Here is a 66,532-nt window from a genome sequence, read left to right as displayed (position 1 = left end):
TGCTGCTATTGAGCTATGCATTTCCTTTAGTCCTTCAGTTACAATGAGGTTGACGATGTGAGCAGCACAACGTTGATGGAGAAATTCACCGTCCAAAACAGTGCCCTTCCACCCATTTACCCTCCGTTTGAAAAAACTCAAGGCTGAATCATTGGCAGAAGCATTGTCTACTGTTACCATGAACACCTTCTCAAGCCCCCATCCATGCATACAATGCTCAATCAACCTCCCAATGGTTTCCCCTTTTCCATTTGGCATAGTACAAAAGTTGATAATTCTCTTTTGCAGCTTCCAATCAGAATCAATGTAGTGGGCAGTTAGACACATATAGTGTATGTTTTGCAAAGAAGTCCAACCATCAGTTGTAAAGGATACTCTCTTACAATCATTGCGTAAAGCAGCTTTCAATTTAGCCTTTTCCTCACTAAACAATTGCAAAACATCTCTAGCAACTGTCGTTCTTGAAGGAGGAATAAATTTGGGCTGCATTACTTGGCAAAAGTGTCTAAACCCCTCCCCTTCTACACTCCTAAATGGCAGCTCATCCATGATCACCATCTTAGCTAAAGCTTTCCTACAAGCTTCTTTACTATACCCTATTGCCAACAAACCACTCCCACTTTCACTAGTTAGAGGAAAACTCAACAATTTCTGCTTCTTATCTTCAACTCTAAATGGATTTTTTTGCATTGCTTTCTTAAATGAACCAACATGCTACTTGTCCCATGCGTTCTAGAACTACAAGCATAGTCCTTCCCACAATAATTACACACTGATCTTTCATCACCTGAATTAGCCCCTTTTTTAATAGTAAAATGATCCCAAACCTCAGATTTCCTAACAGGCTTTCTCTTACCATTTGTCTCCTCATTTTCTAAATCAATCACATTTTTGTTTGGTGATCTATGGGCTAGTGTTTTGGAAAAAACTTCAGGGTCAGCCGATTGGGTTTTAGGAGTAACGGATGGGGAAGGTGATGATCTAGATCCAGAAGTTTGGGTGTTGTTACTTGATGATGATAAGAACTTGTCCATCCTAAATAGAAAAATAGACAATGCTTAAAACATTGATTAATATGCTAAACAGATAATGCTTAAAACAGACATTTAGTAAACAACGGCAAGGAAAATGCAATTTTTTGGAAAACTTTGGATACATACATTAACTGTAGAAATGACTACCATTTTTTATAAGCCTTATTCAAGTAATGGAAAAACTTTCTGTCTCTCTTCTTACATTGTAACAATTTGCAGGAGAAAAAAAAATACTCAATCGAAATCTAACCTATGCAGCATAATCTACATAAAACAATTCAATTCCTTGTCATTTCTGTCTCTCTTCTTACATAGGCTATGCTCGTAGCTTCTGCCAATCAAATGTACATAATCTACATAAAACAATTCAATTCCTTGTAAATATTAGTGTTAACCGTTAAGTTTTAAAATCCATTAACTAGTATTCTCCTAACCAATTCCTTTCTTTCACTTTTTTATTTTTTTTCCTAATCAAACAAGGGCTTTAGCTCACATACCGAACTCAAAAAAAAAAAATCTCTGTGAACTAACTACTCGACAAAGGAAAACTCTCACAAATTTCCTCTTGTTTTAGCCACAATCAAAATCTTGTTCTCTCTCTCTAGTCAAGGAGCGTAGAAGCAATGACGAGCTGCAGGATGCTCGTAAGGAGACAATCAATGTACGAACTAATTCTCCCCTTGTTTCGTTTTGATTTCTCTGTGAACTAACTACTCGACAAAGGAAAACTCTCACAAGAGGGAGAGGACTGAGGAGAAATCAAATTTCCAATCCAAACAAACACTAAAAAAAAAAACAGAGATGCGAAAGAAGTGAGAGAGAGAGAGAAAGAGAGAGAGGTTTCGTTAGTTACCTCCGGCTCCGACAGTCCGACTCCGAGACAAAGGCCTGAGGGGAGTTGTGGGACTGAATGCCTGATGGGAGAGGGGCGGCGCCGGCCGAGACACGAGGGAACACAGGGCTGCCGAGAGAGGGAAGAGACGAGAAAGACTCAGAGAAATGAGATGCGGTCTGAGTCTCACTCCGTTTGCTTGCCTTTTGCCTGCCCTAGCCTAATCTAATGCAATAGTGAATGGGCCGAACTACCGAAGGCCTGCTGGGCTGAGGGCCTGAGGCCTGAGTGAGAAGAAGAATTAGAATTTTAGAAATGTTGGGCGGCTTGAGTGAGAGTGAGGCAGTGAGCGTGGGCTGGAAGTAAAATTAATGGGCCAAATTAATCCTGGGCCTATTTTGTGCGGGTTGGGTTGGGAGCTGCGGGTTACTATGGGCCCAACCCACAATCCGCCCCAAACACTCGGGTTGGAGGTATAATAGCCCGAAAAATAAAAAATAATGTTGCGGGTTGCTTTTTTCGGGGTGGATTGGGGCGGTGCGGGGTGGGTTTGCGGGTTGTGCGGGTTTATGAACACCCCTAGGTGCCGAGATGGTCCACATCCCCGCAAACTTATATTCTCCACGAAGTTATTATTCTTCCCATTGCTAGCTCCCAACACTGAGTTCTCTGCTGAAGCAAGACCTCTAGTGTTTAGTCTTTTGTCTATATAAAGGAGTTTGCCGATAACTTCTACAAAATTCAAAATCTCTTCCCCATATATCGAAATAAGTTTCATGCACTTGCAAAAAGGTTGAAGAGACATGAGACGTTTAGTTTATAGATTCAGAATTATGCTTCAGAATTATTTTTGATTTACGTGTTTTTTGTGAGAAAAAATATTTTAACGAGCTACAAATTATTATCCGAACTATAGCACAGATCCTTACTCCAAACGCACGCTGAATGCCTCATGCTCATTATTAATAACAACCCCAATCAACTTTAGTTAAAGTGATGCCATATTGAGAGTTTTGTACCTTCATCCATAAGCAACATGTGGAGCTGTTCTTTTATCCATAAGCAACTCTTCACTCTTTCCCCGTAATTCCTTGACTGTAGAGATTCCACGCACATTTGCGAGAACATTCTAGACAAAACGCAAATGTATCTTACTTGTAGCTCTCTAATCCAGATATCATCTCAATATTCACCATGTGCATGAAACTCGCCAGGTTCTTTTCAGGAATTAGGGCTTGGTCTCCCCTTTAAATTTTTATTTGATCATTCCATCAAATTTCTCCACATTATTGGCCTATTTGTTTCCCTGGTTCGGCTCAGTTCAATTTGAGCTGTGAATCAAGTTTAAAATTGTGTTTGATAAGCATGCAATTATATTTTCCGTTCAAATTGAGTTAAATTGTCCAAGTTAGAGTTTAACTCCCCGCTTCATTTCAATAGTTCAAACTATTTTTGAGCAGTAAAACATCTCAATTCTCTCTACTTTTTATACCTGCCAAACACAAATTTGGTTTTATTTCCTATTTAGATTTAAACTTTAACTGCACATCTAAACGTCAATTCCACCTACAATTTGAATTTTTTTGTTCAAATAAAAAAGTTCAAATCAACACAATTCAAACCAACGAACCAAACAAGGCATATATTGTTTAAAAACTTTGATATTTCTACTCCGCACTCCTAGCTTGGTGGACAATAGACGTGTAATAATTATGAATGATAATTACTTAGACAATTTCCAAAAAAGACTAGAAGGGTCACAATGGTCCTTCTCAAACGTACTCTCCTCAAATAAAGCTTACTTTAAACATAGGATTTAGTTCTTTTATTTAATTTTTAGTATCTCAATTAATATCTAGCTAATGAAATCATATCATATAATCCAATAATAAGTACAAAACAGTTAGCTAAAAAGCAATTTAAATTTTTTATATGGCATGACATAATAATTAATCAAATACCAATTAAGACATCAAAATTAGAGAGACCTTAAACATATCCATACAACTACATAATGAACCTCGATTAAATGACCCTTGTTTAGATCTTTGGATATCACTTGTAGATCCTCTAAGTCTCATCATAAAAGGTTAACGAGGACTCATTATAGAATAGAAATCAGTATACTTAAGTAACCTCTTTTTTTAGAATATAATTTTTTCCCCTTTCATTACAGAATAAAAATCAATATAATTAAGTAACCCCTTTTTTTAGAATAGAATTTTTTTTGAAAGGGAAAATATTTCATTTCACAAGAAATGACTTACATAAGACACAAATAGTCCTAAATACAACAGAGATTCATCCCGACCCTTTGACTAGATCCACCAGTAAAAATACCATAGCACAAGGGGCAAAAATAAGTGCCGAAACGTTACGGAGAAAGGGCCCGTTTGGCATAGACGCGAGCATGACTAAAGATCGTTTGAGACCACAAACAGTCGACGGAATAACCCAGTTGACCGGGATCAAACCCCCCGTATAGGGGACATCTACATAGCCTAAAAAAAGTTCTAAGCAGATAAAATAACCCACTCCGTCGGTGATCAAATCGATCAGGTGAGAGACATAACCAACACTATGAGGTGTTGAAACCACCACCTCCATTATTCCAAGCACAATAAAAATGAAAACAAACACTAAAACAAGAGGAAACCTCCGAGCATCTCCATCATGAACTTCTGATGAGGGACTCGCTGATGGAGGAGCCGTTGGGGGCTTTGGAAGACCCATAGCGAAGCCGAAAACCAGCCTTCAAGCAACAACAAAACACCTTCATCCACCTTCACCACCATCACCGGAATCCAACCCCACCACCACCCAAAAAAGGCCACCATCAAGCGGAGCAAATTCCCAGAGGAGTTCGACCGCCAAACAAAAGGCACGCCTGAAAATGTAGTCCAAAGATTTGGCACCCAACCACCAATTCGAGTCAGATCCACCTAAATGGAATCATTACACCACACACTACCACCACCAACACGAAGTCCACCTCGAGACGAGCTGGAAGACCGAGCTGGAAGAACGAGTTTCTTGACTAGGTCTCTAGCAACACGCCCAGAGATGGTGCTGAAGCTCCTGCCATCTGTTGCGCTCCAATAGAGAACTCTCTCTCTAACTTCAAGTCTTTATGTTTCTACTATTTACGAAACCACTATAATAATAATTTTTTTTAATACACAAGCATACGCAAAAAAATTTGTCCCCTTTATAAGTGACTAGAAGCCCTCCAAAAATTCTAAAAAAAAAAAAAAAAAAAAAAAAAAAAAAAAAAGCCCTCCAAAAACCCTAGACCTCTTCGTCAAAATAAAAATAAAAAACCTAGACCATCATGAAATTCAAATAGTCAAAATTCCTCAACTGGGGTCTCAGTCTCGGCAACCAAGCAATCGTCTTTTCCACAAGGAAGACGACAATGCCGGCAAACGACGACATTAGCTTCACTTCCCTCAAACTCCCTTTTCCGTCACCGCCACCGCCATTTGACCTTTCTCCTTTGTTCACCAGAACCCGAAACTCGTTCGCTCAACTCTTCGACTCGGTCAAGACTCGCTCGGGAATCGAACGACTCGCCCCCAAGTTCCTTCCTTTACCTTCCAGACCGCTATTTCGGAATCGCTTCACCGCCGGCGGATTAGCGAGTCGGTGCCCTAAGTTACCTCCTTTATGTTGGGCGTCGCTGTCCTTGACTCGGTCCGATTCGGAATCTCGGAAGGAAGACAAGGAACTTCCGATTGGAAAATCGTCCCTTCTCTGTTCGGCCTCGTTGTCTCTGACTCGGCCGGACGATTCGACTCAGTCAGGACTGGAAAGAAGGGAGATGACGGCGTCGGCGGCGGCGCCGCAGCAGCAGAAGGGGCACTCGGCGAGTCGACACGACGAGGAGAGGGTTCTGATCAGCGAGGTGTTGGTGAGGAACAAGGACGGGGATGAGCTCGAGAGAAAGGACCTGGAAATGGAGGCTTTGGCGGCGCTCAAGGCGTGCCGACCCAATTCGGCATTGACTGTGCGCGAAGTTCAAGAGGACGTGCATCGGGTCATCGGCAGTGGCTACTTCTGCTCTTGCATGCCCGTCGCCGTCGATACGAGGGACGGTATCAGATTGGTGTTTCAGGTAAAGATACAACTTTGCTCTTCCCTTTTGCCATTTCAGTCTCCAATTCAAAGACAGGAGAATAATACAATCCAGGAATTTATTTGTTTATTGTATTTTGTGGTGCAAGGTAGAACCAAACCAGGAATTTCAAGGGCTGGTTTGTGAAGGAGCAAATGTTCTTCCTGCTAAGTTTTTAGAGGATTCATTTCGAGATGGATGTGGTAGGTTCTTTTTGGTCTTCTTATGTGTATGTGTTATACAAGTATTTATGCAAGATTCTCTTTTTGGGGGTTTCTACTTTTAAAAATGTGCTCATAGGAGGCCTGTTTGTTTCTCTTATTTTGGTGTCAAGTTGTGCAGGAAAAGTGATTAACCTTAGGCGTTTGGACAAAGCGATAACGTCCATCAATGATTGGTATATGGAGAGGGGCCTTTTTGCTATGGTTGGTTCCTTAGCTTAAACTTGTTTTTCCTATTTTCGTTTAATGTGCCTTTTTTTTTAATATTACATTGATCGATATGTAATATAATGTGTAACAGTAAGTTAGTAACATAAGGATTTTTCTTGACAAATTTGTAGGTATCGGCTGTTGAAATTCTATCCGGGGGTATTCTTAGATTACAAGTTTCAGAAGCTGAGGTTAACAACATCTCCATACGTTTCCTTGACAGGAAAAGGTAAGAACATGCCATCAATTTGGTTTGCATTTATATTGCAAGAATTGCGGACCGACATCCATCATGAGAATTTGTGGGTTCTGAAAATGGTAGGATCTATTGTTAAATATGCTTTACTTTCATTATTTATCTTCAGTGGCGAGCCAACTTCAGGGAAGACACAGCCTGAAACAATACTTCGTCAGCTAACGACCAAGAAAGGACAGGTGTTTTCCTAACCTATACTTCTAGTAACCTAACAACTGGTCTGTTTGGTTCGTAGGTTTGAACAAAAGTTTAAATTTTGTGAGAGAAAACACTGTAGCAAAAAGGTTTGAACAGTAGTTTGAACCTATGAAACAAACGAAGACAATATTATTCCTTGAAACTGTTTGTGAAACTAAGATTGTGTGTACTTACTTTGGAGGGGAACCTGGCAGAGTTTAGTGATTATGAACTTTGGTAAAAGAGGGAGGCCATATTCTAGGATTTCTAACTTGTCTACTTTTGCATCGGAAATTATCTTTGTGTAGGTCTACAGTATGCTTCAAGGGAAAAGAGATGTGGAAACTGTATTGACCATGGGAATAATGGAAGATGTTAGCATTATTCCCCAACCTGCAGGTGATGAATTGATGCTGGTCTTTTCAGTGACCTCTTTCTATGCATCACTTTGGCAATAAGTCCTGAATAATGCTCTTGATCTGAAGACTGAAAGGATTTTTGTGCAGCTCTACGACATCATTATATCTAGCTGATTTAGTACATAATCACGAGCTGATTTAGCCTAAAAATTTAGGCAGACAATTAGCTTTACTTGGGCGAATGACTTAGAAATGCAATTTATGCATATTACTTTTAGGTATCAATGTTTGAATGGTCGTGTTCTTCCTTGCATGCGTGCTTGAATAATTTCATTTTTCTACTCACATGTTGCAGATACTGGAAAGGTTGATATGGTAATGAACGTTGTTGAGCGTCCAAGTGGTGGTTTTTCTGCTGGTGGTGGTATATCAAGTGGGTAAGTAGTTTTTATTTTTAAATTTTTTTTTTATTTGTGGAACTAGTATTTGATTAATTTAGTCATCTAATCATTAGTTTAGCATGTCTCATTTCTTTTGCTGTGATATTGATTTGGATCATTTAAATTTGTAGGATTACGAGTGGCCCTCTATCAGGACTCATTGGAAGGTAAGCTGACAGACCTCTTGACTTCATTATTGAAATCATTTTCAATCTTATACAATGTATTATGCTGTATTGAGCTCATTTTCATTTTTTTCCTATTGCAGTTTTGCATATTCTCATAGAAATCTTTTTGGAAGAAACCAGAAACTTCATGTTTCCTTAGAAAGGGGCCAAATTGACTCAATATTTCGTATAAACTGCACAGACCCATGGATTGCAGGAGATGATAAGCGGACTTCCAGAACAATAATGGTTCAGGTAATTTTTTTCCCCTCTAACTATGAATGGCCTTTTTTTTTTTGGGTGAGATTTAAGTTCCTTTTTTTTTTGTTAGAATTCGAGAACGCCTGGCACGCTTGTTCATGGTAAGGTGCAAGATGAGGACATCAGCCCAACCATAGGTCGTGTCACAGCTGGTGTCGAGTTCAGCCAACCGCTCAGACCCAAGTGGAGTGGTACAGCCGGACTTATCTTTCAGGTACACAGTTAACCTTGCATTCAGATGATACTAGACTAGATTTTCAATTTTTCTATTTGCATTTTGAAGTTAACTGTGAAGGATTTTTTTTCTTATAAGAAACAAGTTGTATATTTGCTGGTACGTTTCAATATTTTCTATCATCCTATATTGGTTTCTATTTTACAGCATGCTGGTGCTCGTAATGAAAAAGGAGAGCCTATTATCAAGGATTGTTTTGGCAGTCCTCTTACTGCAAGGTATGAGCATCTGAAAGCAGATATTATCACAGAAACGTTATGGGTTTCGGGTTTGAACTGCCTTTCTTTATTGGTCATGTCTACATGGTTGCATGTTATTTGTTTTCAGTGGCAAGACCCATGACGATACACTGCTTGCCAAGTTGGAGACTGTCTACACTGGTTCTGGTGATCATGGATCTTCAATGGTTAGTAGCTGGAACTCCTTTTACATGCATGTTTTTCACTCGCTCTGACCCTCATTTATGTTGTCTTTGCAGTTTGTATTCAATGTGGAACAAGGACTTCCTGTATTGCCAGAATGGTTGTTTTTTAACAGAGTCAATGCTCGTGCAAGGAAGGATATTGAAATTGGTCCTGCTCGCATTCTTTTTAGGTACTTTACCTTTTATGCATCTTAAAAGTATGTTGAATGTGTATGTTAGCCATGGGATCAATATCTCATATTTGCTTGCCTCTTTTATTTTGGCTATTGCTTTGATAGTCAATCAAATGGCGATCTTGCTTATTTGTAATGACGTGTTATTATCTGCATTCCTAGTTTATCTGGCGGTCATGTGGTGGGTAATTTTTCACCACATGAAGCATTTACCATTGGTGGAACAAATAGTGTCAGAGGATATGAAGAAGGCGCTGTAGGTTCTGGTCGATCATATGCAGTTGGCTCTGGAGAAATCTCTTTTCCCATGGTATGTCTTGAAACAATTTTTCCCGTCTTTTAAGCAAATATGGTCTCTGCTTTTACATATCCGGTTTAGATCATGCCATCATAGTATAAATTATTCAGTTGATTGAGAGTTGGGACTTAAACTTCCCATCCTAAGGTCTTGGTAGCCCCTATATCGACTGAATACTCCCACCTCAATGTAGTGTGGGAAGGTTTAGTTTACAAGATGGTTAATCCACTCCTCAATTCTTTTAACGTATCCTGTTCTGCAGGTGGGGCCTGTTGGAGGAGTTATTTTTGCTGACTATGGAACAGATCTTGGATCCGGCCCAACGGTGCCTGGTAGGTCCTAGTTTAGCTTTAGTGTTTATTTTTTATTTTTTATTTTTTATTTTTATTTTTATTTTCTCTCTGTGGTGCTTGTATTTCTTGTTCTCTTTGCTGCTGATGGCGGTGGCTTTAGTGTTTATTTTTTATTTTTTATTTTTTATTTTTATTTTTATTTTTTCTCTGTGGTGCTTGTATTTCTTGTTCTCTTTGCTGCTGATGGCGGTGCTCTTTCTTTCTTTTTCCTTTTCGGGACTAGGGTAGGAGGGGGCAACATTTTCATTGCATAATTGGTCCTTTCTTTTAAGTGCTGCATGGTGCAACATTCTTAAAAACGTGTTCATATTTTACTTTCACTAGGTGATCCCGCTGGGGCTAGGCTAAAGCCTGGAAGTGGATATGGATATGGGGTCGGCATCCGGTTGGACTCGCCTTTGGGTCCTCTTCGTCTTGAATATGCATTTAGTGATAGCCAGAATAAGCGGTTTCACTTCGGAGTTGGTCATCGGAACTAATCCCCTTTTTGTATCTTCTTGGTTTTTTCTTAATTGGTAATTCATTTGTTTGTTTTTAGTTGTTATTTTGTTTTTGTTTTTGTTCGTGGAATAGAGGCCTGTTGCTATTAAACCGTTTTTTTTCTTTTTTTTTTTCCGTATAGAAGAAATGAGGTTAATAAATCAATCAAAATTCATTTTCTTAGATTTCTCCGCCTTACAAATTTGCTCTCATTTGTTACTGATTCTGTCATATGAGCATGAGTTCATACTCTTTCTTCGCGTGAAAATTTTTGTAATGTAAAGGGAAAAGACCAAGTTGCCTTTCAACTGTTAAAACGGCTGTCGAGTGCAAATGAAAGTCCAATAAAAATGTCGGTGCTTCTTTACTTTTTTGCCCTTGACATGGCAATATCTTGAGACATTATTAATTCGGGAAAATCCAGATGACTTGAAAAGAATTCCGGAGGAGTAATATTGGTCTTAGGCCAATTCTTTGTCCCTTTGTCTCTTGTTCGAGCTACTAGTCCTACTGTTGATATTTGTCGTTGAAGAGGATAAAACACATTCTATCAAAAAACAAAAAAAAACAAAAAACAAAACAAAACAAAACTATTATTCATTACTAGTATGAATCATGTAAACTGCCAAGGAATTGACCGAAATGACAAGAGACATCTATTTAAGAGCTAAAACCTGGAAGGACTAATGGACAATGCTATTGCTCCGATCATTTGGTGGGGTGGCAAAGGTTGCTCTTCTTCTATAATTTTTGAGTTCGAACACAATGGTCGGTGTACACGACAATTCATTACGCGAGATTCATAAATTACAGGGAGAAATAGAAAAATAGGTTAAGATTTGAGATGAATTAAAATTAATAGGTCAATAATTTACATAAGTTAATAAATAGGTCACATTACTATTTTCGTCAATAACTTATCTGGTTATGAACCATAACTTGACAAGTTATTGTCCATAATTTATCTGGCTATGAACCATAACTTGATAAGTTTGTCCATAACTTATCTGATTATGAACCATAACTTTATAAGTTATGGCCTATTAATTTCTATAACTAAAAATTGACCTATATAATTTCTTAAGCTTTTTATATTGGCATATTTTTTACTATTTTCTTAAATTTAAATTATACGAGGATGTTTTCTCATATATATATATATATATATATATATATTGAGAATATGTTTTCTCATATTACAATAAAATGAGGAAAAACGTTTATGTAAATCTGACGTATAAAACTGACGAATGAAAGTAGAATCTTAACACTAGAGTATTTTTCATACCCTACCCAATAATTCATAGTATTTAGAGGTAAGGATAATCCTAAAGAAATAAACAAACTAATGGACAGTTATATTGATCACCTCTTATTTGGTCCGACTAGTAAGTGCTCATTCTCCACATTCCTATTGGTTTTGGGTTTGAATTAGTCCCACCGCCATAGTTGAGGTATATGGACATGTAGAGATGTCTTTCTTCCTAAAGTTATTTGGGTACACCACTCCCTACCTTTATTTATTTTTTTGTCTTTTTTTTTTAAGGAATAATATTACCGCTTCTAATTATGATCTATTTTCGGATCTTGACTTGAATAATATTCTTTTGAAAAATCTTGTTCTAAAATGGAAGTTCAACAAAAAGGTTTCTTTTTTTTTTTTTAATATGAGAAAGTAAAGCTGAAAAGCTTAGGTTTATTTTGAATGTAAAAAAAAAAAAGAATAAATAACTTATAAGCTATGAAAAAAATTACATCACTAATATGTGCTTATTAAAACAGTTTTTCTTTCGTTCGCCATATTAAAAAAATGTCTTTTCATCCTTCAAAAAAAAGGGCAAAAAATTATGTCTTTTCAAATGTTTCTCTCTTAAAGTATTTTTTTTCTCAGTATTCTAAATATTATAATATTAGAATGATACTCATAAATATATTTTTTCATTTTTTTCTGTTACAGCAGTAAAAGATATATATTTTAAATTTTTTTCCTCGCTGGCGAAGCCTAACTATACTACTAGCTTCCTCAAGTACATTTTTTCTTTAATTTATTCCAGTTTTTTTACTTTATTTATATATATATATATATATATATATATTTTTTTTTTTTCGGATCAACCACGTGAAAATACCTATTTTGACTAAATTAGGAACATTATCCATAGGAAATTATGGCTCTATTGCTCTTAGGTTCAGTGGTCGCTCCTTACACTTATGATTTACTGTTCACTTAATCAAGTAGTAGAGATTCATTTTCTTATTCGAATTATGATTCATAATTTATTACAGTATTTTTTTTCACAAAAAATACATGTAAATAAAAAATAATTCTAATCCATAAACTAAATGCACCAGTATAATACGATCAGCTAGCTATTATGATACTGATACTGATACACAAACAATAAATTAAGAAAAAAAAGAAAAGAAAAGAAAAAGACAAGAAAAATCCAAGAAAAGAAGTGCAAGACATTCAAAGTTTCAGTTTAGGCAGCATATTGAAGAGGGCCGTTTGCTTTTATCAATAACCCTTTTCAGAGAAATCAGGAATTATTGGCATGAAAGCAGTAGTACTACTGACAGTTATGGTTGGCAATATTTCGTTGATGCGCCTTATAAAGTGTTTTGTTTGTGTTATAAATAATAGCGGTCTATTTTAATTAAAATTATTATTAAGTCAATTAAAATTATTATTTATATTAAAATTTTATTATATAAATAATAATTATAAATAGTAAGTATTGTATAAATAATAATCGTAAATAGTGTTAAATATTTTTTTTATAAATAGAGTTCTAAGGTTTTTTATTTTGTATACGTTCATAAGATTAATAAAACTCTCACTCTCTAGTTTCTCTTTAAAATTTTCTTCTTAGCTTTGTATTTTCTTAGTTTTCATAACACGTTATCAACACGAACGTTCTATTCCTACTGCGATTGTCTAAATTCATTAATTCAAAGAAAGTAGGCTATGATCCAATTACAAGCATCCACCTTAAAGTCAAAAGAAAGTAAGTCATAATCCTAGTCCTACTACAAGTTTCTACCCTTATTAATTTAAGTGAAAGGTATGTAAATATACTCTATCATTTTATATTCATAATGCCACCAACGTATTATAATTTTTATAATTTTATCATTATACGCCATTCGAAAGGTTTACCGAGTAGTTTGGTGTGTTTATATTTTCATAAATAGACGGCTATGCCGCTTACAGGTAATAATTTCTCATTGCACTTTATGCATACATATTACTATTCTCATATGTTTATTTTTCTACATCATTTGAGGTATACAATTGTAATTTTTTTTTCGCTTCTAACGGTAATACAACAGATTTTTACACCACTATTAACGGTTATATAAAGGCTATAAACGGCTAGTTTTTGTACTCCATAAAATGTGGTTTTTCTTAACCCATACAATTCACTTCTCATCCCCCTTCTTAATATTTTTATCTTTCACTTCTCATCTTCTCTTCACTATTCTTAATATAATCTTCACAATATGACGAATATGATGATGATGTTTGTTATTTTAGTAGTCATTTTCTATATTTTTGCTCTTTTTATTGGAGATCATTCTCCACACAATTTTCATTTTTTTCTTGCAATACTCATACTTGTAATATTTTCCCTTTTATTTATTACTATTATGATTAACATGCAATTTTAATTGTAATCTCTATTGTAATAATAATATTGTGATTCTTACTATATCAATATTCTATTATAGTTATCACCATGTCAAATCTTACTAAACTTGAGCTCATTGCACTCGATATCACGGGAAAGAATTATGGTTGTGTTTAGAGTTGTTTTTATTTTTCACGTTTTTTGAGAAAGAAAAAATGAAAATGGGAGAGAAACGACGTTTGACACAATTAAAGATAAAAAACAGAAATGAAAATAATTTTTTAGTTTAGTGTAAAATGTGAGAGAAATGAAAAATGACTTTTAGTCATTTTTTATTTTTTATTTCTGTTTTTTTCTCGAGAAATGAAAAATGACTTTTAGTCATTTTTTATTTTTTATTTCCGTTTTTTTCTTTCTCGAGTAAAGAGAGAGAGAGAGAGAGACATTAATGAATTTTTTTATACTGAAAACAATCTCTTGATAAAACTACTAAATGCATTTTTAAAAATGATTTCTGTCTGAGATTGAAAACATTTTCATTTCCATTTTCATACAAAAAATAAAATCATTTTGGAACGAGTTCCAAACGCACCCTATGTCTTGGATCATAGATGTAGAAATGCATATAGAGTCAATGGGTCTAGCTAATACCATTAAAGAAAATAATAACAAGTCATCACAAGAAAATGGGAAAGCAATAATTTTCCTTTGTAAACATCTTGATGAAGGCTTGAAATTCAAATACCTCACAGTTAAAGATCCACTTGTCATTTGAAAAAGTCTGAAGGAGAAATACAACCATCAGAAAGAAGTCGTACTTCCCGCCACTTACGATGAGTGGAACAATTTATGTTTTCAAGATTTTAAGAAAGTCAACGACTACAACTCTCTTATGTTTAGAATTATTTCGCAATTGAAATTTTATGAAGTAAATATCATAGATGGTGAAATGCTAAAGAAAACCTACTCCGCTTTCCATGCATCTCACATTACCTTGCAACAACAATACTGTTTGCGCGGTTATAAGAAATTTTATGAGCTAATCTCAACTCTTCTTGTGGTAGAGAAAAATAATGAATTATTGATTAAAAATCGTCAGTCTTGTCCCACTAGTTCAGCATCATTTTCCAGAAGCAAATGTTACATTCTCTAAAACTCTGGGATGGGAGAAAAATTATAGTCGTGGACGTGATCGTGGTCGAAGACGTGGTCGAGGACGTGGTAGAAGTGGTTATTACAGCCCTTCACAAAATGTCGGGATCCAGAAGAAGCGTCATGACAAAATAAAAGATGTTGATGCAAGTTGTTCTCAGAATCCTGAAAATTCATGTTACAAATGCAGTACTAAAGGACATTGGTTTAGAATTTGTCGAACACCGGAACATCTTTGTAAACTTTACAAGGCATCCTTGAAGGAGAAAGAAAAAGAAGTAAATTTTAATGAACACCACGATTCTATAAATGACTTAACTCATCTTGATGTCTCAGACTTCACAGATGACTTTACAGATAAGACTATTGGTGATACTTAGATAGATATATTTTGCTCTTATGTATTTGCATTGCATTTTGTTTTTGTATTGCATTTGTTCTATGTATATTGTACTTCTTTACATAAAATCCTATGTTATGTACTTTCTTAAAATTCATGAAATTTTTATGATATTATTTTTATTTTTGTGTGAAGCTTAATATGGGTGGAGCTAAGTTCAAAGTTAATACCGGGATATCTATATGTATTCCATACAGTAGTACAACACACACTATCTTAAAATTTGGAAAGTACTTCTCTAGTTTAAAATCAGTAAAGACATTAATCAATACAATATTAAGTCCTGTAGATCTAGTTGATGGGACTGATAGAGCAAGTTTTGTATTGTCAAATGGAACAAAATTATTCATAAATGATGCTCTATTTTCACCAAAATCCAAAAAAAAAATTTGTCGAGTTTCAAAGACATATATCTTCATGGATATGATACACAATGTGAAACTGAAGGAAATAAGAAATATATGTATTTAACTACTAACGTATCAGGAAAGATGTACATATTAGAAAAACTTCTAAAACTCTCTTCAGGATTTAATTACACGTATATAAATGTGATAGAGTCACACATAGTAGTTAAAAAAGATTCCTAAATATTATCCATATAGCATGACCGTTTGGGTCATTTTGGTTCAATAATGCTGCGAAGAATCCTGAAAAATTCACATGAAGAGTAACTGTTCACTTCAGTTAAAATTACTATGCAAGTCAATCAAAGTTACTGGTCATGTCAGAATCTTACTGTGTAAATATTAATCGTAAATAGCAAATATTGTGTAAATAATAACCGTGAATAGTGTCAAAAATTTATCTATAAATAGAACTCTAAAATTCTTCATTTTATATATTTTCATAAAATTAATAAAACTCTCTCTAAAATTTTTCTTTTTTTATTTATTTTCTGGACAAATAAAAGCCCAAAAGAAACTAAATTATAATCACATGTAAAACTATTTTTTTTTTCTTTTAGTCAAAGACAAAAGGGAAATTAAACCACCCACGTGAGAGCCCTGTTATAGCAACTTGGTGCTAAGAAAATCTAAACATCCCACGGACAGACAAAGAGGAAGGTTTCAAAAAACCCATCTTAATTGTTCGTCTTCTTCTTCTTCTTTATCATCACCATATCTTCTTCATTCATTATATTTTCCTTTCTTCAGTCGCATTTATGGCAGTTTCAGTTTGATAATGAAGAAGCTGCAGAGAGAAAACGACAAAGCCTTCTGCTGCGAAGTGTGGGACGGTATTTGTAGGAACTAACATTGACACAGACACAGAGATGTTAGAGAGAGAGAGATTTTAAATGCTAAAAGTGACGTCATGGCTTTACGTGAACAGTAGAAATTACTCAATCATTGCACTGGCCACTGGGTGGCTTTGGCTTTTGCCCGCAAAAGTTCCTCTGCTATGCGCTTTAGCCTGTATTCCGGCCCTCCCTCTCATGACTGATCAATCTCTCATCTATCTGCCAATATTTGATCCAATACATGCAACTCCATGCTTGTCATTCTGCTTCTCTGCCACGTGTCATATGCACGTGTCTCATCTGTCATCCATGCATGCATCATTGATGTTGATGCATGTGTCGGCTCTCGCTCTCCATGATCGATTTCTTTTTTTTGATGATGACGAGATATTTTTCATTAATTTTCTTTTGTTCTCTTGCGTTTAGAAAAAAGAAAAAAAAAAAAGTTAATGGTGTCATTTCGTAATTTATATATCATTTGTAGATATATCATTTCGAGACTCACTAATAATAGAACCAAAAAATCTGACTCAGTACTCGAAAGATTGACTTAATTTTTACTCATCCAATCATATATTTTGCACATTTTTAAAGTGAGATTGTGAAATATTAAATTCTAAACGTATTATAAAAGAAGAAGAATAAAAGACATCCTCACCGCTGCCCGCTAACATCGATAGGTGGCGACAAGATGTCATTCGTATATTACTTCGACAACTCTACAGAAAACCTTCCGACACTACAGTCGTAGAGTTCATGCGGATGTTGAGATCTTAAAACGGTGCTCATAAAGCCATGAGAAAATACAAAATAATGATACGAAATTAGTTAGGGCGGTTGTTTAATTTGTAAAATAGTATAATACCAATAATAATCATTGTAAAATGCTTGAGTGTTTATTATCATTACATATACATATCTGTACATTGAACGAAGCCTTAAACTAGTGGATATCATTACATATATGCATGTGAGTGGGCTTTTCATCTTTTTGGACCACCTATGTACCAAAAAAAAAAAAAAAAAAAGGCAAAAGAATGACTGCATTTAATTAAAAAGATAGTGATCTGAGATGCTTATCAGCGTAGGTTTTGATATTTGTGGAGTACGTACTCTGCCATGGTATAATTGTTTGAAATAATTGCATAAAATAATTGTTTCAAATCTATGGTGTAATATATGAATGATATTTTTATTTGTTTTATAAACTTGTTGTGTAATTAAATTCCCTGCAAAAAAGAAAAATATTAGGTAAATTAGTGTGAGATATCAAAATACGGTTGATTAATTAATTTGCTTATTGTTGTTATGTTATTATTATTATTATTATTAAAGTGAATGAGATCCATTATTGACTTTTTAAGGAATAATACATAGACTAGTCTTATATCACAGACTACGTAGTACATAAGTCAATATCAGTACTATAGGAAAATGTGCGATTGAATTATAAATACTTGTATAGTTATATAGCTAGTTGGGTCTCAAAGCACACATACATCATTTATGAATGATATCCCAAAAACAGAAAATGAGAAAGTGACATTAAAGTAATAGACTAATTAAACAAGTAATTAGTAGTATTTAACTACAATCCAAAAAATAAAAAAGAAGGAAATATATAGGAAGCGCGGCAAAAGGCAAAAGAACAAGAAAACGTAACGAGATTCGTGGGGTTTTGGAAATAGAGGGAGATGTTTGTAAAGCTCATGGCAAAACATGGACAGGATCTTGAAACATCTCAATGATCTCATACAACACGCACTGGTGTTGTCTCCTTGGTAACATCAAAGTATGGAATTATAAAAATTACTAATCTTGGTTTAACATAGAATTACTAATTTTTTCAATCTTTTTGTAAAATAATTAACCATGTTCTTTTTTGTTGAATTCCAAATTTATACATACGCGCTAGCTTGATAATATATTAGTTTATGAGATTCAAACGGACGATGAGTCATGTAGTCTGTGGAGGGACCCTTCCGGGAGTTTGTACTCATATATATATATATATATATATATATGACCATTTCTTTGGCTCATGTATTTCCTTTTTCTCCCTTTCAGTTTCAACAACAATTCAAAGGGTTAATAAGTGCGATCTGTACATGCAACTTTAAATTCTATACTTTTCTTTACTGTTCCCCGGAATCTCAAAAGGACAAAGTGTTCTTAATTGCAAAGGGGGTCATTTTATAACCGAGGTACAAACCGAAGGTGCACATTTATTATGAAATTTTATGTCGTTTTGTCTATATACTCATGTATATAGTCATGTCTATATATATATATTATCAATATGTATGTGTTTATGTATGCGTATGTATGTATATATCATGATCTTGGTACTTGTAATTTAATGGATCTGTACAAGAGAAAGGATGTACAGCTCCTTAAGAATTTTGCATCGTTTTGAGTGAATAATCTCTGGACTTGGTAAGATCACACTACAAAAATTGGTGCACTTAGTGTTCGCTATCCAATGTTCTCCAACCACTAGAAATATTCATATTTATCTGGGACTTCCTAATTAATGAATCCATAGTTGATATATAGTACTCTATATATATATATACCTGTATATGAAAGTAGAACTTCAAACAAACAATTTTACGTACTGATGGAACTAGCCACTCCGATTAACGCTGTGATAGATATTACATATGGAATTAACATCAAGTAGTCTGTTTCTTACTTCAAAAGTTAATTATATAGGTTTTTCCTTTTTAAGATCAGTAATTATATAATTTTGTAGTTTTCAAATGTCATCAAACTTTATCTTTTTCTTTTTTGGCAACTGCATATCATAAAATTAACTGATTCTTGATTAACTTTTTGAACATAGGAACTACCTACTTGTAATGATACTTTTGTTTATGCAGCTTAATTTTGATTAGTTTATTTCCTCGCAATCTTAGATTATATATTAGGTTTCCTACGAAGTATCAATTGTCGCGGTCCTTGCACAATTAACAAGTAATAATTTGATGACCTGTCCAGTGTCTACTACTTCATATAGCCAGCCAGATTCGAACTACATATTTATGTACTCGATTGAGAGACTAGAAGATATATATATATATATATATATGGAGTAAAATATGGTAAGAATATATGCTTCTTGTGGTGACTTGATCTCTCCATGAGTATTAATTATAAGCATCATCAGAATTTTGCACATCTTTTACCGATGTAAGAGGTCGGTGATTTAGGGTGCAACTAATTTTCACTTTATGTTTGCCTTTTTTTTTATTTTTTTATTTATTTTTTATTTACTGCTTCCTTGAAAAGAGACTAAATGGACAGCCCCATTTGGCAAACTGAAAAATGGACAGCCATTTTTTTTTTTTTATTTACTGCTTCCTTGAAAAGAGACTAAATGGACAGCCCAATTTGACTAAATGGACAGACTATATATATATATATATATATATATATATATATATATTGACGCAGAACGAGATAAATATTAAACTGAACGTACGTTTTTAGCACACATAAATTTTTCTGGCACTCTGAAACAAAGTAAAAGTACAACAAATTAAGAGTGTTCTTTAAAGAATTTTTTCACTTATGGAAGTCTTTGTTACTAATCCTAGAGAAATGATCATAGGATTAAGTTAGGGATATTGTCAAAAACAATTGTTATTAATATATATATATATTTTTTGAAAATTCTAAAAACAAAATTTCCCTAGAAGCTCAATTATCAAATTTTGTAAATTGTTAATACTTTAATTAATATATATGGCAATATCTCACCTTTTTTTTTTTTTTTCCTTATATCCTAATATATTCCTTCCTAGCTCATTTGTTTTATATATATGATCTTGCAACTGCGAAAAGAAGTGTCCACATATTGGGATTTTGACTCACGAGGAACTCTAGTGGGTAATAATTTTGGTCGCAATTAATGATGGGAAGTCGACAATAAGGACATGAAGCAACTTTCTCCATAGGTTTTTTTTTTTATTTTAATTTATTTTATTTTTGAGTAATAGACGTTTCATGATTTATTCTTCTATTCCCAAGAAATAATGCGTGATAGTTTCGATCTATACTGGAGAGTGGAGACCATAACTTTTTCTTTTCTACGACACGATCATCGTGTCAATTTCATACTTTCCCCTCTATTTCAATTTCTGGGACAGCCACAAGGAAAAAAGGACTGATTCTGATCATTTCCCTCTTTCCTTGTGGCCCCTCTTCTTAAGCACTTGTAAATAAATAAAGGATCTATAATCCTTAGTAGCATTTTTTTTTTTTTTTTATACATATACAAAATCTAAAGCCTTTGATATATAGCTAGCCTTTATCGATGATGCTACCGAATTATAAAATAACTTTATTTACTTTGACCAAATTTGGACTAATTTACTCGGTACTAGCAATGTTCTATGGATGAGTTTACTAATCAGGAATTAAAAAAAAAAAATGAAATAAATTTCAAGCAAAAGGAAACTAAGTTCCATGAAATTAAATTTCAGAACTCTATTAAAGTGTTTAGAAGGGGAAATAAATTCTTATTATGTTGTTTACTTACATAAAAATTAAAAGGAATAAGAATATAATAAATGTACTTATAAAAAATACTATTCTTTTAAGTGAATAACTAACTTAAATCAGGGTAATTTGGTAAATAGCTCGTTAGTTCCTATTTATTAAGCAAATGAATTAAATTTCGTAGGTAGGAGGTGGCCCAGGTGTGATATCAAGGAACTTAATTCCTTATTTATAGGTAGAACCCGTGTAATCATTCAATTACCAAATGCAAAAGTCAACATAAGAATTTAAAATTATGAATTTGATTTCCGTTCTTGAAATTGAATTCTTGGTTAGTAAACTCGTCTTATGTGTTATTTAAATTATTATTTATATCTAAAACTAATTACTAAAGGTGGATCTTTTTCTTTTTCTTTTTTTTTTTTTGTGGGGGGAGGTCGGATGAAAAGTTTTGACTATTTTGCCCCCACAATTCACTTGAGAAAATGTTTTTCTTTTTTATATATAAGAAAAGTATTTGGACGCTAATCTTTTCTGAAATCGCTACACGTCAGTCACTAATTAGTTTTTCTAGTATAATTCACGTGGCGACACATGATACGCTCGCTGATTTAGATTGCCACGTGCCATCGTTTTATTGGCTGAAAAAAGAATCTCATACGGAGCGGACCGCACTGGATCACACGTGGTGGAAGGTGCCCCATAGCGAGGCCACATGTCGTGCTTGCGAGTTAGTGGCGAGGCCAACCTAATGCGAAAAGTTTTTTGACATCATTATCACTATTATCTTTATTTATTAATTTTAAACTAATTCGTGGTTTGATTTTATTCGTTTTGGCACTATTTTGTATCAAATTTTTTATACTGCTCATATAAAAATACTATGAATAATTTAAATAAAAAATAAAATTTTAAAAAATTACGTTAAAATAGAATAAAATCACGCAGCATTAGATTATTTAAACAATTTATATAACAGTTTTTTAACTGAAGCACACGCCCGTTAAAGATTAGTTTTCATACTAAAAACTTAATTTATTTTTTCCCTATATAGCTAGAGTTGGATGGTCTTTTTTAGAGAGAAAGAGAGAAATAAGTCAAGACTTGAGATGAATTAAAATTAATAAGTTAATAGTTTACATAAGTTAATAAATATGCCAAATTACTATTTTCATCCATAACTTGTCACCATAACTTGACAAGTTTATCTATAATTTATCTGATTATGAATCATTACTAGATAAATTATGACTTATTAATTTCTATAACTAAAAATTAACTTATAATTTTTTAAATTTTTTATATTGACCTATTTCCTACTATTTTCGCTTTTTCTATTTGGTCTGTACACAAAAAAGGCGTTCAGCCTGAGTAAAGAAATAAATTGGCTTTCTAACTTCACTTTAATATTAAATACTCTTGCTGGTACAGTTGTACTATTGTTCTTCCCGCCGGTTTACGTTTATCTTGTAAAGCAACTCCAAATACCTCCAAACTGTCTTCATTCATTCTAATAAATCCATAAAATGATCAATCATCAATAATCCCTAACAAAACTCCAAATTGGTAAAGTCTCATCTCTCATTTGGCTTTATTATGTACATATATGTATAATTATTGGGGGTCCCACTATTTTTTACAAACTTTTAATATCATCCATCCATTAGCTCTCATCATCATGATATATTGCATGATCTAGAATTAATAGAGTTAGGATCTAGGTACAGTAGCTATATAGCATTAGGTGCCAAAGAGTGCTGTGGATATAGTTTTACCCAGTTTGGCTGCGGCAAATTGTTTCCCAGTAATACTTTTGTCCCTGACTCTGAGTGATGTTTATTCATTTTCACCCCGTATTGTGTCTTCTGAATTTCCCCCCCATAACTCCAACTGATTTTTCCACTTTCCAGTTTCAGAAAAGAAAAATTTAAGAAATTTTCCTTTTTTTTTATTTATTTCATTCTTGTTAATAATCAGTGGGTGAAAAGAATTCAAATTATAATTACATCTCAACGTTATTGAAATCAAGTTGGTTATCATGCCTTTGGAAAATAATAAAAGTTAAGGTTACTTTCATTAATATAACTCTTTTCTTTTAAAATCTTTTTCTTAATTTATCCTTCTGTTTTTAAAGACTACAAAGGTCTTTTCGAATTTAAAAATATCAATTCAAATTTCATCCGCATGCACTTTGTGAACTTAATAACGGAACAAAGTATAAATAGCCTAAAGTAATTTCTGAAAATTTTTTAAAATTTTATACAAAAGCATAAAATTTCATAGATCCGGAGTTTTATACTTTAACCGTTTCAAATATTTTCAGAAACTGCTCTAAAGAACACTTTTTCAGAAATGAATTGGTCTATTCAAGGTATTTTATCTTCTTTTGTTTTTAATTAGCTCTATAAACTGTGCGGGTAAATATTATGAAGTTGAAACAAGTTTTCTGTTTACTCGTCTAGATAACTACAGATCCAGATAATAAGACATAATGCAATGTCAAACGTCTAATAATAAGTAAAGATAATATCCACGTACGTATATAGCTAGCACTGTGAACGTCAGCCAATATTCCATTTTAAATGACCTATATATGTGTGTCTATATAATATATATACATATATATATATATATATATATGTGTGTGTATATATATATATGTATATATATATATATATTAATGGCTGATCTGATCCTGACTATCCATGCATCGAAAGCAATGGAAATGAAATAAGGCCTACCATGGGGATCAGCATTCAGCTGGATGAGCAGTGAGCTAATACCAAAGCCAATATTCAAGAGAGAGAAAGGAAACAAGAGTGAATACTGTTTATATATATAGTGTTAGGATTTTAGTTGGCAATTTTTGACAACAGCTTTTTAAGAAAATTTAAAAAATAGGTTTGAGAAGATGATGACATGTTGAGTAAATTTATCTGATTAAAGTATTTGACTTTCATGATGAAGTGATAAATTTCAAAGAAGATAAACTGCTAAAAAGATAAAAAACAAGGAGTGAAAGTTTTTAAGAAGATTTGATGAGGTAATCTAGTTTAAATTGAATTGAATTAAAATTCAATTAAAAATAAGATTTAGTCTTAGCAAGATAAAAATTTCAGGTTGTGCATTTTTTTATAAAAGATAATATGCAAAAGACGCGTGTGAAGACAAAACAAAGATCATCAGAGTAAAATTGTTGAGTTCAGATTTTAAATTCAAGATCAGATAATGTTACAAAAAATCGTGGAACAGACATTGAATTAAAATTCAATTAAAAATAAGATTTAGTCTTAGCAAGATAAAAGTTTCAGGTTGTGCATTTTTTTATAAAAGATAATATGCAAAAGACACGTGTGAAGACAAAACAAAGATCATCAGAGTAAAATTGTTGAGTTCGGATTTTAAATTCAAGATCAGATAATGTTACAAAAAATCGTGGAACAGATTGTGCAATAGTTTGAATTTTGAGTAAGCGTGGAAATAATTATGAAGATAATTAAATTTGACTTGGATTGTGCCAACGTGAAGATAAAGAATATAAGTTTTATAAATAAAACTCAAGACCATTCATCTGTGAGCTTCTTGGGTTTTCACGCATAATGTTTTGAGAAGTTCCCATTAATGTTCTTCGGGAGAAGAATTTATAGTCCTCGGGAGAAGATGATTTGAAGTGTTAAAGGGAGTTCAACCGTTTAACATTCTTTGGGAGAAGAAGTTGAAGCTTTCGGGAGAGAACAACCTGTCAGACGAAGGGATTTCAGCATGCAATTTTTGAAGACGTCAGGCCATCTAGTTGATTCTACACAGCGACGGCAAATTCAAAGAGAGAGTCTTTATTTGTATAAGTCCGATTAGTATTTATAATCGTTGAAAATTAATAAATGATTGAATGTCTAAATATGACCTCACAGATATAGGTGATTACCAAACCGCAATACTAATATATATATATATATATATATATATATATATGCGCGCGCGTGTATGAATGTAAAAAGGGTATATATGAAACAGTGAGTAAGGAAAGAACCAAGAAGGGACAATCCTTGAGCCGGTAGTGAACCATGCCGACCGGGGCGCGCCCACCAAAGCAAATGCTGGTTTTGCATTAACATTCAAACCATTTGATTCCCGATGAAAGAGAAAAAAGCTACATGAGTACTCAATTGTTAGTATTAATGAGAAAACTTCAAGGGCTATAACTCTGAAGTCTGATCTGCTTGCTGATCATTTCAAAGTGTGATTTTGGGTAAAAGTCCAATCACTCTTTTCTCTCTTTCCCATTGCGTGAATTGGAATGAAATTTGGATTGTGGTTATGGGGACAAATTAACCTACTTTCTTAATTACAGATCCCTTTGTTTAAATTTAGGCCCTGGTCTTAAGCATTAATTTCCCTAATTGGCCTACTAATTTTTCAAAGTATTTGACTTACTTCTTGAACTCTTTACTAATGAGTTACTGACTGACGAGAGTATTATTATTTATATTTTTACAAGCGATCCAGTCAGTCTAATACATGTGGTTTAATAAGTAATTAACTCTCTCTAATTCCCAAGATAATCTCAGTAGTACTCCTGTCCTGCCAACCACATGGTTCCACTTCCACATCTCTCTCTCTCTCTCTAAGTTGAGCATATTTTCTGCACTGTTTAGTCACAACGCACACAAGTGATATCTTGTCTCTCCTTTTTACTCAATAGGGTTCTACTTTATCCACCCCTTGATTTTGTATAGACGTCCTTTTTTTCCCCTTCCTCCTCACACTACTTCTTTCAATTTGGTGATTTTGTTCAATCCTTCACCCTATTAACTTTTTGGTCACCTCTCTCTCTCCTCTCTCTCTCTCTCTCTCCTTTCTCTTTGTTCCGTGTCTGTCTATAATAACATAAGCCCATCTACCCAACCCACTTTGTCCTCCCCACCCCTTCCAATTTCTATCATGACTGATCATCCATATTCTAATAATCACTTGAATGGTTGGTTGAATCTCAACCCAGTTCACCATGATCAATATCACCAATATCACCACCACTACTTCTCTTCTTCCAGTACTTCTAATTTTAACCCTATTTTCCCTTCTTATCATAACTACTATAATAACAATATCTACAACAACAACAACAACAACAACAACTATATTATTCGACCTCCTTCTCCTCCTCTCAAAGAAGCTCTTCCTCTACTCAGCCTAAGCCCCACGAGATATCATCACCATCATCATGATCACCGTGATCAAGATCACGACGGCCAAGAATCCTCCTCCTTCAATAATATCGTGGAAATTATGGATGATGATCATCACAAGATCTGCAAAGAGATTAAGGATCAGGAAGAAGTAGTGATCAGCAGCAGTATTACTACTGGCGATCATGATCATGAAGAAACGGTTACAGTTGCTTTGCATTTAGGGCTTCCAAGCCCTAGTAGTGCTTCTGCTGATTTGATCTCAAGGCTCTCTTCCACTGAGATCTCTGATAAAGAAGCCGAAGATCATAATCTCAGCTCTGTTACTTCTTCTGGGTATAATTCGAACAGCCTCAACAAGGGCCAGTATTGGATCCCTACCCCTGCTCAGATTCTGATTGGTCCTACACAGTTCTCATGCCCTCTTTGCTTCAAGACCTTCAACAGATACAATAACATGCAGGTATATAAAACATAATATATATATATATATATATGTGTGTGTGTGTGTGTGTGTGTGTCTATGTATACATGGTTTGTGGCTTTCTTATTATATAAATCAAGTATAGAGATGATCAAATATAGATAGATATTAGAGTTAAAAAAAAAAAAAAGTGAATTATTAGTTCCCAATAGTTCCCAATATATATTCTCTTTCCCTTTTTTCTCCTCTCTCTCTCTCTCGTCACTTTCTAATTTTCCTTTTGATTTCGCTGAAAAAGAGAAAACTTGTTCCTATTTTTGCTTTTCTTTACCTATAGCTTATTGATTAGTCTTTAACTTTTATTATACGCTGGACTAATGAGATGAAAGTTGGATATGGGTCCTTAGCGTTTTATTTTTTTTCTTTCCCTTTATGCTACTTTAATCACACTTCCTTTTCGTATTTTATTATATATATGCATTTGGTTTGGCACTTTTGATTATTTTTCTTGCAAAATTTTTCTTCCCGTAGTCCCAACCTTTTCTTAATTTTCTCTCTTTTCTGCATGATTTGTGGGCTTTGGGATTTAAAAACAAGACTAAATCTACATTTCCTGGTCCAAGCCAATTAGCTTACTTTTTGTGATTGAACAACACAGCCATTATTCTGGTCATGAAAAAGAACTACACAGACATTTATGCTTTGCACCTTGAAGTTTGTGTTGTTACACATTTGCTGGTGCGTGAAACCGAAGATATCACAGTTTTCTTACAGGCTTCAGATGATGATATTCATCAGAGCCCTAGGGGAAAAAATGAAAAAAAAAAAAAAAAAGATCTTTCAGCTTGAGATAAAAATCCAACTGATAGTACTTATTGCCAAAATCACCAACTGCATAGTTTGTCGTCCATGAATAAATGTTTCTGTACATGATCAATACCCAGTTTTAGCTCTTTGTTATATCCAAGAACCACATTGTCTCCCACCTGTTTTTAGACCAAACTCATACAATTGAGGAATGACAATAGAAAGAGAACATACATTTGTTTTCCTGCGGAATTTGTCTGAAAAAGGAAAAAAAAAATTTAAAATTTTGTGGCCGAACAAAGTTGCTAACCTGCATATGTATACCATGCAGAAACATTCCAATTTCTTGTTTTTATTCCTTAAGTATGAAGAGAAAGAACCTCCTAAAAAAAATCAGATTAATGCCTTGTGTGATCACATATAGGAAATTTTCAGTTTAGTTTTTTTTTTTTTTTTTTTCCTTTTTTTTTGCCGCCTTGAATTATAGGAAACTCTTGGCTGACTTTGACATCTTCTATGAATGAATCTGAAAAAATGCTCTTTCGGATTCTTAATGTGACTAACATATATTCAACGCACATTATATATTATATGTTGATCACAATATGTGTAATGTATAATATATGTTATAGATGCATATGTGGGGGCATGGATCACAATACAGAAAAGGGCCAGAGTCACTAAGGGGAACACAACCAACAGCAATGCTTAGGCTGCCATGCTTTTGCTGCGCCCCAGGTTGCAGGAACAACATAGACCATCCTCGATCAAGGCCGCTAAAGGACTTCAGAACACTCCAAACTCATTACAAGAGGAAGCATGGGATAAAGCCCTTTATGTGCCGCAAATGTGGCAAGGCCTTCGCCGTCAGAGGCGACTGGAGAACCCACGAGAAGAACTGCGGGAAGCTCTGGTACTGCTCTTGTGGCTCCGACTTCAAGCACAAGAGGTCTCTCAAGGACCACATCAAGGCCTTTGGGAATGGCCATGCCGCTTACGGCGTCGACTGTTTCGACCATGAAGACGACGAAGCTGCCTCAGAGATTGAGCAAGATCATCATATTATTGATTCATGATCAATGTTGACATTTCTCCTAACTAGCTAGCTAGTATTAGTGGCTCATTACTGGCTCTTTCTATTTAGATCAGCTCTGAAGAATTTTTATGGAATTATATATATCTTTTTAATGTTTGAGCTTATACTGAAGATCATGTATGGCTCCACAAATAGGAGTTTCAATCCATATTAAAGAGAGAGAGAACATCATTAAAAAGGAGCAGAACTACTTTAGCTTTATATATGTGATCAATTAATTTCTTCCCTTCTCTATCACTTTTTTTGTTTTGTTTTGTTTTTTTTTTTTTGTGTTTTTTTTTTTTTTGTTTACATCTTCATGGCAGTTGCACTTCTTTCAGTGGATATGATCAATGTTTTTCTTTTTGGTAAATCACACATGCATTCACGCATTAATGGATGGAGTTTTTTGGTAGGACTTAATTGTATATATGTATGAAGTTTGAAAACTATAATATCTTTGCGTAGTTGATTAAATGAGAATTATATGAAAGAAAAAGTCAGACTTAGGACTACATAATTTATATTTTATAATTTTTTCAGTGCAGCTATATTTCTTGACCAACTATTATACTCTTGTCAGATATTAAGCAGTGTCAAGATTGTTTTGGTGTGCATAAAGAGAGTTCTTATTATTGCATGGCCAATATGCCCCACGCGGATGTTTGTTTGTTAGTTATATACTATTTGTTTACGTGGTCAAAATATAATTCCTTTGTATAGGAGTCTATGTTTGAAATATAATAGAGATCAATGATAATATCCAAGGAGACAGATCATGGATAGATAGATCATATATGTGTGAATGATAATAATCAGTGAAATACACAGGTTTTTTTTTTTTTTTTTTTTTCAGTGCAAATGATGCAATCTATCTTGGTTTGTGCTGGGCAAGAGTTAAATATTGATGGACAGATCATAAACTATGTTTAGATTCATTATAAAAATGAAAATCAAATGATTAGCTTTAGAGAGAGAAAGAGTGAGGGAAAAAAAAAAAAAGAAAGATATATGGATGTGCAATTATAGCAGTAGTGATATACAACATTGTTTGTTTATATTCTTTCTTTGCAAAGGTTGGAACTTGAAGGGAAGGGATGTAATAGATCTTGTTGGCAGCTTTGTTAGTTGTTACTTTAAGAGATAGAGAGAGAGAGAGAGAGAGAAAGAGAGAGAGAGAGAGATAGAGAGCAGTCAAAAGGTCTCCTCATATGTCATTTCAAACTACAATATATTCAGAGTATGTACTGTTTTGTGGGTTCAGCGTGTGCTCCATTCAGCTTCTCAATTTTCGGTCCCCCCCAACTTATCATCTCTCTCTCTCACACACACACACACACTCTCTCTAACTTTATTATTATGATGAGGGAAGTATCTCAGTTTGACAGTTATCAGGGATTTCAATGTACTTATAGATTCAAGTTCAACGGAACAGTGACAAACGGGTGATGAAATACAGAAAAAATATATATATATATTAATCTAAATTTATTTATGTAATTTACATATGCGGATTCTTTACTTGTGTGATCTTTTGTTATCCAGTGTTATGTCACAGCGCTAATGACAGTTTGTCTGTCGAATGTCAGTTCTGTTTTTCACATAAAGAGATATTGACGGATCCTTGTATTGTTACGTGCAACACATTATTAGTTTTTATTTAATTTTTCTTTCTTCAGAAATATTATACATACATACATACATATATATATATATATAGACACACACATACACTCTGCTGTGCTGCTAAATCTACTTTGTGCAGTATCCCAGAATGCAGACAACCAAAATAGGCCCCAGGAAAAAAAGAAAAAGAAGCAAAATATTTTCGCACAAAGTTAAGATTTTGATCAGGTTGAGTGTATTTTATGCATGTCCTTATTCAATCACTCTCTAATGGAGTAGTCAGAGGAGATCAGTAATGGCTTTAACTGTGCATTACTTACGTGATGATTAAGTACACCTCTCGTGAATAATTCAAAGCATTAGTTCCTTGTTCCTATATTGCCTAACTATTTGTTTTAATTTTCTTTTTGGTTGGCCAGACAACCAAAACTGAGCATGCAAAAGCCGATATGTTAGGGATTATTAAAGACTTGGGCCTTGTTTGGTTAGTGAAAAAAGTGGAAGGAATAATTGGGTGGCAAATGTAGTACATGAATTGTTTGGTTGGAGGGATTTGAGGAGTGAATACGTATTCGGCGACAGATTTAAAATTCCTCGCAGCACTCCGAATTTCTTAGGTTATATAGATTTCTTGCTTCTAATTCATTTCTCCCTAGCCAAACACAGCTTAAGAGTTTTTCCTGTCGTTGTTTATGCACATGCACAAGTAGTGCTTAGTTTCGAAACTTATAATATAAATGTGAAAACAAAAATATAAACATGCCCTTGAAGACGGAATTGAAATTTTTGAAGACAAATGATCTGGAATATGGTCATCTCATAAATTCCTCATTGAAGAGATATTCTTATGATTCTATGAATTCATTGGAAACATGCGTCGAAGGGAACGACAATGACACCCTCCATGGGAATCAGAAGCAATTTCAATTGACCGTTAAAGAAGGAAAAAAGATTCAAAAATATTCGAATGCATTTAGGAAAGTTCATGTGGTGAAACCTTTGGGTTAAAAGGTTGCGTTGCAAGCCATGATAGCCATCATCATCCACTCCCATTTTCCTTTTCCTTTTTCCCTTTCCCTTTTTCGATGTCCCTTTGAATTATCCTTTCAAAAAACAAAATATGACCCCCCTTTTGTATTAAAATTGTCTGCTTTTGTGCTTGCAAAAGGGGACGGCGAGTAGGAGCTAAACTTGATAGCAAAAGAAAAATATCAAGATAATATCGGATGTTGCACTTTAATAAAATAAATGAAACAAAACCATACTCTTCTAGGATTTTTAAATTTTATTATAGGATTGTTGATCCCTCAACTCAGATTGAGGATTTAATGTTTTAGGATTTTTATTATAAATAAAAAAAAATATTCTTCTCTCACAAAAAATACACGTAAAATGAGAATGGTTCTGAATCATAGTTTTAAATCCATGAATCAAACGTCCACTTAATTTTAGTGTTGCACTCGTCAAACTTGTAAAATCATGCAATGTGTTTTACCTTTTCTAGATTGGATTTGGGAGTTCATTTAAGATATATTCAAGTAATTTGTGCTCGGATTTGAAATGAGACTTTGGAGATTTTTTTTTGTCGAAGGTGAGCTTTTTTTGTGCTTACGTGAGGTGGTGTTGGCTTTTTTGTTCCCTAATTTAAAAGCCATTGATAAAATAAGGCATGTTGCTACGGCTTTTTACTAGTTGAGGGATAGAGTCTCAAAATTAAAAGCTTGGAAGAGCAAATTGTCCAAACCCGAGAAGTTCAGAGGGTAAAAATGCAAGAAACCACTCAATTGTTAGTGTTTATCAATCAATTCTAATTATTAGTTTCATCCTCTTAATCTTGGTATTGGTATTCAATTTTTGTTTCATAGTTGTAATATTTCATCTTGGCTAAATGAAGATTTTGTCTTTATTAAAGTAAAAAAAAAAAAAAAAAAAAAAAAAAAAAAAAGCACCGGCTAGGATTCTTGAAGAGATCCATTACACATCCAGGGAGTGGAAGAAAAAAAAAGACTATTGTGCTGACAATACTCTCCTGGTAACCAAACCGTGACGTATCCCTCGAGAATATTATATACACACATATGGCATGTTTGTTCGGTTTGAATTGAGAATTTAAATTAAAAAGTAAATTAATGTAAAAAAAAATACTAAAAAAAATAAATTTTAAATTTTTATAAAATAAACACTATAATAAAAATTTAATTGTAATTTGAATTAACAAAATAAATGAGACGAACTAGACTGCATTTAATACTGTACAATGACCTTTACATCAATTGGCTTTTCATCATGTCATCAACGTACCAGCAAGCCTGTAGTTGAACTAGTACAAGGTACTACTAAGCTAGCATTAGAGAGTAGTCTTGCATAGCCAAGGGAGATTCCAGACAATTAGGAAAAGTATCCTCTAAACTTTACCTCTTCAGGATTTTTATTTTTATTATTGATTATTGATTATTTATTTATTTTTGGGAATTCTGCTTGTTTAACTTAATATACGAATGAAAACAGCAAGACCAGAATCTTACAATGTCGAAGAAAAAGCACAAATCTTTATACTCCTTCACTAAAGGGACATTTCTCTAGAGTTCTCAAAATTCTACAGTATTCAAGTTCCATAAAAAGAGCAGAGAGATAACAGTTTCAGACAACTTTTTTTTTAATTTTTTTAATTTTTTTTTATATTCCAGGTTAGGATAAAAAGGCAAGATTAATGTATTAAGTAGATGTGACCAAATTAGCCACCACTCCAATTATTTGAGGGACTTGAAAGAAGCTTATCAGTACTAATCTTCTAATGCCAGTGAACGAAGAAAAGCAGTCACTGGCTGGGATAGAAGTTAGGACACATGATTATAGCAAAGTTAATTAGGCATGTACAACAGGGGAATTAATGCTGATCAATTTCTACAAGCTCATCTCCTCAGGTAAGCTGATTTCAAGGAAATATAAGCTGCAAAACCAACAAGGAGCAAAGTTGAAACATGAGACAGAGAAGCAAAGGAAATAAGGTCTCGTTTATTTCACCGATTCGAGTTTAGAATTCGAGTTTTGCTACAGTAAAAAACTCTCACATAAAGTCACATATCAACTCGAATTAAAAACTCAAATCAACGAAGTAAACGGACCCTAATTTGTTCCCACCCTCGTGAATACAAGAGTGGACTCAGTGGAATATTAACTTATACTTTGGCTCTTGCTAAAATTTTCAGTCTTTTTCAAGCTATATTCATAGTTTATTACCTCGCGGACATAAATGCCATTCCCAAGAACACGGCCTTGATAGCTTGTTTCTGCCCGGCATAGTCAAATGCCAAGGGCAGCATCTCATGCAAAGTTAGAAAAGCCATCACTCCACCAACTGCACTTGTTACAGAAATATATGAAAGAATCCAAATTGTACGGTAACCAATATCTCATCTATCTGTAAGTGGGAAAAGTTTTGAAGAATCAATAATGCAAACCTGATCCGAGAAGGCCTTCAAGGATTTCAGGACTCAAGCTGCTAGGGAATAGATACGCTGCTCGGAAAGTGACCATCATTAATGTCGTGAAAAGTTATAAAAAAAAAAAAAAAAAATAAAAAAAAAAAAAGAGAGCTGGAAATTCAATGTTCTAAGAGTAGTGTTTTGGTTTAAAGCCTCGCATAGCCACAAGAAAAAAATTGACCTACCTACGATTATAACACCCAAGGGTTCAGCCAAACCAGATAGGGTTGCCAATTTGAATGCCTGCCACTTACTGAGAAAGACCATGAAATAAGTAAATTTAGTTTATTAAGACAGGTTTGTCATATATCAACATAGAGGCAAAAATTGAATCGTAAATCAATGCACCAAATGAAACAAAATTGATAAACACCAAAGCAACCTTAGGGAACCGCTAGAGTGCAATCCAAGTGCATAACTCAGTGTTTAGCCATGACTTGCAATTTTGTAAAAAAAAAAAAAAAAAAAAAAAAAAAAGCAACTTAGCTTGCCACCTCAGTGTTAGTACGCAAATTTGTTATACAAACAAAAACTCATTAATTTAGTAGGATCAGATTTGAGGTAATGGTAAATCCATATGCGAAGCAATATAGCACCATTGGATCTATGTTAGATGTGTAAAGCCTGGTTCTTGACAAGACTCTGATAAGCCACCGATTCGGTTTACATATGCCAGACGTGCTAAGCACGTGTCTTAGCTGAGGTGGCCTTGTGCTGAGGTCATAAAGAGGTGGGAGAGCAGTGTGTGCTGGCGGGATTAATTGAATTAGTTAATTGTGCATGGGAAAAAGAAAGGAGTTAGGCAAGTTGTTAGCTATTTAGTGGGTGGGGCATGTGGGGGAAAGGCATCTTGGCATTTTCTGAGTGGACTTGGGAGAGAGCTGGTCCTCTCGAAAGATCAGTACTATCTTGTATTTCTTTTCGTTATCAATAAAACTATATTCCAAAATTCTTTCTTCTTTCCTGTACTTGGGCTCTATCAATTTGGTATCAGAGCACTTGATCCTCTTTATTCATGGCTAAGCAATTGGAACCCCGCATTGCCGCGATGGAGGAACAGGTTGGATCCCTTTGTTCCGATATGCAGCGTCTGGGCCCAATGGAGCAACATCTTGCCATGGTTATGGATAAGCTTTCCATCCTCGACCGGGTGGATAAGGCTCTTCAGCGTTTGGAGTCCCCGCGTGTCGCTGGTAATCCGTCGTCCTTGGAGGAGTCCAGTGGGGTGTCCCGACCGGGAGGTGCTTCGGGAGACAACGGGAAGACGGTGATGTCCTTGGATAATCCAGATCTTGAGCCGGGGAAGGCGGACGAGTTCCGGGAGTCTCTGATTCGCGGCGATCTGGGAGTGCGCCGGTTGGAGATGCCGTTGTTTGAGGGTGACAATCCTGAGGGTTGGCTTTTCCGGGTGGAACGTTACTTCTCGGTGAATCGTTTGACAGAGGAGGACAAGTTGAGTGCTGCTGCAATCTGTTTCGAAGGGGAAGCACTGGCTTGGTTCCAATGGGAGGATGGCAGGAACCCTGTTCGTTCTTGGTTGGAGCTCAAACGCAAACTCCTCGATCGATTCCGATCTTCCCAAGAAGGGACAGCTCTTGACAAATTCCTGGCTATTCAACAGAAGGGAACCGTGCGAGACTATCGCCGACTCTTCGAGGCATTGGCGGCTCAGGTGGTTGACGTCCCAACTCACGTGCTAGAGAGCACGTTCATCAACGGATTACGGCCGGAGATTCGGGCGGAGGTACGCATGTATCACCCGGAGTCCCTCGACCGACTGATGACCCGGGCTCAGCTAGTGGAGGAGCGCAATAACATGTTGATGGCCCACCGCCAGGGCCCATCGGGAATTGGGCCTCGGGGCCCACCTCAAGCCCAACAGTCCAGTGGAGCGAGCGGAGGGGCCGATCCTTCTAAACACGTCAGGTTTTCTATTCCTTCGAATTTTCATAGTCCTACATAGCTCCCTTCATTCCAAAAATCCCAGGCGCCACAGGCAAATCACTCCGCTCCTTCAAAACCGCCAACCGTCTGTCGGATGTCTGATGCCGAGCTCTTACAGCGCCGCGCGAAAGGGTTGTGTTTCCGTTGTGACGAGAAATTTTTTGTTAGGCATTGTTGCAAGAATCGCGAGTTACACGTCTTGATGGTGGACGATGACTTCGATGCTGTTGAGCCACCACCTCTGGAGGACGACGCAGAGGGTCTTACCGAGCAGGCCGTCACGGAGGTTGTGGAATTGTCCATCAATTCCGTGGTGGGTCTTGCCGACCCGCGTACGATGAAGGTAAAGGGGTCCATTGCCCAGCAGGAGGTCGTGGTGTTGATTGACTGTGGCGCGTCCCACAACTTCATTTCCACGGCGGTAGTAGAGAAACTCGGGCTGCCGTGCTCAGATACCGCGGGGTACGGGGTGTTGATGGGCACTGGGATCACTGTCAAGGGTGCTGGTGTGTGTAAAGGGGTGGTCTTGACGTTGCCTTGTGTCGAGATCGTTGAAGACTTCTTGCCTTTGGAATTAGGGAGCGCAGACGTTATCCTTGGGATGAAATGGTTGGCTACGTTGGGGGGTATGCATGTCGATTGGAAGGCTTTAACCATGCGTTTCCGGGTTGGCGGAACGGGCGTGACTCTGAAAGGGGATCCGACCTTGTGTACTTCACGGGTGTCTTTGAAAACCATGATCTCAACTATCAAAGATGAGGGGGAGGGATACTAGGTCGAGCTGAGTCAACTTGCAGCGACCACGTCGGAGACGAAAGAGTCTATTCCGCGGCAGTTCAACTTGTTTTGGATCAATTTTCACAGGTGTTTGCTTGGGAGGATGGCTTGCCCCCAACTCGGTCTAGGGATCATGCCATCGTGCTCAAGTCCGGTTCGGAGCCCGTTAATGTCCGGCCATTCCGTTATCCACAGGTGCAGAAGGAGGAGATTGAGAGGCTAGTGCGAGACATGCTCACGGCAGGAATCATCCAACCGAGTGTGAGTCCCTTTTCGAGCCCAGTTCTTCTGGTACGTAAAAAAGACAATAGCCAGAGGTTTTGTGTAGATTATCGCGCCTTGAATAAGGCTAAGATCGCCGATAAGTTTCCAATACCCGTGATCGATGAATTGCTGGATGAATTGCATGGGGCCGTGGTGTTCTCCAAGTTGGACCTTAAGTCCGGATATCATCAAATCCGGGTGAAAACAGAGGACGTGCACAAGACAGCCTTCCGCACGCACACGGGTCACTACGAATTCCTGGTGATGCCCTTTGGGCTCACTAATGCGCCGGCTACGTTTCAGGCGCTCATGAACGATCTTTTCCGGGAAATCCTCCGCAAATTCGTCTTGGTCTTCTTTGACGACATTTTGGTGTACAGCCGAAGCCTTGAGGACCACTGCGGGCACCTCCGACAAGTGCTGCAAATTCTGTCTTCTCACCGCCTATTCGCTAACCGGAAGAAATGCGTGTTCGGCCAGGAAAAATTGGAGTACCTCGGTCACATTGTGTCCTGAGATGGGGTGGCTGCCGATGAGGCTAAAGTGGCAGCGATGACGAATTGGCCACGTCCTCGCTCTCTCAAGGAGCTACGGGGATTCTTGGGGCTTACCGGGTATTACAGACGTTTTGTGGAAGGGTATGGCCGGCTGGCTTGGCCCTTAACTGATCAATTAAAAAAGGACAATTTTCAATGGTCCGACAGGGCGGAGGCCGCCTTCCAAGCATGGAAGGACGCTATGGTAACGGTTCCGGTATTGGCTCTTCCGGATTTCTCGGCCCCCTTTGTGGTGGAAACGGACGCGTCGGGGCATGGGGTTGGGGCGGTGTTGATGCAACGTCAACGGCCTATTGCTTACTTCAGCCGGGTGTTGCCTGAGCGCACACGAACGAAATCTGTCTATGAGAGGGAGCTCATGGCTGTGGTTTGGGCGCTGCAAAAGTGGAGGCATTACCTGCTGGGCCGCCACTTTGTTGTACGCACCGATCAACGGAGTTTGAAGTTTTTGTTGGAGCAGCAAATGGTCAGTCCGGAGCACCAACGCTGGCTGACCAAGTTGATGGGATTCGACTTTGAGATTCAATACAAGCCGAGGCTGCAAAACAGGGCAGCTGATGCCTTGTCTCGGGTGGTTCCAGGGGCGGCCCTCCTGGCGCTAACAGTGCCTCGGGTAGTGGAGTTTGATGACCTAGAACAACACATTGCACAGGATGACAAACTCCAGGGAATAGTGGAGACCTTGCTTCGGGATCCAACTTCAAAACCAGGATACTCCCTTGTCCAAGGGCGGCTCATATACAAACAACATTTGGTCATCCCTAAACTGTCTTCTCTTGTGGGGGCCCTGCTGAAAGAATATCACGATGGCAATTTGGGGGGACACTCCGGTTTTTTGAAGACTTGGAAACGACTGGCGGCGCACTTTTATTGGGAGGGTATGAAGGGCAACATCGCTCGCTATGTTAGCCATTGCACCGTGTGCCAGCAGCAGAAAAGTTCCACGTTGTCCCCAGGCGGCTTACTCCAACCCCTTCCGATTCCTTCGCAAATTTGGGAGGACCTTTCTATGGATTTTGTGGAAGGATTGCCTCGGTCGGAGGGCGTCGATACAGTTTTGGTTGTGGTGGATCGTCTATCCAAATACGCTCATTTCATCGGCCTCAAACACCCGTACTCAACTCCAGGGGTCGCCTGCATGGAGTTCCACACTCGATAGTGTCGGACCGGGATAAGGTGTTCATGAGCCGTTTTTGGTCGGAACTTTTTAAACTTCAGGGCACCAATCTCAAGCACAGTACCGCATACCACCCGCAGACCGATGGCCAAACGGAAGTGGTGAATAGATGCTTGGAAACCTACCTGCGCTGCTTGGCGGGTGGCTGTCCTCGGTAGTGGGCAAAGCGGCTCTCCTGGGCAGAGTATTGGTACAATACGGCGTTTCACACAGCCACCAACACCACTCCCTTCCAGGCGGGTATATGGCCGACCCCCTCCCTCGCTACTCCGTTACGATCAGGGGACCGCTGTCTGCTCGGACGTTGACCGGCTGTTGAAGGAGCAGGACGTCATGTTAGACGAGCTAAGAAACCATCTCTTGAAGGCCCAGAGTCGCATGAAGCGGGTGGCTGACTCCCACCGGAGAGATGTCCAGTTCGATGTGGGGAACTTGGTATACGTGAAATTGCGGCCCTATAGGCAGCACACCGTGGCGTCTCGGCCCTTCGAAAAGTTGAGCCCGCGTTTCTTTGGACCTTTTCCTATTGAAGCTTGGATAGGACCAGTGGCTTATAGGTTGACCTTGCCCTCAGGGGAGGCTATTAACCATGTCTTCCACGTTTCGCAACTCAAGCAGGCCATCGGGAATAAGGAGGCCACTCCGACCTTCCCACCTCAGCTTAACTTTGACTTGGAGTTGTGTGTGGCGCCTGAGGCTGTTCTGGGCCTTCGTGCAGGAAAAGGGGGTCCTGGCCACCATTTGGAGGTGTTGATCCAGTGGCAGGGTCTGCCCTCGTTTGAATCAACTTGGGAGCCTTACGAACTGATTCAGGAGCAATTTCCAGAATTTCACCTTGAGGACAAGGTGTCTCTATGGGCCGGGAGTAATGATAAGCCACCGATTCGTTTTACATATGCCAGACGTGCTAAGCACGTGTCTTAGCTGAGGTGGCCTTGTGCTGAGGTCATAAAGAGGTGGGAGAGCAGTGTGTGCTGGCGGGATTAATTGAATTAGTTAATTGTGCATGGGAAAAAGAAAGCAGTTAGGCAAGTTGTTAGCTATTTAGTGGGTGGGGCATGTGGGGGAAAGACATCTTGGCATTTTCTGAGTGGACTTGGGAGAGAGCTGGTCCTCTCGAAAGACCAGTACTATCTTGTATTTCTTTTCGTTATCAATAAAACTATATTCCAGAATTCTTTCTTCTTTCCTGTACTTGGGCTCTATCAGACTCCTTCGCAACCGCTACAGAGATAACAGCCCTCATTATAGCTACAAGCTACTACATCATCCACAGTCCAACCCGGTAAATTTGTTGCTGCCCTTACCATATTCAGTACTATGACTAATATGAGCATGGAACCAATTCACAACTATCTTCTGTATCACCACCATAAACTGACATGCCCTAACAATGCTGCCAAGACGGTAATTATCACTACCACGTACACCGTTATCCCATAGCTCATACCAACTAGTTAGTTCATTACATTTTACTTTTAGTAAGAACCAATTTGACAAATGTGATAATGATATTTTACTTGTTAAATATAAGATTACGCCTATTTCCATTCTTTCATAAAGTTAATTAGCATATAGCATCTTCAAAATTATTACCTTTGTGTCGCAAAGTAAACAGGAAGTGCAACAGCAACGCCCTAAAAGATAACAAGACGTCAGATCAGAACAGAGACATTTATTTATTATTTGCTCGAGCTTCAAAACATTATAAAACCAATTTCAAAATTTTCTTTCTCCTACATTTTGACAGCATCCACTCTTACTTAAATGCACTCCAACTTTAATAACTCTCTCTTCCAAAAATTATATATGTCACTAGGGTTTATTCAGAGGCTTGAACAGAAATTCAAACTTTTCGTGAGAGGGAACACTGTAGTAAAAAGATTTGAACTTTAGTTCAAACCCGTGAAACCAAAGGGCCATAAATCAAAGGGAGTCAGAGTGAGAGATACCCATTGTTCTGTTCAATATATACCTCTGGTATGTTGTGCAAAGCAATGGCCAGTGCCAAGTTGAGACCAACACGAAGACCCTGTAAAGAATCATGGAACAAATAAGAATATCAAAAGAACTTATTCAACAGCAAAATAAGATTTGCAATTTTGCATATTAAACCAATATCTAACACTACAAAACCTTGCTTAGGGTCCCTTATAACATAATTACAGCTCCACTTGCATACGAAAAAGGTTCTATAAGCAACGGATCATTTAAGAATAGATTAAGAATCCAAAACCGAAAGTAGATTTAGCTGATACCCCACCACAGATAAAACTAAAGAAACTAGAGTTCATAATATCATATTGATATACAGTTACGCTGATCTTACCTTCATAGATCCTAGGAACACTGCCATTCCTTCTGGAAAATTATGCAAGCTTATGCCTACGATTCAAAGTGGGTGCAAAAAATTCTATCAGAGTAGGATTTTTAGCACGATCTTAAACATTAGTTAACTATTGAGAACTGGACATTCAGATATTTATCCAGCTTTAATGCGAAACAAATGATGAGATCAGTAAAAAAAAAACATGCAGCCTGTGCTTTAATTTAAAGCTTTATGCATAAAGATCGCACTTAATGACATTTCTACAGGTTTTCTGCAATTAACATTAAAAATTATTAAGAATAATCACACTCTAGAAGGTAAATTAGAGCATTTCAACAAGGGTGTCATACCTATTGCTGTAATAATCCCACTGAACAAGACTTGACGGCGATGCTTTTTCATAATATCCTTGCCCCCTTCATCCCCTTTATTCTGTTATCAGGTACATTTTCTAATGGTCAACTTGCCTTCTACATTTTGGACGACAGTTCAAACACCTAATAATAAGAAACTAGGTACATATATATCTTATGGAGAATGGAAAACTCAGACCTTTTTATCTTTCCCATCTGAAACGGGAGCAAGTGTCGGTTCTGGTATGAAATTGGCAACCACAGCAAAGAAAACAACACCCGCGAAAAACTGTGCCGTGAAGAAAGTACAATTTATATCATTAGAGCGAACACGAATAGTTTCCTATTCAAATTTTGAGCATTGAAGGTTACAACTTACCCATAAGTTGCCTTTTAAGAATCCAATAGAGTTTATTGCATTGTGAGCCAAATCCAGGAATGATATACTCAGCATCAGACCTGCAGCAAACCCCTGCAGAGAGAGAACATTAAGAGATGTGGCCAAAATGTCACTGACTTCACATAAATTGCCAAAAAATCGATTCTCCCATTCCAGATAAAGTAAGTAATAATACGAAAAACATGATAGCACATAATCATTAGGTGGGAGAACAGAGCAAACAATAGTAAAATATGGGAATGTGTAACCAAAGTGATTACAATAACCCTTCCAAGCAATAAAATATACCATTTAGGTGGTGCTAGAAAGAAGAAAAGAAAAAAAACAACTAATCTGTGAACATTACCTGCAGAAGTCCAAGCATCTTCAAATTGGGAGTCGGATTGAGGATAACAAAGAGCGCCCCTATCCACAATGAACTCTCATACAATTAATTAGATTACAGAACAGGTATGATGAGACATAATTAAGGTAGTGAAGCACCATAAGTAAAATGCTAAAGAAAATTACTGACCCAAATCAAGAACATTAAACTACAAAGTTTTTGATACCGGGAAACAATTAGAATCAATCATACAACAGTTGTCAAAAATGGGTTCGTTCATATACTCAGAAAGAAAACTTCTTTTAGCAAAACAAGTACCCGCAGACTAAATTGGATAGTCAAATTTTCATAAGTAAGCCAATTATAACAACAAAAATCTATACAATTAGTCAAGTCAAAGCATAAATATTAGTGAAACTCATTCACCTATGGAAGTACTAAGTCCACCGACAAGTGAGAGGCCGAGAGCCACCAAGACCTGAGAATCCATGGAGGTCTTCTGCCCAGAAAGTCGAAACAAAGAAAACAAGGAATCCGATGGCACTTTGGAAGAACTTAACACGGGTGGTTCGTTGGACGTAAACTCAGACCAAAGATACTATACATAACGGCTCTGAGAGAGAAAGAAGGAAAGAATGAGAGAGGAATTTTTACAGTGGAAGAAAGAGATGGTTTGAAGAGGTGGGTTTAAGAAATGTTAAACAATCTCGATCTTCTTTCTTTCTTTCTTTCTTTCTTTTGTGATGGACTTTGATTGATAAATTGATATACCTAACTTTCCATCACCTGCTACGCCATTAGGCATTTTTTCTTTTATTTTCTGTAATTAACTTATATTGCAAGCTTGAGAGGGTGTAGTAAATAATAAATTTTTAAAATTAAATTAAGTAAATAATAAATTTTAATATTACTTGGCACGTCGGTCAAATTTTTAGTCAAGATTTTCATGGACATATTTATCCTCCTCACACTGTGAGTGCGGCTAGAACGTGATTAAAGAAAGAAGGGGGAAAAAAAAAAAAAAAAAAAAAAAAAACTCTACTTTACAGAGCCACAATTCTCGCACCCAAAAGAAGATGCAACCGAAACACATTTGGAATACAAAAATATGCTTGGTAGTATTATACCAAGATACCGGCAGTAAGCCAGAAACCACATGCGATCGATGATCTTCTAATGTGATTGTTTGAGTAATCCGTTGTAATATTTTTGAAAAAAAATCAGAAATACTGCTCAAGGTAGTAAAAAATATTATTTATATTACGTTATCAAAAAATAAACAATTATCATTCAATTAATAAAGAGAAAATAAAAGTCTACGATGACACTTAATTGTTTATAATGATATAAATAATAGACTTACACAAAATTATAACAAATCATGTACAGTAATTGTGCTCTTATTTTTTTAGCTTTTTTCTGTTTTAAAAACACACACAAAGGAAAAGACAAAAATGTCCATGTTCAACTGTCACCAAACCACGACATGGCATCAAAATCTTATTGTACTAAAAAAGTAAAACAATTTAAGATGATCAGATAAAAATTAGACAGTTTAAACCTGTGTGTATAATGACATATATTTGTATAACTATTACAGAATTCTCCTCTTGATCCTAGAATTAATTTAGGAGTTGAATAGTTTTGGAGTAAAAACTAATGTTCAACTGATTTTTAATGGCTGAATTAACGTATTCTCTTGGGTTAATTCCATCAGCGCACCACTATGTAAGTCTGATCATTTTGGTGTCTATGAAAGCTGCTTGTACTTGATTAATTTTTTTGATAAGAACTCATAATTAATTAATATCTCACGTTTAAGAACTCACAATTGATATTATTACTTTGTTTTCTCCAATCTGTTTTGTTTCCATTGCCATATTGAATCACAAGCTTTGGCGGTTGGCACCTTATAATTTGGATTCACAATGATGTGAAAAAACAAATGTTCTTATAAGTAATTAATATATTTTAATAGTAAACGTTTTATATAAAAACCTAATTCTAATTTACCTATTGTCCTATGTTAAAGGAGTTATATGTTCCAATAGTATGTCATCATATGTAGATATTAAAGCATACAATTTACCAACTGATCAAATTTTATATATAATGGTCTAGCTTAAATAAACCAATTATAAACCTATATGTTAAAGCCAATCAATTAAGTACACGTTTATTTTATGTTTATGAACCCAAAATCAAAATATTTCCTTACCAATATTTCTCTCACGTAATCTTATTATTTGTTTTCACAATTCTATGATTAGCCAAGAGTCCGCTGAGTAATGAAACGCACAATGATGCAGCCAAGAGTTGATATCAAAATAAGGACACGCACACTTTCATTGAAGAATACCCGATCGACTTGTCGTTTGGAGAAGGTGATACTGATCTGAGCTGTGTTGTTGGTACTCTGTTCGCTTGCTGATGGAAGTAGTGTGCTGGAAGCCCAGCCCAATCTCTTGTGAATTGAAGCCCACGCAAAAGCTAATTCGTTTGGTTCATAGATTTAAACCGGAGATATTTAAAATTTAAATTTAAAAAAAAATACTGTAACAGAATAAAAAATTATAGTTTAAAACCATGCAAAATTCTTAAAACAAACGCAACCTAATATCTAATTTTTCTCTTCAAAGTAATATAAATGTTTTTCTCCACTTATAAAATGAGCATTTAGCTTGTGTGCGTCGGGTAAAATACTTCTGTTCTCTAATTTAAGGGAGGCATAGCTTCGTGTCTCAATCAAATTAAACTCATTTTTACGCAAAGTCAGAAATTTGTCAAGGGGGCATAGTTCTGAACTAAACCAATAAATATAGTGCAAAGTTCACTTAAACTCAATGATATACACATTAGTATAATAAAATATAAAATAAATTATACAAAGCTGATCATTATTCTAAAAAAAAAAAAAAAGTGTTTTTTTTTTTTTAAATATTCCTAAGAAACAAAAATTAACACCCACTTTGGCCAAGACACAAAACTTACAGTTGCTCTAAAAGACTAAAATATATTAGCGGTGGAAACAACAACGATTTTTGAGTGTTGTAGAGATTCCGGTATATCAATATTTAAATCCCAAGGGGTGTTAAATCTGAATTCTAGCAATTTCCCCACAAACAGGATCGAGCATATCATGTGATACACCTTTTAGTTTTTTCTCCCCACCCCGGCAAGGTTCGAAATAGTAACATGCTGGTTGAGTTGCTTTGGCACATAATTTTTCATGTGGAAAATTATGTACACTACTTTTCAAATGTGTCCACTACTTTAGATTTTTTTTTTTGTTGCTTTTCATATATAGAGGATCTGAAAAAAAAAAAAAAAATTTAGTCGCATAAGTTAAAAATTCCAAAAATTTCAAATGAACCATTTGTTTAATCATCAAAGAGAGTATTTTTTTACTTAATTATACGATCTATATAACTTTGGGATTTGGTCAATTAGAACAACCGATAAGCGGATTTTGTGTTTAAATAGTATTTTTCTCAGCATACTAGTACAGAATATCTAATAACAATACAAGAACAATGATCAATCATAATCTTTATTCCACATATAATTAATAAGGCAATACAGTGAAGTCCCTAACCAATGATTAGGGCAAAAGAATGGCTAATACAGAAATCATCATATAAATATCACTCTCCTCAAACAGAAACAAACTCAAACTTGAATCTTCCAGATCAATCTAGTACAACAGGGACGCCGCGAGAGAGAAGAGCAGAGAAGAGAGAAGAAATACGCCGGAGAAAGTCGCCGGAAACCCCGCAACGCTCTCTATCGTCGGAGCCGGCGCCGGAGCCGGAGAGAACTCGTTATCCTGCGCCGTAGCTGAAAGAGCCAATATAGCCAACGCCATGAAGAAGAAAGCGATTCTGCTAACGTGAGCCATTTTTCTAGAGAGAGAGAGAGAGAGGATTTTGAGAGTCAGAAACAGAGCAGAGACAGAGAGAGAGTAGAAGAGAATGGCTCTAGCTCTGTTTCTGAGAGACGATTTGTGCGTTGGGGACGGTGGGAGACATCACTATTTATAGCCGTTTGCTTGTCGGATTTATAATATTTTTTTATAAAAAATTTAAAATTTAAATATTAAAATTAAAAATCACTATTTAAACGTGTAAATTAAACGTGCTCTTAATCCCTCTTAATTTCCGGTTATTTGCGGACTTAACTTGATAATTGCACTGTTCTATTTTAAGGTTGAGGAAAGTTTCTCTTTTTTGGGTGTTCCCTGGGACTTGTGGGACCATCTGTTCTTTTGTGAGGTCCCCGTAACGGCTCTCTTTGTTTCTTTCAGTTGTTTCAAAAGACGTGCCTCTTCTCATAATTCCACCGTTGATCTGGAATAGTCGAGTCATCGGACGGTTGAATATCAGACACGAGGAAACTTTTCTTGGGCAGAGACGGGGGAGCAGAGTTAAATCTTGTCCATTGCTTTTGTAGGCTGTACGAACTAGCCGTTACGACCCTAACGTTCGTCGCACAAGAGTTCATTTTCCATTTTCAATATATGTTAAATTCTTGTTCATTTTGAATGTTTTCAATTTCAGTTTTATTATATAAAAAAATCTCACAAAAAATTATATTTAATTTTTTTATTATAATTAAAAATTTTCTTATAAAATTATATATCAACTCAAATTGATAAACTGAACGAGATCTAAGCTTCATCTTACTATAATAGAATTATTTATCTTTCTTACTTTACAACGATATATGAAAAACTCAGATAGAAAATTGTAGAGTTAATATATTTCTAGCCTCCAACTATAGAACAAATATTATTCTGATCTCTGATATTTCAATCATTTCATATACCTAACCGTTAAAAAAATCTCAAAGGAAAAAAATGCACACTATATGCAATTTAACAGGAGTTTACATGTTGGGGCCCTAACTGTTAAGAAATAAATTATGCCTCTTTTTATTGAAATTTTAACAGTTAGAATGAACGAAATGATTAATTTAGGACAATTTATTAGATTATGAATTTGTTTTGTGATGTTTTGAAAGATAAATATCAAAATGAGCCAATTATATCATTCTTTTTTTTTTTATTCTTGGAAGTGCAAATTGGTTATGTGTTTTTCATCTTTGTGCTAGCAAATTGTAGAAAAGGGTTTGATTGGTGTATATGTGTCACGATTCGAATCATAGTTCGTGATTCGTTACAGTATTTTTTCACATAAAAAACACATATAATCGAGAATAATTATGAATTATAATTCTAAATCCATAAATTAAACGTCCACCAACTGATTGGGATTGCATGTATGGCCCAATGATAAATACACACCCACCACAAATTCCACCTCCAAATTAAAAAGAAAAAAAAAAGAAGAAGATGGAAAAATAATACTAGCTCATTTGACAGAAGAAAATACAATTGTCCACCTTTTTTCCCCCGTAATAAGTTCATTGTCCACCCAAATTTGCAGGTACCCAACATTTGAATGTATTATAAACTTATAGCCCGTTAAAATTAAATTGTCTGATCTCTATTACAACATAAAGCATGCATGACTTACTAACATCAACAACTAACGATGGCATCCATTTCGTTTAAACATTTGATGAAATGAATCAACCAGAAAGTAAAAAAAAAAAATTAAAACCCTCAATATTTACCACATCAAGGAATTTCATTTTCTTTTTCTTCCACTTCTGAGTTTGAAGCTAACAATAACTGTTAAGACATCTGCACAACCGTTTAGCATGGATTCATCTCATAAATCCTTCTTCTACAGCAAAGGCAACGCAACCATACCCGTTGGCCAAATACTACTAGCCTATTTGGTTGGAAGATTCGTTCTCTGATTCGAATTATGATTCATAGTTCGCTATAATATTTTCTCTCACAAAAAACACACGTAAATCGAAAATAATTTTAATCTCATAGTCGTGTGCTTACATATCTATTATATACGATATGTACACTAGGGGAAAAATGAGATTTTTGAAAGGAATTGGTAGAGATATTAAACAGTGGATGACGGATCCATAATTTAAATTTAGGGGCAAATATTAATACATTTCATTAAAAAAATTTCACACCATTATATGAATAACATTAAATTACATACCTTATAGGATTGATCATTACAAACTTGCACTAGCAAATAAACTTGTGAGAAGGCTTGTGAATTCAATACTTTAAGTACGTGCACCAGTAAATATTTTGACTTTAAAGAGAATAAAAAAAGAGCAAAAATAGTTTGTTACTATTGTGTTACTGTGTACGTACGTAGACTTACGAAGAGTGAAGACTTGTGAGGGGGAGAAAAGAAAAGGAGAAGAAAAATAAATATAAAATAGAATTATTTTTATTGGTGCCATCTGAATTTTAGAGTCATTCTCAATTTACTCTTAAATTTTAAAAACTTTCACTTTGTCTCTTAAATTTTAAATTGTTCTCATTTAGCCAACATAAATCAAAACAGAAAATCCAGGTGATTTCATATTGGTTGTTAAAGTTATTGGGGCTCACTTATATAATGCATAAAAATTAGTATGCATACAAGTCCAGCATTGTTCATTTCGCGGAGTCGAGTTTTTAATTCGAGTTGATATGTGATATTTTATGAGAGTTTTTCACTGTAGCAGAAAAAATTAAATGTGACATTTTTTAAAAAATTTTTACTGTAAAAATTTAAAATTGAAAACTCGAATTGATGAAATTAATAAGGCCTTTAATTTTCTCACGTGCCCCCCGCCGGTCCACCCTTGATCCGGCCTTTGCCTCTCTCCAAAACGGCATAATTATGATCATATTACAACGATTTGTCGCGTGGGTTTGAAGTTTGTTGGAGCTACAGTAGTCAAGCTACTTGTAGTTTTCTTGTAACTTTACTATCGTTTATCTTGTTGTCGTTTGTTTTTTTTTTGTTTTTTCCTTTGGTGTTAAGTATAAGTAAAAAAAAGTTGTATAAGTACAAGGTGAGTGTTGGTACCAGTTTGAGTCTTTTTAACACTTTATAAGATAATATGAATAATGCAGAAACATAAAAAAAGAACACAAGAGAAATGGTATCGCGGTTCGGTAATACCTTACTCCGCGGGGCCACGCCCAGATGATGAACAATCCACTAAGAACTCTTTTACAATTCAATTGGACTTAATCTACCCGAGACTCTCTCTCTAAGAAGACACCTATGAACTTGTAATTTCCCAATGGACTTGAACAGCGAGATCCCCTCGACTTTTTAACATTGGAATCTCTCAAATTAAGTTTTTCTCCCGAAAAACACTCAAATCATCTCTTTGAATACAAGTGTTGACCCATGTCTTACAACCCAGCAAAAACTCATCAAAAGGCCTACAGAGACTTAAGGGACACTTTCAATAAATAAGCAAGCTGTGAATAGCTTGACACATCTTCAATTAATTCGCTGAACTAAATCTGTTGCAAATCCTTGTTGCAACAATAATTGTAACATAGCTGTCATGGCCAACTTTCTCAAAACTAGACGAATCAATCTCCTTTCATTATGAAATCTTCCAAAAACTGATAAACAAACATGGACACGTTCTTAGGCGACATAGGAAGATCATCCAGCTATGAAATCTCAATCAATAATCAATCAAATCAATTTTCCATATTTGAATCAATAGTTGACTTACAAAAATAGAAACTAAAACAAGTTTTCAAATCTTTTAGTAACCTTCCATAAAAAGCTAGCCAGCTGCACATCTATTTTCAAACACAATCAACCAACCAAACATTCTCAAAATAATGCCAATCAAATATGATTACAATCAATACACAAAATGATAAACAAATCCCAACAATCTCTAGAAATAAATCCCAACAGTGAGTTTTGCAGAAGTAGTAAAAAAAAAATATATCCCATTTATACTATGCCATTACGGACTATTATATTTTTATTTGGTTTTAAATATGCCTAATTTGACGATTTAAAGAAACGGTTAAAAAAAAGTCCAACTTTTTTTAATTTGGAAAAATGGCAAAGCTTCCTGTGCTTAAAAAAAAAAAAAAAAAAAGCGTGCCTTCAATACTGATCAACAAGTTGCTTAGCATATAAAAACCACATATCGTTCATATATGAAGTTTGAAGAGATAAAACGACATTGTTTTCCTTGTAATTTATGTCGTTTAATTGTTCTAAATTTCCATCCGTTAAGTGAACTTACGTTTTATGTATCAACGTTTTTTAAACGACAAAAATTGTTACGTTACATGTATCAAAGTTTATTGAACGACTTAAATTTTTGCAAAATGGAATAGCTTCTTGTGCTCTCAATATAAAACGGCATGTTGCTTGTCAACGTAAAAAATGACATGCATTTTAGGTATGAAGTTTGTTGCCATTAACGAACCATTAGTCTTCCATGTAATTATCGTTTTAGATTTTTATTTTTTTATTTTTTTTTTACTCTCACTTAAACAATCTACTACTTAAAGGAATTCGTTTTATGCGTAACTAATACATGGTTGTTTAATAGAAAACGATTTCCTGGGAAAGAAAAAGCATAAACGACAATCTGTTTCTAAAAAATCGAATCTCCTTTCATGTTTGAAAAGCCTATTTATCTCCCTTCAAATAAATAAATAAATAAAGCCTATTTTCATGTCAGGTCATCAAACGATACATATAAGGATACACTTTGGGATTGTTCTTTGAGCGAAAAACTCAAAAAAAAAAAAACAACTCGAGTTACAATTTTATTCGAGTTTATATTTTTTCAAGTTTAAACTTGAATTTGACTCGAATTCAAGTTTTCCTTTTAACTTGAGTTCAGAAACTCGAACTCAAATTAATGAATAATATTTTTTCTATTATTAAAAATATTATAACTTTTTCGTTTTAATTCTGATTGAGATTATTTTTTTTTCTATGCGTTGACAATGAAAAGACGAATAAAACCCGACCCATATACCATATTAAAATTTTTCATCAGCATTGAGTTTTTATTAAAATATTATCTAAATACAAATTCAAGTTTTGACTCACTCAAATACAAACTCAAAAAGATTATTATCTCAAATCATAACTCAAATGTACACAACCAAACATAAACTCAAGTTACAAATTCAACTCAAGTTATAACTCAAACTCAACTCAAAAATTATACTCAAGTTAAACTCCAAAACAACAAGCCTTTATTTTTAAAATTGTTATCTGAGCGATAATGTAGTGTTGCTCCTGTGTAAAGTCTGTTTTTGTTTATAACATGTCCTTTTTTGCTAGTAGCTAGTTTATAATATGTCCTTAACCCTCATAGAGTTTAAACTACATGTTTGCTGCTTTTATTACATACAAAATAACTTGTCGTTTAGATTCTTAAAAAAAAAATTTACTTGTCGTTTGTTTTAGAAAAATTGAAAGTCCAAGCATAAGCGGCATCATCCTATCATTTCTTTATCAAAAAAAGGAAGTTGTCAAAATGAGAAAAGTTCAAACTTAGGAAACGTTTAGTTCATGGATTATAATCATGTGATTAGAACCATTTTTTATTTACGTGTATTTTTTATGAGAGAAAACACTGTAACGAACCATGAACCATGATTCAAATCATAGGTTGAATCCTCTAACCAAACATCCTCTTAACGTGTGTAACCCATTATTTACTGGTAATGAAAAGTTCAAATTACTGTCCTACACGGTTTACAGAACATCCGAAAAATTATTGATTAGTTATATTATAAATATCATAAGCTCTGTAAATAAGCTCAATAAAAAAAAGCTCTGTAAATATATTCTAAAAAAAAGCCCCGTTTGGACGATATAAGAGCCTTGCCAATCTTGCCTTCATGTCAACGTCATCTTAATTTATCAATCAATCTCAAAAAGCTTATTAGGAAGTTGACAAGTAATAATTTTATACTTTAACACTTCATCTCACGTGTGGACTGGACAATAGATAATTATGTGGGTAAATTAATTAAAAAACACAACACGTGAATATTTAAGCCCGAGATATATTAAAGAACCAATACATTATGACAATTTTAAATGAAAATAAAGAGTACAATTACGAGAGTTTTAACTCAAAATCTCCCATTTTGATACCATGTTAATTTACTAATCCATCATAAGAGCTTAAACTTTTAAGATGTATTGGTAAATTAATATATATATATATATATAAGAAAAAAGCTCAATAACATGATCAGAATTAAGCGTTACCACTAATAAAATGTGAGTATCACATACGTGTCACATTATAAGATCCATCTTTTATTAATAAATAATGTTTAACGTCACGGTGCTTTATAAAAAAATCTGTTTGTTCTTTTGAAAGAAATTGACAATCCACTTTGTTGGAAAAGCATTCAGTATCAACTTATACTGAGTTTGACAACCTTGAGATCCATAAACAGCGTAACAAAATGCAATTAAGCCTTTCATAATTTGACAAAAAAATGAAAAACGCAAAGAAGAAAAAACATTAGAAGAAAATTCTTTGACAAGTTCTGCACATTGAATGACGTAATCACTTATCTCAACAACCATTGGACAGTCTTCTTTCTCAAACCATAATGGCGGTGACTGTAAGCTACGGTCCGGGCAAAACCGTTATTAGAACATTGAACAAGGACAAAAAAGGAAAGTTGAATTTGAGGTTAAGAGCTCTGCCAATAGGTAAACCCCACGTCATCTCCTAATCAGTGGAGCGTTTGTTGGCAAAGGAGGAAAGGAAATGGGACTTCTTAAATAGAACGAGAACGTCAAAAAAAAAAAAAAAAGGAAGAAGAAGAAGAGAGATACGTTTCTCTCTCTTCGGCTTTGCTTTCTCTCTCACAAGGTAATCCCAAATCTGTTAGGGTTAGGGTATAATATTTGATAATTCATTCATTTTCTAAAATTAATCTCTGATTTCGTATTTATTTTCGCGATTGATTTAGGGTTTGATCGATCTTCTTCTCTACCTGTTGAGTCTGATAATTTTTTTTTTCTTCTGGGTTATGTTTATGAACATAGGTTTTTATTTCGATGCGATTCTGAGCACAGAGATCGGTTTGAGAGGTTCGCTTCGTGGTTGTTTGCTCCAAAGGTTAGGGTTACCTTGTGAGTTTTTTTTTTTTTTTTTGTATTTATATATTTTTTATATTTATATTATATTATCGATGATTAATTTGTGATGTTAGATGTTATTGAAGGTTGTGAAGATAAATTAATTTTTGAGCATGCAAAATATTTTAGGTTGTCACTACTGTTTCCTTTTTTTTTTGTCAAATACAAATTTAAGGGGTTTTAGCCATTTAGGACACGTTAAATTTGAAGACTTCATTAGTTATTTAGGAGAATATATTTGTAGGTTCCGAAGGGTTTTGGCAAGTATGAATTTTTTGTATTAACTAAGTGGAAATGGATTGAGATGTTTGGTTTTTTGTGTTTAGAGTCTGGGAATAAGAGACTTCAGGAGCAGCATGAAATGGTCCATGGCCTATCATTGGTCTTCTGTTAAATGTTCACGATCTAAATTGTTTCACATGTTTTTTTTTTCATCAATACATTTTAGTTTCAATTTTATCGAGGAATGAATAATTCTTAGAATATTTGAGTATTTGTTTGTTGGTTTGAGCTGCTAATTTTGTGTAGTTGAAATTGCACGGTATGCTTTTTCTCTACGTGGTTCCTTTCGTATATTCTGATGATTTGATTGCAGAGAGTTGAGAAGATGGACCATGACAAGACAGGATGCCAAGCTCCTCCTGAAGGTCCTATCCTGTGCATCAATAATTGTGGTTTCTTTGGAAGCGCGGCCACGATGAACATGTGTTCCAAATGCCACAAGGACATGATGCTGAAGCAGGAGCAGGCTAAGCTCGCTGCATCTTCCATTGGAAGTATTGTCAATGGATCATCAAGTAGCAGCGGGAATGAACCTGCTGTTGCTGCTGCAGCTACTGGCGTGGGTTTTGAAACCAACCCAGTTGAGCCAAAACCTATCTCTGTGCCATCATTTGGCTCGGGGTCGCAGAGTGATGAGGCAAAGCCGAAGGGGGGCCCAAAACGCTGCACCAGCTGCAACAAGAGGGTAGGATTGACGGGGTTCAATTGTCGGTGCGGTAACCTCTTCTGTGCAGTACATCGCTACTCGGACAAACATGACTGCCCCTATGACTACCGCACTGCTGCACAGAATGCTATAGCAAAAGCCAACCCAGTGGTCAAGGCTGAGAAGCTCGACAAACTATAAAGGCTGATAAGAGTGGTGTTGCATTCTGAAATGTGATGGTCGTTTACATGCATGAGATGGCTTCTGAGTTTGCTGCAGCAATATCTTTATCGAGTGCCCATTTATCTTGTTATCTCTACTTGGAGGCCTTTTGTGACGTCTCTGCAGTTTGAAGAACTCTATCTTTGTTGTGGTTGGCGAGAGTTTTGTATGTTGCATCGGTGTCTTTTTAAGTTGTAATTCTATGCTCTGGTTTACTCGACGTTTGTCATGGTCACTTTGTAATATATTGTTCTGTTTCATGTGGCATTTCTTTCTCTAGCAGGCATATTCGGTATGTGCAGATCCCAAATGATATCGAAAACAATCCATACAGTCTCGTGATGATGTTATAAATTATATTCATAGTTTTTAAAAGTTTCACCAGCACCCTTTACCGTGCCGTGCATACTTAGATCTCTCTTCCTCATTCTTTGACCACTCAGGAAAGACAAAAAGCTGAAAATAACAATTCAGGAAAAAACAAAAAGCTGAAGATTACCATTCAGGAAAAACAAAAAGCTGAAGATAACCTGAAAAGTAAGACACTTTTCATCTAGCAAAATGATTATTGTTCCGCATGCAAGCCAAACTGCTCAAAATGGGAATTAACGAGAAATCTGGAGAATTTATCCATGGAAGCCTAAATGGGCAAGATAACAACAATGTCAACGATATCTAATGGATGAGTTAACATATTAATCTCCGTCACTGAAATTAATTTAGCAATTCAACATATCACAATTGTACTTTCTAATCAAAAGCAAAACAGAAATAATCACACAGAAGTAATCAATCAAGTGGTATGCTTTTACATATTGTGCATCCAAATGAAGTACAAGCGCAACAAGTCAAGCTCAGATACTTGTAAGTCTACCGACATCTACGAGATAGCAATTCCCTGCATTTTCTGGTTTTGGAGATCCAAAACTTGTATATGTTATCAGTGTTTATTTACTTTCAAACCATAGTTTCTGTAAATGAGTGGTTCCCCACTACTATTTCCTCAGTCTCCCGAAACAATACGCATGCACATTACACTAGTAAAACAACACAATAATTACGTGGCCTCACTCATTTCACCGTTTAAGTTTTCAATTTCAATTTTGTTACAATTAAAAGCTTTCATAAAAAATCACATCTAACTTTTCTATAACAGTTAAAAGCTCTCACATAAAGTCACATCTCAACTCGAATTTAAACTCGAATCGGCAAACTAAACGATGCAGATCTCCCAACTTTAACCAGTCTTTCTTATTAGAAAAACAAGAACAACTAGGAAATTGCATGGAAAACTGATTTCAAAACCCATAACATATCAAGTCCTCTATGGTTTAGACTCCAAAATGCTTTTGTTATTCCACTAAGCTGGAAGGGCATACAGCCTCTAAGATCTAAGACTACAAAGGTAAAAAGAAATAAATTAGTTGGCGTCAGAGAGAAATTCCACTTGATTCAGCCTCAAGATACTTGCAGATTCTCTCCATGACCTCTCTACCCTTGGCGCTGTTTTGCACGAACTTCTCAGCACACCGCTGCTCCACCTTTTCTGCCATTGACGCCAGTGCTGACAATGGCTTTATCCGAATGCTAGTCTGCTGCCGACAGATTGCCCACTTATCAGGATTATCCGGGTGTGGATCGTAACGTATCTTCTCCTCCACTTCTATGAACTTCTGAAGACTGATATTACGGGTTGTCAATTGCATTGAACGTGATTGCCCATCAACAACAGTTGACTCAACGCAGTGGCAGATATCCTGGCCGACAATTTTGTGAATGAACCACGGTCCAGGGGCATGAATAGTGATTGCACGAGTAGTATAAAGTTTTCCAGAATCAGGGTCAAGCTTGTGGTTCAAAGTATCAACTTCAAGGATGTGCGATAGCGTTCGTTTATTCTCAGGGTCGGCAAACTTGCGCCAAGATGCAGAAGTTACCCGCTCCCATGGGTGCCTGTATGTGTACTCCTGTCTGTATGCTCTAACCATCACGTTCTGTTATAACTCCTCGTGCTAGTAAAGAAACAAACACTACATCAGTTTGCACATCAAAAGATGAGAGAAAGTGTTCTACATAATGGCACTCATTCACATAAAACTAGCTGCTCTAAAACCAGGAAAAAGAATACAATTTCTTCTTTACGTATAAATCTTCTGTAAGGCAACATAAATTAAATATAGGTAGAAAGGCCACATTGGCTTTGATTTAACACAATGTTATCAAAACGTTAATCAATGAGTCCAGGAAAACAGCGACCACAGGATTGGAGCGTCAATATGTAACCACAAATACTGATAAAAATAGGATCGCATACAAGAATCTTATGAACATAATCCCATTTCAAAAAGAACTCCTTACTAAACATAATGTTTGTTCAGTTATTTGAGAAATTCAGTTGCGAATATCCCCATCTCAAACTATTAAAAATAAAAAAAGTAAAAGTAAAAGAGAAGCAAATTCTATTCTGAAAGTCCAAAATGGACTACCAACAAATGAACCTATCTTGGGCCAAAAACACAAAATTACTTTATTATTTGTACTGAATATGAGAAGTGTAAGTACAAATTACAATTAATTGAACAAGAAATACAGATTCATAATTCAAGTTCATTTGGGCTAATAGCTTAAGTGACCATAAGAGAATTAAACCAACTTGAGAATCCTTGCACGGTGACTCCAAATAATAGTGAAATATAAAGAATTAGCAACCTAAGATGATCTTAAAAAAGCTTATCAAGACAACTTTCCAATAGTTGTGTTATCCATTTGAGAGCAGCTATTAAAAAAGCTTATCATTAGAAAGCGCCAAAGATTTTGCAGCGCCCTAAAAATATTCAAATATCCCGAAAAATCCCGGAAAAAAAGATCAGACAAGAAAACACAAGGAAAATATAGCACAAGATTACCAAAACTGACAATGAGATATCGAATAAACCTTAAACCTGGGGACCCATCACTCAATACAAAGAATTAACGAAAGAAGCTGAATCAATTTCACTATAATGTAACTTCGTAGCTAGAAAAAAATATCATTCGCAAAAAATCTTGAATCTTAATCTCTAGAATTGTCGAAAAGCTTAGACAAATAAAGATGAACAATCAAGATAATGGAAATCGGAAAGGCAAAAAGCAGATGGGAGAAAGAATGAAAGAGTACCTGAGAAAGAGAGTGTAGAGTAATAACAAGTTGTTTCATGAATAAACCCTCAGTAGCAGATCATAGAGAGGAGACTTGCTGCAGCAGAAACCGATGAGAGAGAGAGAGAGAGAGAGAACGACTTGCCAAGAAATGACTTGGTTATGAGGAGTTGATGATCCGGTGCTCTACGGAGTATCGTCACCTCTTATTGACGGCTCTGATCTGATACACATTAGCATCTATGAAAGATTGATTGATGCCCAAGCATAAACAAAGATAATAATAATAATAATATTGAAGAAATAAACGGAAAATTATTTACATGGTAGAATATTTTTAAGCGTATTGCACTTTTAAGAAGGTCAAATTAGGGTGTTTCATAATTTAAATTAAAGTTCGTAATTTATTATAATATTTTTTTTTTATAAAAAATATATATAAATTAAAAATAATTTTAAATTTATAAACTAAACGTTATCCGAATCACATGTAAAATGAATTAGAATAAAAAATGAATTAACAAAAAAGATTCGTAATAAAATTAATCAGAACTATATCAAACTAAGAAGTTATGTAAAAACTGAGATAAATAAATAAAAATTTTGTGATCTAAATAACTTATAAATTTTTTTTCTTTTTTACAGTATCGAAGGAATTTTTTTTTTGGGTTACGTTGCTTCTAAAATTTACGAGGTAATTTTGGATTGTTAGATCAAATTGTCAAATTTTTTAAGATTTCAGCTCAGTTTCTTTTTTATTATTAAAAGAAAATATGGGATTAAATTTTGTGCATATGGATTTTTTTAAGGACAAAGAGGTAATTTTGTGGGGCTAACCAAAAGCGGCGATGCCCGAGATCGTACACCGTAAATACACGTAGGAATGCTGACTTCGGAAAATCCCAATAGAAGCCGACAGATTCTTCTACGAGTTATCCCTTCCAGGTGCAGCTAGTCAGCTAGGGCTATGGAATTCTATTTTGGGCTGGGCTGACTTTCAACCCACTGGCCCAAAGCTTTTCTACTTGTGAAATCTCTCGAAAAATAGTAAAAAATAGGCCAATATGAAAAGCTTAAGAAAGTATATAGGTCAATTTTTAGTTATAAAAATTAATATGTCATTATAGTTCATAATCAAATAAATTATAAATAAATTTATTAAGTTATGGTTCATAGTCATACTAGTTATGGACAATTATGGACAATAACTTGTCAAGTTATAGTTTATAACCAGACAAAAAATAGTAATTTGGCCTATTTATTAACTTATATAAACTATTGGCCTATTAATTTTAATTCATCTCAAGTCTTGGCCTATTTCCTTCTTTCTCCCAAATTTCTTTACTTATTAGTTATTACAATGATAAACATGATCACCTTCAAAAAATTGATGGTATAAATAATAATAATAATAATAATAATAATAACCTCTCAATAATAACAATAATAATGATATTAAACCCTCCCTTACACTTGTTCCATATATTGTCTCCCATCTTATATTTTTTTTAAATATAACATTTATTTATCCTGTTTTACCCTTTAATGCATTCATCAAAAAATTTTAAGTTTAACTATTATTTTTCCTAATTTTATTATTTATGCTACTATTGCACTATACAAAATTTTGATACTACTATGAAAAATAACATGCATGATGCGAAGTAATAATTTACAGGTTATGACAGATAACTTACATATTATGAAAAGATAACCTACAGGTTATTAGTGACATAAGATGAATTTATTAATAGTAATGGAAATAAAGTAGTATTGTTTTATTGATGGCATTTTTAAAAATTCTCCTCAAAATAACTACATAAAAAGAAAGTCTTAACGTTCATTAAAAAACTAGTGAATCTCTCTCCCCTTTTTTTTGTTTTTAATTTTCTTTATATGATTTCTTAAAGGAACTATCTCTGGTAGACCGTCCTACCGGTAAGACTAATTTTCTGACCGTTAAATCTAATCAAAATTAAATAAGATTGAAAAAGTATACATAATAGACAGTTTCTGATACAGATTTGACGGCTGAAAATAGCTGAAAAAAAGAAACTACCGATAGTTTCATTTTCGTAGTCCTACGGGAGAAATTCCCATTCTTAAAAAAATTTAATAAGGATGTTTTTTCAATTTAAGAATTTCGATCAGTTATCACAATCAATTATTCAAAATAAAAATAATAATAACACAATCAAAGTTTAATGCTGTAACAAAAATAGACGAAAATAATATATCAGCTATCAGTCAGATCCAATATTAAACATTGGTCTTCTGTGTACAAAACTTGGGTCCTCTACTTGCACCCATTAGCTGATCATGCCTATCCAGACTAACGCAAGTCCTTGGATAAAACCAAAAAATAAAAATACCGAAAAAGAAAAGTGTAGTTCCTTTAGGGTTTTGCATTTTCGCTCATATTGAAAAAAAAAAAAAAAAAAAAAAAATGAGAATAATAATAAAAAAAAGGTTAAACCATGGTAAATTGGCTTCTTATACCATGTTAGCTTCACCCACCTTAAGAAAAATCCAATCAGTCATTCCACATAGTAAAAACACTCGGGTTTGATCCTTGGCCCGAACCGCCCGACCAGCCTCCGTAACCCGACCCGGAAGTCATGTCGTAGTCCACTTTCACAAGAGCAAGTTCCTCAGCAGTATTGCCTGTGGTCGTCGAATTAGAAGGCATCCCAAGATTATACCCCGCAGTAGCAGTAGTACTACCACCATTAGTATTATGATCAATTATAGAATTAGAAGCAGACCCCATATTGATATTGTCCATTAACCCCTGAAGAAACGCCGGGTGGTTCTGCACATTATAGCCGTTGTAGAACGTCTGAGAATTGTTATTACTGCTACTCTGGCCTAGAGCTTGTTGGTGATGATGATTAATGTTGTTATACGACGTCGTCCCGGATTGTTGCTGGTGCAATTGGAGCTGTGTTTGGATGTAGTTTTGGTGAAACGACGAAGGGTCTTGAGTCGTTTGAGTGGCTGAAGTGTAGTGAGAAACACTGTCATGGTGGTTTTGGAGGCTCAGAAGAGTCGGATGATGATGAGGATCGAATTGCATGAGAGGGTATGCAGCGGCCTGCAGACGATTTGAGGCGGCGCTCGAGCTTCCGTACTGGAAGGTTGAGCTGAGAGCCATCATTTCTTCGCGCTTTCTAGAAGATTCCAAGGCTTGAGCTTCTTTGAGGCGTTTTGCGGCTCCTCCTCCTATTGGGAGAGTGTTGCTTTCTAGAATGCTCTTCACGTCGTATCGGTTCATGTCGAAGTTGGTCACGGCATTTAGGCCACGGAACTTTATTGCCGCGATGTCATACGCTTCAGCGGCCTCCTCCTCCGTACCTAATTAACACAATTTATTCAATTAGCATTGTAAAAGAAGAATGTGATTAGAATTCTGATTAGTATTATTCTTTGATGCGTATGCTTTGATTTAATTAATATAATCATAAAATATAATGTTGTTTAAGTAACTTTTTCTTGATACCTTTCTCCTTTTCGCTAGATATAAGTGTAATTATTGACCTTTTCTTGTTTCGACACAAATTATAATATGCTTGTAACGTGACTTACTGAAAGTTCCCAGGTAAAGATCTTTGTTTCCTGCGACTCTTCCAATCCTTGCTTGCCATCTTCCGTGTTATATATATATATATATATATATGATCAGAGAGAGATAAAAGAGAAATAAGTGGCAAATAATTAGTACCTTGTCACTCCACGATACATTGATGCACCTCTTGAAAAGCCACTGCTCTTCCTGAAATTTGTCACCAGGATAGAGGCAAAATAATTAGAATTAATCCTAATGATTACACAAAATTTAAATCAAATATTGGGCAACTCTCTAAATTTAATTTAATATAGTAAAGAACAAATCTAACAACTAATTACCTTCTAATGGAGGCCACAAATTCTTGTCTGGTCATGTGCTTCATCTCCTCCAACTCCTTCTCATAGTTGCTGATCTATTATATGATAATTAAATGCATTGCTTATTAGGACATATTTATTGCCATTTGACTCAGGAATCAAAGTATGATCAGAAAATTAAGCTTACTGGAAAATTGGTAGTAGTGGATGTTCCCCAGTACTTTAGTGCAGCCAAATCGTATGCCCTAGCTGCTTTCTCTTCTTTATCATACCCTCCTGGTTGAGTACAAATATTTAGCAGTATTATATGCGGTTTATAGCAACCTTAAATTGACCAACAAATTAAACATTTCAAAACCAACGAACTGCAAACAAATATGATTGAAACTAGATGTTGTGCTTACCCAGATAAACTACAAGAGACACCAGGCAGAGACGGAAAAAGTCCATGATGATATGATGAAGCAAAATATGTAGTTAGTAACATTTAAGATGATGTTATATATATTTATGTATTATAGTAGCCATTATAAACGAAAAAACCCTAGTAAAAGAAATTGTAAAAGTTCACCTTGTCGGCCTTTCCTTGATTGCCCTTCCCTTCTACAACTATTGTCCCAAAGATGAGCTTCATACCTTCCTGTCCATCTATGCCTACATTTCCCCAAAATACGCAATAAACAAAATTAATAACAGTATTATAAATTTAAAAAGAGAAAAACTTATATTATCTAATTGCTGATGATGATCATCACCGTGTGACACCGCGATAAATTGAAGTTCTTTGTCCAAACGTGTCCAAAGTCCTTCTTGGAACCGATTCCTGCACTGTATTAGTGCTATTATCTCCGCTAGTTTCGCAGGTTGAGCTTTTGCCACTACTGCCCATGGACAGTGTCAATGACTGAAGATTATTGGTGGGATTTTCTTGAAGATCGTAATTAGCACTGCTAGAGGCGGCTGCAAGAGCACTACTTTGCTGCACTACCGGGACTAAACTCATGTTGTTTGGGAAAAGATAATCAGAATCATGATTTGCCTGATCAATTTCGTTGTAGGCCACTAGATCCGCCTGGTTTTCTGATTTGCTCACGCCAAGGAAATCAGCCACCTTTGGGACTTCACTGCTTCCGTGGCTATTAATCAGATTCCACTCTGTAAGTTCAAAAATATTAGTATATACATATACATATACATATATATATATATATATATATATATAGACAGAGAGAGAGAGAGAGAGAGAGATATACATATACATATACATATATATATATATATATATATATTTAGACAGAGAGAGAGAGAGAGAACGTGATGATATATGAAGAATATATATGTGTATATGAAGAAGAAGATAAAATACGTATAAATACCTTGGTTTTGGAAGGGATTCATGTTATCCATGTTGTCATTCACTAACCCTAGAGAAAATTGGTGAGCCTGGGATGAGTGAAGATGGGGTGGTAAAGAGGCGTGAGTAGGAGAAAGAGGAAATGAAAGCCAGTTGTTCGAATTCATGGAGCCCGTTTTTCAATTTAACTCTCTGGTAGTCAATGAATCAAAAGCTACCTGCAAATGAAGCCAAAGTACTAATTTATATATTAGTTGACAACAAAAATTGATATTCTGAGTAAAATCAGAAAAGTTCATCATAGGAAAAACAATAAAAAAAAAAAAAGGAGTACTAGTTATTCTCTTTCTCTCTCGCGATCGCCTTCTGTCTGGCTAGCTCCTTTTCTCTCTGTAAATGTTTTGTTTATGCAGGTTGCAGAAGAATGTGTTTCAGAGAAGAGAGGCCGAGACTGAAAAGAGAAAACATTGAGAAAGAGATCAAGCTATATATATATATATATATATTTAAGCACATGATATATGACTCGTTAATATCTCTCTCTTAATTTGACATGCATACAAAAGTTGCAACCCCTTTTGCAGAGGTCAATTTAGGATGGTCTGGCTCTATCCACGGCATCATTCATTCCAACACTACTAATTGACCACTAAGTTACACCAAAATATGCTGATATATAATAATAACAATAGGATGATATTATTATATTTATCTCTTCGGTATGATATTAGTTTTTATACATATATAAGGGACCCAGTGTCATACTAAACTATATAGTGAGGTCCTTCAGTCTTTTTGTACTAAGACAAACCCACAATTCCAACTGGTAAAATCCAAACCTCTCTCTCTCTCTCTCTTTCTTATCTCTCTCTCTCTCTCTCTTTCTACCCCACTTGGTTTGTTGGAACTCTCGTCCTCGTTATGTGCAATAAATGACTCCCCTAAGCCCAGCATTCCCACACTCTGCAAATCATCTCTCAGTCTTAAAAATCGACACTCTACGTAAAGTTAATTATATACCATCTCTCTCTTTCTCTCTCCTACCTTTATATATATTTGCATATCTAAAGAAGTGAGATAATATTCATATATATATATATAAATATGTATAGAGAGAGAGAGAGAGAGAGAGAGAGAGAGAGAGAGAGAAAGATCAGACGATCAAACCCACAAATCAGAGAAGATCTTCCGAAACGGGGGACTCACCAAAGAAACCCAATTTGTGGATCCCCGAGTCCTGCATGTGTTAAAGATGTGGGTGTACGGACATGCAATAGTTTAGTGCAAAAATCCGACATATTAAATTTTACTATATATAGCTTAGTAGTAGTGGCGAAAGAGTGAGGATCACTCATTTTTCAAAATATAACACCAAGCACCCCACCACAAATCCACAATATAATAACGGATCTCAAATAGAAATTAAGAAAGATTGAAAGATTTATTTTGGTTCCCCAAGTAGAAATCTGTTGACCACCTAGTTGGTTTTCGCACCCCCGTCAAAAGGTAGAAACGGGTGAAAATTAAAAATGCTCTAATTCATGTCCTATTGCATTAGAAGCTTGTATTGTGCCTTGTGTCAGCCAGTTTGGCAAATTTAAAAACATTTAAAATAATCTTAACCATTAAATACCGAAGACTGATCCAACTACGATTCGTATTCGATTAATGAATTACATGAATGTGACAATATACACACACAAATATATAATATTAATTCTGACCCTCACTACGTACTCGTTAAAACATTCTGACAAAAGGTATAATAGCATTTTACAGTCTCTTTTTGTAATGGATGATACGATATATTCAGACTTTTTGCGATTTGTTTGTCATGATCATTTTTGTTTTTGATTGTAGAAAATTTTAAGAGTAAAGATATAAGGAAGGTCTCTATATATATGTTTATACATATTCTAGATTCTTCTCATATACTTAATTATATATATTACAGATTCCCTTATATCTACACATGATAACCACGAATCGTGTACGTTCAACAACAAGTTTTAGTATCCCAAATAAAAATAAGTAGATTTCCGAACTGTTAAGCTGCAAGTTTTTTGGATGATAGAAAATTTTATTTGGTTACTCCACCAACTTGGTTCTATATATCTATTATTTTTTGGTACTTGACATATATCTATTTTTTCTTATTCTTTACGTACCAACTTCACTGTTCAAAGTTTCCAGCCTCTCAAAGAGTACCCAGTAATTAAACAGATTAGTTTAAAATTGGTCCCGCTATTTATCGAAATAATAAAAATAATATACTGTTCGTATATATATATTATACATATATATAAACCAGTTCATTATATGAAAGAAAAATCATCACCTGCAATTGTTGATGACACGGTTCCCGCCAAATTCCAGTGCATAAATATAAGGCTCCTTTGACTGATGTGCACCACAATAAGGAGGCAAAACCCTCGTCTCTCGACGCTTTCTTCAACCTCTCTTACACCTATTCATCAAAAATAAAAAAATGAAAAAAAAAACTAACTCTTACAACTTGAAACGAAAAGAAAAATGGGGGAAACTGAAAAAACCAATCAAATATAAACCAAAAAAACTCTCATATGTTCAAATACATCTAAGGGGAAAACAAAAGTTTTGGAATCCTATCAGTGTAGTACTCCCTTCAACTTATTTTTGGAAGGAAAAAAAAAAGGCAAAACAAAACAAAAACGAAAAAGTTCAACTTTAATAAGAACAAGTTGAAACAAAAAGAAAAATGCGGAGAAAATACAACGAACTCACTATTAGAGTGTTGTATATATATAAGTATTGTTCAACATATTACAAGAATCTCTCTGAATATCTCCCCGTTAGATGCGTTTTTGCTTATTGAGAAATGTGGTTTAATATATCGGAAGGGAAAAATACAAGAAATATTGGGTGATAATTATTATTAAAGGATTAAATCGCCACTGGTCATTTGTGGTAAACTCTCATAAATTCAGGCTCTCACGCCGTTTCAGGTTTTGTGACCAAATTCAAAGGAATGTGACCGCCACGTGTCAGTCTTGTTCATAAACCTCTTGGTTTTTTTTTGTTTTTTTGTCTCTCTTTAGGGTTTGAAAGTTGAAGCCAGACGGGCCAATTATCCGGTTTGCATGCCCTTCGACAAAGAAACACAAAAAGAAGACACTTTGACCACTCTACGACCGCGATCCCCACCTATCTATCCATATTCGGTATCTTTACAATTATACCCTTTATGCCTTTTTATCATCCAAGCACATATATTTTTTTTTACACCTTGTCTTGTTTCATTTTTCTACCTTGGCTTTCGTTACATTTTGGAAATTTTGACTGTATATAATTATTTTCCATAATATGAACTTATACTCTTGGAAGAAGCAAGAAATATTATGTGTTTCTCTCTTGGCTATTGATGATAATAATATCATAGTGAAGATGGAGATTTTTTTCTCTTTTTTAAAGGAAAATGAACTCCAGTAATCTTAAATTAACATATAGTTGGAGCATAGGAGGCGGAAAAAAAAATTAGCAACCCAATTCTAATCAAACTGTCCTTAAAAATGTTAAAAAATATAGGGAAAAAGATATATATATATATATATATATAATGGCGTCAAACGTTTCATTTGGATCTGAAACCACTGAATTTAACCTTAAAATCAAACTTCAATCCCGACATGGTCTTTTTAGGTCCTTGCACTCCGAAGGTGTTCAAGGAATTTACCTGCTTGTAGCTACAAGAGATGGACCTAAATTCTTATTATTATTAGTTTTTATTTTCGGTTTTGGGGCTTACAGTTTTGGGAAACTTCGAAAGTTTTGAAGAAGTGCATAAATTACTAAGAATGACTGCCCAGAAGATAAGGATATACGTAATTGGACAACAAATCCCAAGCGCAAAACCATAAAAATCTTAGTGGATCAAGCATTTGAAAAATCGATGCTTATTTCCATTTTTTCTCGGATTTTCTCTCTCTCTCTCTCTCTCTCTCTCTCTCTCTCTCTCTCTCTCTCTATAAAGAAGTGCCTTATATTCCATGTGTCATTTACATAAGCGTTTGATCAGAAGCATTAAGTTGAAGTCATTGGGTCATATTCGTAGTAAATATAGAATAGCCCTAGGGGCATTTTGGGGCAAAGGAAATCACGAGAATCCATAGAAAAAATTGCGATTTTCCAAGAGGTGGGAGGAAACGCCGGGAAAGTGCTCGTGTCGCCTCGAAATGAAGCACTTGGAAAGGAAAACATATTTCTCTTATAACCCTTGTTTTCCTATCTAAAA

At 35.2% G+C, this 66,532-nt stretch overlaps 5 protein-coding genes across 7 annotated transcripts; 3 read left to right on the top strand and 2 right to left on the bottom strand.

The window, feature by feature from the left end:
* Positions 1–5,135: 5,135 nt before the first annotated feature.
* LOC21398372 (outer envelope protein 80, chloroplastic) lies at positions 5,136–10,135 on the top strand. The gene is made up of 16 exons (XM_010104018.2): positions 5,136–5,980; positions 6,090–6,183; positions 6,323–6,405; positions 6,543–6,640; positions 6,777–6,846; positions 7,153–7,243; positions 7,559–7,640; positions 7,775–7,810; positions 7,912–8,065; positions 8,142–8,285; positions 8,454–8,524; positions 8,634–8,712; positions 8,785–8,900; positions 9,066–9,213; positions 9,464–9,533; positions 9,879–10,135. Exons 1-16 carry the CDS (start codon positions 5,282–5,284, stop codon positions 10,031–10,033), a joined length of 2,190 nt encoding a protein of 729 aa, XP_010102320.1. The 5' UTR covers positions 5,136–5,281; the 3' UTR covers positions 10,034–10,135.
* A 15,543-nt stretch (positions 10,136–25,678) lies between these two features.
* LOC21398371 (zinc finger protein WIP5) lies at positions 25,679–28,656 on the top strand. Its single transcript, XM_010104017.2, has 2 exons — positions 25,679–26,613; positions 28,014–28,656. Exons 1-2 carry the CDS (start codon positions 25,906–25,908, stop codon positions 28,455–28,457), a joined length of 1,152 nt encoding a protein of 383 aa, XP_010102319.1. The 5' UTR covers positions 25,679–25,905; the 3' UTR covers positions 28,458–28,656.
* Positions 28,657–32,704: 4,048 nt separating this feature from the next.
* On the bottom strand, positions 32,705–42,480 carry LOC21398368 (zinc transporter ZTP29). The gene is made up of 12 exons (XM_024169485.1): positions 42,120–42,480; positions 41,715–41,773; positions 41,348–41,440; positions 41,168–41,257; positions 40,966–41,047; positions 40,616–40,671; positions 40,262–40,318; positions 39,883–39,923; positions 33,753–33,820; positions 33,544–33,600; positions 33,323–33,440; positions 32,705–33,032 (listed from the first exon to the last, which is right to left on the bottom strand). The coding sequence occupies exons 1-12, from the start codon at positions 42,181–42,183 to the stop codon at positions 32,987–32,989; spliced, it is 831 nt and encodes a 276-aa protein (XP_024025253.1). The 5' UTR covers positions 42,184–42,480; the 3' UTR covers positions 32,705–32,986.
* A 9,888-nt stretch (positions 42,481–52,368) lies between these two features.
* Positions 52,369–54,266, top strand: LOC21398366 (zinc finger A20 and AN1 domain-containing stress-associated protein 8). 2 transcript variants are annotated; one of them, XM_024169468.1, is made up of 3 exons: positions 52,369–52,466; positions 52,643–52,715; positions 53,331–54,266. In XM_024169468.1, exon 3 carries the CDS (start codon positions 53,343–53,345, stop codon positions 53,862–53,864), a length of 522 nt encoding a protein of 173 aa, XP_024025236.1. In that variant the 5' UTR covers positions 52,369–52,466; positions 52,643–52,715; positions 53,331–53,342; the 3' UTR covers positions 53,865–54,266. The 2 variants fall into 2 exon arrangements, with proteins under 2 accessions (XP_024025236.1, XP_024025235.1); XM_024169467.1 differs by lacking the exon at positions 52,369–52,466 and having other exon boundaries at positions 52,656–52,729.
* Positions 54,267–55,042: 776 nt separating this feature from the next.
* On the bottom strand, positions 55,043–62,429 carry LOC21398364 (AP2-like ethylene-responsive transcription factor PLT2). 2 transcript variants are annotated; one of them, XM_024169486.1, is made up of 5 exons: positions 62,285–62,429; positions 61,664–62,063; positions 61,480–61,562; positions 56,792–56,796; positions 55,043–55,879 (listed from the first exon to the last, which is right to left on the bottom strand). In XM_024169486.1, the coding sequence occupies exons 1-5, from the start codon at positions 62,427–62,429 to the stop codon at positions 55,316–55,318; spliced, it is 1,197 nt and encodes a 398-aa protein (XP_024025254.1). In that variant the 3' UTR covers positions 55,043–55,315. The 2 variants fall into 2 exon arrangements, with proteins under 2 accessions (XP_024025254.1, XP_010102313.1); XM_010104011.2 differs by lacking the exons at positions 56,792–56,796; positions 61,480–61,562; positions 61,664–62,063; positions 62,285–62,429 and adding an exon at positions 57,043–57,185 and having other exon boundaries at positions 55,056–55,897.
* Between the last annotated feature and the right edge of the window lie 4,103 nt (positions 62,430–66,532).

Source organism: Morus notabilis, unplaced genomic scaffold (genome assembly GCF_000414095.1).
Source record: "Morus notabilis unplaced genomic scaffold, ASM41409v2 Scaffold1005, whole genome shotgun sequence".
Taxonomy (NCBI): domain Eukaryota; kingdom Viridiplantae; phylum Streptophyta; class Magnoliopsida; order Rosales; family Moraceae; genus Morus; species Morus notabilis.
Note: the sequence above shows the minus strand (reverse complement) of the source record. Positions and strands in the feature narration are given on the sequence as shown.

What these genes read in the sequence shown, in the direction of transcription:
- LOC21398371 (XM_010104017.2), top strand. Translation starts at nt 25,906, where the DNA reads ATGACTGATCATCCATATTCTAATAATCACTTGAATGGTTGGTTGAAT. An exon ending in ACAGATACAATAACATGCAG is followed by an intron (nt 26,614 to 28,013) that starts GTATATAAAACA and finishes TATATGTTATAG; the next exon opens with ATGCATATGTGGGGGCATGG.
- LOC21398364 (XM_024169486.1), bottom strand. Translation starts at nt 62,429, where the DNA reads ATGAATTCGAACAACTGGCTTTCATTTCCTCTTTCTCCTACTCACGCC. An exon ending in GAATCCCTTCCAAAACCAAG is followed by an intron (nt 62,064 to 62,284) that starts GTATTTATACGT and finishes TTGAACTTACAG; the next exon opens with AGTGGAATCTGATTAATAGC. An exon ending in ATTTATCGCGGTGTCACACG is followed by an intron (nt 61,563 to 61,663) that starts GTGATGATCATC and finishes GGGGAAATGTAG; the next exon opens with GCATAGATGGACAGGAAGGT.
- LOC21398366 (XM_024169468.1), top strand. Translation starts at nt 53,343, where the DNA reads ATGGACCATGACAAGACAGGATGCCAAGCTCCTCCTGAAGGTCCTATC.
- LOC21398372 (XM_010104018.2), top strand. Translation starts at nt 5,282, where the DNA reads ATGCCGGCAAACGACGACATTAGCTTCACTTCCCTCAAACTCCCTTTT. An exon ending in CATTATTCCCCAACCTGCAG is followed by an intron (nt 7,244 to 7,558) that starts GTGATGAATTGA and finishes CACATGTTGCAG; the next exon opens with ATACTGGAAAGGTTGATATG. An exon ending in CTATCAGGACTCATTGGAAG is followed by an intron (nt 7,811 to 7,911) that starts GTAAGCTGACAG and finishes TTCCTATTGCAG; the next exon opens with TTTTGCATATTCTCATAGAA.
- LOC21398368 (XM_024169485.1), bottom strand. Translation starts at nt 42,183, where the DNA reads ATGGATTCTCAGGTCTTGGTGGCTCTCGGCCTCTCACTTGTCGGTGGA. An exon ending in CAGATGGGAAAGATAAAAAG is followed by an intron (nt 41,048 to 41,167) that starts GTCTGAGTTTTC and finishes ACCTGATAACAG; the next exon opens with AATAAAGGGGATGAAGGGGG. An exon ending in TGGGATTATTACAGCAATAG is followed by an intron (nt 40,672 to 40,965) that starts GTATGACACCCT and finishes TTTGAATCGTAG; the next exon opens with GCATAAGCTTGCATAATTTT.